Here is a 72089-nt window from a genome sequence, read left to right as displayed (position 1 = left end):
GTGTTATATAATTATCTGTAATTACAGCTTGAAAATACCAGGCAAAAGAGTTGCCATAACTTCAAAATTTCTAGAACCTACATGCAGGATTGAGGATGATTATAAACATCTAAACCTTTTCTGTGTCTGCTGAAAAGAATATGAAATTGTAGATTTTGTTTATTTTCCTGTCAAGCACATTTTGAACGTTTTTACTATGTTTGATTAATTTCCAGACTTAAATTGACTCCCCCAGAGGGAAAACCTACAAAACATCTGAAGAACCAAAATTCAAAAGCAAAAGCTCAAGAAAGCTATCCCATCAAAATGGTACTCTATTCCCCAACACAGTAGAGCCTGGAGCATCAAATTATAAGGTCGGGCAGTAGTGATGTCACTTGGCAGAATAAACTAACTTCTATCTTGAAATCTGTGCCACCAGCATTGTTCCTTAGAGTGGTAATAGGAGAATAATGCCTCATCAGGTGAACTCTGTAGGAAAGACTTTGGCATTATTCCTAGAAATTTAGCCTGAAGGATACTTCTCTCATGCCATTTTTTTTTGCTTTCCTTTTATTGAGAGTAGATTGTTTTATCACATAGTATATCCTGATTATGATTTCCCCTCACTTCACTCTTCCAAGTTCCTCCCCACATCCCTTCCCATGTGGATCCACCCTCATTCTGTCTTTCATTAGAAAACAGACTTCTAAGAAATAAAATTAAATTAATATAATAAGATAAAACAAAACCTCACACATTGGAATAGGAATAAACAAACAGAAGGAAGAGAGTCAAAGAAAAGTCACAAGAAACAGATATGCATGAAGAGACCCACTCATTCACACACTCAGGAATCCCATAAAAACACTAAATCGGAAACCGTAATATAAAAGCAAAGAAGCTGTAGGTTAAAAAGCAAAGAAAAATAACATATGCATATAATATACATAAACATATATAATAAAATAAAGATATAAAAGATAAGATTTTTTTAAAAAAGCTCAAGCACAACATATGAGAAAAGAAACCTTCAAAGATGCTGATGAGTTTGTTTTCTGTTGGCTGCACTGGGCATGCAGCCTACCCTTAAGAATACATTATTTCCCAAGTGAGATACTCTTGGAGAAAGTTAAGTTTTCATTTGCAGGTGGCTATCAATTGGAGACAGTTTCTGGAAAGAATGGGGGCATGTATCTGCTTCTCTTTTCAGCTCTAGGAACCTACCTGGTACAGACCGCTGTGCATGCTGCTTCAGTCTGTGAATTCCTATGTGTGCTAATTCTGTTAATTTAGAAGGCCTTGTTTCCTTGGTGTGCCCCATCCCCTCTGGCTCTTACTTTTATTTCCTCCTCCTCTCTTGCAGGATTCCCAAGCCCCGAAGGGAGGGATTCAATGGAAAGATGGAGATCTTCCATTTAGGTCTGAATGTTCCAAGGTCTCTCACAGTCTGTATAGTGTCTCACTGTGGGTGTTACCATCTGCTAAAGGAAGAAGCATCTCAGATGATGGCTGAGCAAGGAACTTATCTATGAGTATAACAGAATGTCATTATATGCTACTTGTTCTTTTTGCCTACAGCTTTTAATATTCTTCTATTGTTCTGTACTTTTGATTATTTTGTGGGAGGGGAATTTCTTTTCTGCTCCAGTCTCTATGGTATCTTATACGCTCCTTGTGCCTTGATAAGCAATGCCTTCTGTAGATTAGGGAAGTTTTCTTCTATGATTTTGTTGAAAATATTTTCTGTGTCTTTGACTTCGTTTTCTTCTCTTTCTTCCTTTTATTTTTCTCCTCTATTTTTTCCCTATAGTCCTATTATCTTTGATTTAATCTTTTCATCATGTCCCAGATTTCCTGGATGTTTTGTGTTTTGTGCCATGTGTGCCTGTGTGTGTGTGTGTGTGTGTGTGTGTGTGTGTGTGTGTGTGTGTGTGTTTAACATTTTCTTTGACTGACCTATCCATTTCTTCTATTGTGATTTCAATGCCTGAGATTCTCTCTTCCATCTCTTGTATTCTATTGGTGAGGCTTGCCTCTAAGGTTCCTGTTTGAATTCCTAAATTTTTATTTCCAGATTTTCCTCTGCTTAGATTTTGTTTATTGATTTTATTTCTACTTTCAGGTCTTGAACTGTTTTATCTATTTCTTTTCACTATTTGTATTTTCCTAGATTTCTATAAGGGATTCATTCTATTACTCTTTAAGAACCTCTATCATATTCATAAAGGCTATTTTAAGGTTTTTATCTTGTGCTTCAGCTATGATATAATTCTCAGGGCCTACTCTTCTAGCATTGTTGGGCTCCAACTAATTATATTTAATTTTTTTAATGTGTTTTTATCCGGCATCTAGGCATCTGTGTTGGAGGTGATTGTAATTCTAGGTGCTGATATCTGGTTTTGCCTTGGTTGGGTAGGTATTTTGTTTCTTGGTTTCTGTTGCCCCTTCTGGTTCTTAGGAAAGCCTGTAAGGAAATCTTCTGGGATCCTGATAGATTTGGCCACTGGGTTTTCCAGGTAAAATATGTTTCTAAGTATTTGAAGCTGACACTGAGAATTTGGGATGGGCTAGGAAGGGGAGGCCTGAGGGGGTTTCCAAGACGGAGGAAAGCTGGGCGTTCCACCAGAATCTTCCTAGTCACCTAGTCACTACATGAGGTGGTCTGCTCGATAGCTGGGGATGAGACTAGGAGATTTCATTTAGAAGAGTGAGGCAGAGGTGAATATCTGCAGGTATCCCATCTGCTTCTGTGGCAGTCTTGACTTGTTCCCAAGGAATGCCGGCTGGAGTTAGGGGATGGGAAAAAATTGTGAGGAGGAGGAAAGAAGGTTGGAAATCTGCCTGATCTGCTGGAATTGGGGGCAGAAGGTAAGGAAGAGGAAGTTGAGCACAGGAGGTGGCCTGCTATAGAGTTGAGGGTGAGACTAGGTGATTGGATTTGGAGGAGAGGATAGAGAGGTAAATATTTGCAATTAGTATTCCTGTCCCCTGGCTGGAGTCAGCCAAAAACTTTGTGAGCTACCCAGTATTATTTTAATAGACACCATTTCTGCTTAATCAGTCAGATTTAGTTTCTGTTTCTAGCAGTGAAGAACCTTGACTAATATGTCCATTCATTACCAGTCTGCAGCAATTAAAATAGTATTTTGGGTAGGTGCACATGTGAAAAGAATGAGTTAATAAAAAGAACTGTAGAAAAGGTGAAACCAAGCAAGAAGCATGTAGTTACTCATTTCAACTGGAAAAGGTGACTAAAGGAAATTCCCCCTTTACTCCCTTCCTCTCTCTTATAAACAGAAGTTGGAGAATAATGATGGCAAGAAAGGGGTAAATCAGGACACATTTGTGACTTATGTATAAGATGAATCCATAAATGTACTAAAAGATATCAGCTCAACAAACTAACTTAATTCTGAGTGTTTTACTTTTGAAACTGCCATATTCCAACACTGAAATAGAGTATTTGAAATATAAAATAACTACCAGGCAGTTGACAGCTGGGAAGAGAACTGCAACAGCTGTCCATCCCGCACAAAAGGACACATTCTTCAATTTCAGATGTACCCAATCCAAATGACAGAAAGAATAGAGGCTTAGAAAGCCCACTGGGAATGCTCATGGAAGAAAGTAGTCCAGGCTTCATCTGAGAACACTCAAAAACCAATGTGCCTGCTCAGTGAGAATCCACATAGCTCTGGGCTAGTGGCTACCTTCTGCCATCTTTACTGTGGTGACCTGAAGCATGATCCTAATGAGTTTTAACATTAAAAACCTAGAGTCAGACATCTGGGTGAAAGCTGAAAGATCAGAGAAGCAGAGCAGCAGCCACTAGAGACTTCTTACCTCTACGAAATCTCAGACCAAATGGGGGGGACCTGTCTCCAAGATGAAATGTGATCCTAATTAGTCTTAACAATAAAAACCCAGAGTCAGATTTCTGGGTGAAAGCTGAAAGATCAGAGAAGCAGAGTAGCTGTACCACCAGAGACTTCTTATCACTACAAAATCTCAGACCAATTGGGTGTGTGTGGGGGGGTCCTGTATCCACCCCCACCTTATAGTCCTGTCTCCACCTCCTTAGTGCTGGGATTGAAGGTGTGAGCTTCCCATGTGCTGGGATCAAAGGCAGGATCCTCCCAAGTGCTGGGATCAAAGGCATGAGCCTCCAATGCCTGGCCTCTGTGGTTAATTAGTGGCTAGCTCCACCCTCTGATCTCCAGGCAAGCTTTATTTGTCAGAACACAAGCAAAATATCACATGACAGTGTCCCTTTGCCTGCTCCACCATTATAGCTTTTACTTATAAAGGATAGGTAAGGACAACAGATTTCTTTCATTTTCAGTATTCAAATCTTGAGCTTGAGGGTATGCCCCATGAATTGGGCATATTCCAAAGCTTTTATTTTAAGCAAGACTTGTGATATGATAAGACTCTCCACTCCTTAAAACTCAGTTATTATTACCTTAATATAGGAAGGAGAGTGAACTTAGTATTTCAAAGCATGTAAGGTGAATAGTAATATTTCTGAATTTCTAAGAAGGTCGTGATGTGCTTGTACCCTGTGTTCAATTATTGGGCCAGTATAATGTAAAAAAATGCCAGTGTCACTCTTGCTATAAAAGATAAAGAGTCAGGGCTGAAGATGGGGCTCAGAGTTAAGAACACTTGCTGCTATTTCACAGTTTCGAGTTTGGTTCCTAGCTCTCCCATGTCTGGCAGCTCACAACCATGTGAAACTCCAGCTCCAAGGGACCCAGGCACCTTTTCTGGTCTCTACAGGCGCCACCACATAGACACACACACACACAATAAAATAATCTACTTTTTTTCTTTATAAGTTAAAGAGCCAGTATGAGTCATTGTTTTTGAATCCTGACAGAGACTACACTCCAGGTGGAGCTGCTCTACCAGCACAGAAACTTGTGGGAATCAAGAGAGAGCTCCTACTGCACCTTAACACACTGCAAGAGCAAGGAGGAAATTGCCATGGTGTTAGACTACTGAAACCAGGCTTCTGTTGCCTTGGTTTCACTAGCATAACCTAGACTACAGCTTCTTAAGCAGGATCTACTTAGCACATCTTCCCTCTCAAGAAAATTTCACAGTATCTCAGGTGTAAAATATGTATGCAAATACAACATTTACTGAAAATAAATCATAAAGAAACTATTTTAAAACATTTAAGCATACATATGTTTTTAGCATTTATTAAATATAACAAATTTGCATTCTAATGAGATAGAGTTGCTTATTTATTTTCACATAAAGAATTAAAACTTAAGTGAATGTTTGATAACTTTGGGGTAGAGAGTATCTTCAACATTTTGGGGCATAATCAATATTTTGATTTTATAATCATCAGTGCTGAGAATGAGGCTTCTCATAAACACATTCAAATTCATTGTACAATATTTTAAGATTCTCAAGTTAGCAATTAAGATAGTAATTTTAAAATCAAACATTCTAACAAAATTTAATCCAAAGATACAATAATTTGACACATACTGAGGAATGACAATAGGAAAATATTATCTTTGTTTTTCATAATTAATTTAATCATTGTGTTTCTATAACACCATAAGTGACTCACTGTATTTGATAATTAACAATAGTCTGTCATCTGAGCTTGAGTATTTGAGGCAATGTTCATTGAAATTGGCTGATGACAGCATGTACCGTGCAAAGTGGGCATGTTCAGAACCAAAGCTGTAGAGAAGTCAAGAATTGATAGGGACACTAGAGCCAGAAACACCTCAAAGTCACATGTTTGATTCTAAATTCATTTTGTTGTCATTCAGCATTGAAAAACTTTTTGCTACAGTCAAATGTTTTCTAATGTCCCTTATTCATTTATGATCTCAATGTGAGGTTCAAAAAGCTGGAACCGGGACTACTTTGATAGCACTACTACTAACCTCCATTTCCTGTCATGTTGTAGCAAGGCACAGATGCATTGAAAAGTGACGTGCAGGCTAAGTCTTAATCCTTGGCTCCCCAACTGAGGATATTCCCTTGAGAATTTACAAGGAACCTTTTGGACCTAGTTCCCACTTGGCACACGTAGATGACTAAGGGTGAGCCTTGAAGGACAAAGCACAGCTATACTATATATTTATATGTTTTCTGGGTCACATCCTTAGGAACTTAGAGGCGACTGTGACAGTGGGGGAGAAAATATAGGATATTTATGGGCAAATATAAAGAAAAGCAGACTGATATCTCACAAAACATGAGGTATACATTCTCAAAACAAGGTTTCGGATCAAATATCAGTACTACACGACAATAGGCTGTTAACTCAGTAAAATGCTTAAACACATTTGGAAGTGAAATAATGAATTGGTTAAAATTTAGACTTTGATGACAATTACCATACATGAATAATAAACTGCCCAGCCAATGGCTGACTCAATTTACTACTCCCTATGTTCTCATATATAAAACCTATATTCATGTAAGGAAACATTGTACAGATTAAAAGGAGATTAGCTCTATGGATCAGGATTATGTTATAAACTGTATTGAAATTTCATAAAATTATAACTTGAATCATAAAAGCAATTTATCATCCTATTAATACAGAGTTGGTAATCTGGAACCCATTTAGATTTCCTTCATACTGGAATGGCAGATGATACCAAGACTTGGTGCTTTATGTACACCCCCAACAGGGTTTTTGTTATTAGTATAATCACATTCCTTCCATTGTTTTATTTCTAAAGAAAGTTAACATTCACAACTATCTTGATTATTATTTTCTTAAGAGCTTGCCATGGTTTTATTGTGCAATGTTATACACAGTGTTCTGATGCTTGATTACTTATCCACGTTGGTATCACTCTTTGGGAAAATTCTTGAACCTTTTGTCTCTAGAACCTAGCTGTCACATGTAGGCTACGAGGGGCCACTCTTGAGGAATATGTTGACCCTGTATCCTTACAGCTTCCAAGCCCTCACCTTCTAAGGTACTAGGAGCCTTAGATGAAGGCTCAATCATTACAGATGAATTTGCCCCAGCTTTCAGGCTATCCCTGCTGTAATGGTATTTGTCCTGGAAGACTGTGAGCCTTCCATTAAGTTGTTTTGTTATTTATTTTGTAACAGAGATAAGAGAAGTAAGGAATGCACAGTTATTATCTTCCCAGTGAAGATAAAATGGGGAGTTTATATCTAGTCTTTTCTGAATTAATATTGATTTATTTATATTTCTTCAAGAAGCTTAATGAGGTTAAGAAAGCATTAGATTTTTTATTACAAGATAGCTTGGTTAATGAATAGGCATGACAAAAAAAAACGTTAAATATACATCTATTTTTAAAAAAGAAAATTGAAAAAACAAAGGTGACCATAGAATTACAAAACAAAGCAGTTACTTTATTTGGGTAGAGGAAACATTCTGAAAAGCAATCAAAGACTGGAAATCAATGCTCATCCCTTGGAAAAAAAAAAGAGAATCCCCATGCAGGCTCTCACCACATCCCGAGTTTTTAGAAAAGAGACTCCAGGGAAAGTTCAGTGTCTTTAAATGCTCCCTGGGTCTGATGTTTTCCATTAATCTTTTATTTAAACTTGATTTGAAACACCTAAGCTACAGAAAGTCATTTATTTGCAATGGATTTTTTATATATTTTATTTTATTAATTTTAATTACTTTCTTGCAATGAACATCACATAGTTAGATTAAAGCACCCACTCAAACAAACACTTGCCTGACCCTGAAACCTATGTATTGCAGTAAATTTCTATACAGTTGGAATGGCTATGCTGTAGCCATGGAGCTTCTCTTGGTAAATAACACAAGTATTATTGTTTACTTTCTTATGGACTTATCTACCATATGCACACAAATTATATGATGGAATTCAAACTAGAAAGAACAATTAGCTTTATATCTTCTTTCATGATTTGTTTCCTTTGCCTTTTCATTACTTTCTCATCACATAACATTGTCCTTAATTACTCTTCTTTATAAATGTTATGCTTTGTTCACACTTGCAGCTGTTTACATATACACACAGATACATTATAAGTTATGGCACACAAGTGAGAGAGAACACGGTGCTTTTTACCTTCTGAGTTTGAATGACTTTGCATAATATTATACATCCTAATTCTATACATTTTCCTAAAAATTCATGATTTTTCTGTTTTACAGATAATATTTATACTTTGTGTACACACCATATTTTCTTTATTCATTAATCTCTTGATAGAATTATTTTCTAAATAACAATAATATAAAATTATTAATGTCTAAGAAAATGAGGAAGACAACTACTTGTGTACTTATTTGTAGGGAGATCAACTCTTTCATTTTAGTCATATTAATCAGAATATTACTTCTAGTGGTCATATAAAAATCAGACTAAAAGCTTTGACCTTACACAGTTACCCTCTCAGATCTCAAGGTCACTAGACGTTTAAAACAAAAATTTGAGTTACTGACAAATAAAGCATGTTATTTCACTAAAAGGCAAGTTACCTTAAGTAATGAAACTAATTAACGTACTAAAAAGGTGTCAATGAAAAGAAAATGGTAGAGCCCTTTCCTGTCACACTTATAGAAATATAATCTTTAAGGACTTTCAAATGAAGAGAGGATAAAGCTAATCAGTTTTAGGTACTAGAACACACAGTAAACCCATGGGTGCCACCCCAAGTGGTTCTGTAAATGTTCCTGTTCTTCAAGATATTTACTAATTTCAGGAAATAGTTTTGGTTTTCACAACTGGCAGAAATCAATGATGGAGTTCACCACCTTCCAGTACCCAGAATCTACCTCACCCTGTGACAAATCATTATCAAGCATAGATCATTAACAGTGAAGTTAGAACAACTCTCTTATAAAAGGTTCCAGAATGACACATTGTAACTAATGCTCCAAACTCTACCTGCACACACAGAAAAACATTTTCCTAATGCTAATAAAAGTTTCTTTAAATTGTAACCTAATTTTCTAATAGGGACATTTATATATCAAATCAAAACACCTATAATGAGTATAAGAGCAAGTAAAATCATCCAGATTTTACTTAAAATGCATTTTTCTCATTAGTAGCTTTTACTTCAGGCAAATGAATCACATTATGCTCTTATTTTCTCATTTCATGGTGGGGACAGGGGCATGCTTCCATTTCCCTAGTGCTATAAAAAAAATCCACGGTGTTATTCAGAAGGACGATGCAGAGCAAACAACACTGAAGGCATAGGTGTTGTCATTACTGTCACTGCTTAGAAGAGCACTCGCTGTGCTACTAAAATTGGAAAAGGCTAAGGAATGCTGATAATGGCCTACAGAATTGCCATTGTGAAAGAATGCACAAATAATGTATTATTTTTTCTAATGTTTTTTCTGCTAATTTGGTTAATTTAACAAAGGTTTGTGTTACATCTGTGTGGAACATTGAACAAAGGCCACCTTCCTTGGGGAAGACACAGAAAAATGCTGATAAAATAGCAATTTGGTGTGCTTTACACCAGCTATATTCTTTGATGCAGTTGGAGAAGTTGTCCTGTAGATGCCCTTCAGTGAGTCACAATGACTCACATCATCTCCTCAGGTGCAGGTGAGAACAATGACCTTAAAACAAACAAAAGTTGGCTAAGCTGCTATGTAATGCTGGCAATTTTATCATATTATATAGAACTGCATTTTATCCTGGACAAAGACACCTATGGAAGCAACCACAAGGCAAAGAACTGCAGTTCCTAAGGCCTGTTGTAACCATAGACATGGTTTGGACATTCTTGCAATAACTGAAGGACTTTGGAAAATGAACACTTCCTTGAACCTCAAGTTAGAGCCACCCCATGTAATAACCTAGGTTTTCATTAAGATGCTTTGAGCAGGAAACTCAGTTAAACCTTTTATGACCAAGGAGACTATAAAATACTAAGTATATTATGAAAAAGCCACTGTGGGTGTGACAATTTGGTATGCAACAAGAGAAAACAAAGTTAATCCAATGACATCACTAGTGACACTAGAATAAAAGTAAAGTCTTGGGTATCTGAAAATTTTCAAGGGAATGCAGAACACAAGCAATTTCCAGGATTCAAACATTCATTATTTTTGTGTGATATAATTACCTTATAATATGATTTCACAGAAATATGAACACCCACACATTGTTTCATAGGAGTACAAAACTAATCACAGCAACAAAAACACAGGTATGTTATTATGCTGAAAATTCACAACTGGACTTACAATAGCCCTGTGTTCATATAAGAATTGTGTACATGGTGCTGGGCGGTGGTGGCGCACACCTTTAATCCCAGCACTCGGGAGGCAGAGTCAGGTGGATCTCTGCGAGTTCCAGAACAGCCTGATCCACAGAGCGAGATCCAGGAAAGGCCCAAAGCTACACAGAGAAACCCTGTCTCAAAAAACCAAAAAAAAAAAAAAAAAAAAAAAAAAAGAATTGTGTACATGGTCTGGGGATAAATGGAAAAATAGCCAGCTCACTAAACAGGAACTGTGTAATAACATCATTGTACTAGTAATCATTACATGACATGCAAACATTGTAAAGTTTTTAAATTTATATTAAATATCACAGGAATGTGAAAAATGAAGATGTGACTACTCATTGACCAAGTATAACATCAAATTTAACAGATTCAGAGAAATCCTGATACAGTTGAATCATTTAAAGCCACAGTAAAATTTAAAAGATATGTACGCCTCAGTTACCCTTTTCTTTCTTTTTTAAATCTCCAGCATGGAAGGCCATTTCAGTTGATTGAAAAAATATATATCTCTATGGAATTGTATTTAATTATGAAAAAATAGCATGATAATCATCAAAGAAGAAATATCAAGAAGTACTACATTTCTACACAGTAGATATGTGAAAAACATTAGCAGCAACATGAAAAAAGCAATTGCCTGATGAAGGAAGCATCTTTCACAGAGGCCACACTTTCCCTTTGAACCTAATCAAGTCCAAATGGAATGAAAATTTTCAAAAGAGATCTGGTGCTTGTATTATTACAAAACATAGAAGGCTTTAAGAGTGATTTCAGTGATATGAATAAAGTATTAGGTAAGAAAACTTTCCTGATAACTATTGACAATGTGGAGTAATAGCAATAATAAACTTACTTCAAAAAAGGCAGAAAAGACAAAATGAGGAATAGGTTAGTCAGATCATTTTTACTTTATCTACAGTAAATAAAAATAATATACATACCTATTGTCAGAATAAAAGTAAATTATAGTTACTAAAAAGAATTTCTTCCAAAGAATGAAGAATTGCACATCTTTAGATCTTGGTTTCAAGTGATCCAAACTCTAAAAGAAAACAAAGCCATCATTTCCTTTGATTCAAATAATATTTCCTGAAGAATTTTCACTGTGGATTCTATCTTGAAAGGTTCTCAATAAAAGGCCTTTAAAGAATATCTTCCTTTAATATAAGATTCCAAGACCATAGAGGAGCTCAGGAGGTTATGTCTCTTCTTCCAACTCAGTACTATCAGTGACATGAAAACCCTCAGGCAACAAATCACTGCAGCATGGTATCAAAAAAGAAAAAAAAGGAAGAAAGAAAACACAAGGTTACACTACTTTGAAGGTCTCTTTGGACAAGAAGATTCATGATGAATAAAAAAACTGAAAACAAACCAGAGTAAAAATGACAACACAAGTCACCAAGTCATTTCTAGGGAATTGTAATTGAACTTTTCCAGGCAATGATCCACGAAAAGAAAGAGACATTCTCATCCTTAATAACAAGCATAACATGAAAAAAAAAAGTATTGATTATGGTGACAGAAGTTACTGTTTTACATCATTGCTCCACAGTTGCCAAATAAACAAAGCATGATGATAACCCATTTTAGGGACAGGTGTTTTTCTTAGAAGCAAACCAAATAGAGGCGGTATTGGTAGTATTGTTAATTCTGTCAACATACGGCTTTGACAAAGCTTAAATGAAGTAGATAAACAAATTCAGATAATCCTACAAAGCAAGTGCCTCCTGCAGCTCTCCGAGCTTTCTGAAGTAGTGGTGGTGACAGAGCATAATTCACTGACTCTCTGGAGTGTCATAGTTTAATGGCATTTCACAGCCATGGTGCATCACATTACATTATGCTCACAGTGTCACCACATAAGCCACAGTACCATAGAGTGATAACATCGTATAATGAGACATACAAACTCAATGTAATGTGACGTACAAGAAAATCAATGCAGCATATCACCAAAAATACCCCCTCTTTGGAAAGGGGGTACCTATGGGCATTTCAAATGAATTTACAGATCATTCATTTCCTACATAATTCTACTGTATTTAATTTCTGTGCATCTGCATGCTTCCACAGAGAAATCTCATGTTGAATTTGCAAGCTGTGCAACTGCACAACCATACTTCTTCTCCAGAGGAAGCCATGTAGTAAAATGCAAATATGTAGCATAAAATACTTGAAGGAATTTAAAGCAGGGTAAGTATTTCTTTTTTAGAAGGAATATCCTTTTTGCAAACATTGTACAAAGGGCCACAGATTCCTTAAATTAACTGGCAATATCATGGCTTCTCTCCATTGAAAATGAAAGCAACTTGAAAATAAAGAAATGGCAAGTGTAAAAGGACTAAAAGGCAGAATTCATCAAAAAAGGCTATATAGTATATGGAGTGTCAGGTGAATTAAACACTAAAGCAAGATATCCCTCAGGAGTAAAGTTTATTACAGGAGGAAAGACAATTCCAACTAAGAAAGCCAGGCACCAAGTTTCTATAAGAACTTTGACACTAGTACCAAGCCACTGACATTTCTGCCTTTGCACTTTGTGCAAGAAGCATAATAATACCCTCTAAAACCTGTTGGTGAGCCCAGCAACACATCAGTTGAACCAAGAACAAGGATATATGGAGTGTCTATGAATAAGAAATACTGAAGGCATCTGATAGTCTGACTAAGCAGGGTGATTGGTAAACAGGAGCCTGAAGTTCAAGGTATGATATAAAACATACCTACTCTTATATTTTTGGTTGTGAGCCTAGCCTTTAACGGCTGAGCCATCTCTCCAGCCTTTAATCCCAGCACTCGGGAGGCAGAGCCAGGCGGATCTCTGTGAGTTCGAGGCCAGCCTGGTCTCCAAAGCGAGTTCCAGGAAAGGCGCAAAGCTACACAGAGAAACCCTGTCTCGAAAAACCAAAAAAAAAAAAACAAAAAAAACAAAAACAAAAAACATACCTACTATCATTGAGTTCCTTGAAGACATTATTAAGGTCATTTTAGACTATCAATAATAAGATTTTTTTTATCTTTGTGGTATTGTTCTTAAGACACAGTCAAAGGTAGATGCAAAATGGTATTAAAGTATAATGGGAAGAAACTTCAAAAGCCACTAATTTACAGTTTTGCAAACCAGAACTCCCCCTTGTTTGCTGTTGGTGGGAATGTATCTTAGGATGCAACACCTTTGACTCTGTCTGACTTGAGTTTCAGTGAGGCCCTTTCCTGAGCAATGCTTAGAGTTTGCAAATGTGTGGGGAATCACACCAAGAAGTTCTAGTTATGTTTTCTCTAGTTCAAAAAATGTCTCCTTGATTGTTATGGCTCTCTGGACATGAAATTTGGAAGATAAAATAGGAAAAATTTCAGAGTTTGCTTAGAAGCTATTTTAGACAGGAAAAGGTGGAAATTACGTATTGTTTCAACTGTTTTGTTACTCTCTTTCATCACTGTATTCTTAACTGTTATTATTGTAGAAAAAAACATATAAAATGAAAGCTATTATGTGAATAAGTTTTCAGTTACCAGTGAACCTTTCTTAATTGTAAGCACAATGTTACATAACAACTCTGTGAATTTCTTCATTTTGTATGATTAAACTTTTCATTAAGTATTTACTTACTTTTGAATTTTTGAGACAGGTTCTTTTGTATGCCACAAGTTTTGTTCCAGCTCACAGAAATCATCCTGCATCAGTCTCCAAGTGCTGAAAGTATAGAAGTGTACCGATACAACTGGTTTACTTTTTGCCCATGGAATGGCATCTTCCCATTTCTCCCTTTCCACAGCTGCTGACAACCAATTCTATTTTCTGCTTAAATAATTTTGACTATGTTGGAAACCTCATAGAACCAAACATGCAATATTTATCTTTCCATGACAGCCTTGTTTTTCATCGCATAATGCAAGGTTCATTCATGCTGTCATATCTGACAGGATCCCCTTCTTTTAATGACTGAAAAATATTATATTTTATGTATTTAAGCAAAATTTTAAATGTTATGGAAAGAAGTCACTATTATGCAAATTTTAGTAATGCTTTCCAATTATTTTGTGTGTCCTTGTCTATTTCTTTCTAATGAAAAATATATATTAAAGATAATATAAGTATCATTAATGTTTTAAGTTTTAACTAATATTTAACATGCTTATCACATCCTTCAATTTTCAACCTCAGTTATGCATGTATTCAGTTTTTACCTGCTGACCAAATCCTATTAGTCTGTGTAGGAGTATATTGTTTGAACATTTTAACCCATCCCCAGTTAGTCTATTAAAATTAAATTATACTTGTTTCAAACATAAAATTCAAATAATATATAATTTGTAGAATTTAATAGATTTTGGCAATTATTAATATATATCTTTTTTTGCTCTGTAACACTTATATTAGAAGACTAAAATTGAGGAAATTGATCACCAGAAATGGTATTTTAAAACTAATCTGTTTTGTGCTCAAACCCCAGGAAAACAACATCGTAAATCTCCAGTTTTTCCCAAGATCTATAACATACGACAGTTCCAGATGTTCACATGACATGTCAATGTTAATAAATAGTCACTCCTCTATGGGAAAGATACACTCAGAGTTCTACTTTAATCAATGTTACATTCAGGGTAAAATTATTGAAGTCATTCCTCCCCAACTCCCTTCTGTCCTGTTGTCTCTACCTCAAGAGCAGGAACACTGCCTTGCTTACACCTCCCAGTGAACATCCAACACCATCTGTAAGGAGACATATTTAGGAAAGAGACAGTCACTAGTGGAGTTAAGGCATCTGATTCTGTAAAACTGACAGTCATTTCATTGGATTTCCTTTCTCTATCACCAAAACATTACACATCTCCAGCCAAAGAAATTCTAAAGCGTATCTTTCCTCATTAACATGTACTTTCGTCCTTCTACCCCCCTCAGAGCTTAATGGAGTTAGATAATAATTATTCTGCTCTCATTTCTTTCTTGAGTCAGGACTAGACTCTCTTCCCTAAATTGTGTGGGGATTTTCTTGGGTGTGCATCTAAGTCCTTTTGATCTAAGATTATCGGCATTAATCTTGGCCAAGCCTTTATTTTCCATGACATTATCAGCACTTCATTACCTTTTAGTTGAAAAAAATAGGAATTATTTGACAAGTTCTTTTGTTATTTATACATACATATTTCAACCCACTCACTAGATTTGTGTTTTAGAGATCATGATAAATTCAGAAAAAAATCTGATTACTAAAATTAACATTATTTCATACTATATTTGCTTTCTTTCTTAATTGGTTTTTTTTTGAGACAAAGTATCACTCTATAGCCCACACTAGTCTGGAATACCCTATGAAGTGCAGGCTGCCCTCAAACTCCCAGCATCCCCCAGCCTAAAACTCCTAATATGTTAAGTCAAGTGTGGGCCATCACACTTTTCTCACTGGATTCTTAAAATCAATACTTCTAATAGTAGATTTATTCTTTTACTTTACTTGGTCTTTATAAAAGCAAATATTTCTCACAAATTGTGCCTCCAAAGGAAGGTAATTTGAAAGTCAGCACCAGTTGTTGCCATGTAAAAACTGCAAAGTTTGAGACAAGCCAAAGACTGTTCCTCACATGCTTGAAAATACCATGCCAGAGTACAACCAATCCTTTAACCATGTAAACTGCACAAATGAAAATTTAACTTGTCTAAATATTTCAGACATGATGGGTTAAAGATTTTGTATGTAATGGTCAATCAGAACAAGAAAACCATTTTTTTTTACCAAATTGTTTTAATGACCTCATTTTTGTCCTTATAAATAGACAAAGCTACTTCATGAGAACAAAACTCCACTTAAAAGTATTTTTAATGAAAAATGAAGTTATCTGCTTTACACAAGGTTCTCAATCCTCATTACCCATCATAAGTAACATTTTAACAAGCTCTCTGTGGACACAACCACTCATTCATCACTCCATTCAATGTACTTGACCTCATTCTGCTGAAAAGAAAATCATTCTACACATTTAGGTGACTTCTATTTTCATTTTAAATTGTAGACCAAGAGGTTAAAAAAAATACAAAGTTACACCATGTTCTGGTATGAATGTGTAGATGGGTGACTTTCAGGAGACAAATGGATGCCATATGCATTTAATTGTCAGAAGTTTGCATTTAACTTTCAATCACCCAGTGTTAAAACTAATGAATGTAACCTTCAGCATCCCCATGGATTGTGCAGCATAAGAGGAGAGAAACACTATCAAAAGTGTCTCTGCCTTGCTTGCAAAAAGGATGAAGCTTCCTTATATACATCCTAAATGAAACTGTAAAGGAAAGAGAAGACCAGATTGGGGCACAGAAAGATATTCTGAACACACATCTTTGAAGCAGATGTCAAGGATCTTTATTGTTAAAAAGAAAACATTTTGATAGACATTGAACTCAAATACAAAATCAAATGCTATGTTATTTTTAACCATACTGAACTATGTAATAAGCTTTCCCCTCTTATGTTTGAAACTTTGTTTTTATATGATGACAGTGACATTTTATATATTTAGCCCACAGTTGTAACAGCTCCTAAATATTCATAATGCTAATTTCAAGTCACAGCATGATTTGTTAATTCTTATAACTCTGCCAAACCTTGATAAATTGGGCTAAATTTGAACCAGATTTCCTAAGCTTTGCAGAGACATATTAATTCAATATTATTACTGTCAAGCATAAAATATGTTTCAAGGCTCTACATCACATCGCACCACTTCACAGCTGAGCTGGCACCCCATTCCCTTAAACTGACTGACTTATCTGCCATTGAAATAACCAATAATGTTGTCTATTGTTCTTGTATTTAATGTGGTTCATTCTTTTGGCCAATGTTGTAGAACAGGGAAAGAGAATAAGGGAAATTAACAATGTTAAATAGCTTTGGCAGCTAATGAATCTGAATGAAAGTGAACAATCATGTTTCACAGAATTTGGACCTGTCAAGAATGAAGAAGCTAATTGTTGTTGGTCAGCTGAGTGCGAAAAACTGGCAAATCACTATAAATGAGAGTACTATAAAAATGTCTATGATTTTCATAGAAAATTTTTATAGAAATATTTCAAAGGAAATAAATGTATTTCATAAGTTTCTGTCATTTTTGTGCATTAAAATATGTCAGTATCTTACTGAGAAAAATCTTACTTTCTGGATCTGGAAATTCTCTTGTGTCATCATTGTATGTTTGTAGCAAATCCAAAGTTGGTTTTGATCTTTGACCTTGTAAAAGGAGCTTCTCATTGTTTATTATCTGACTAAGCAACTTCACAGAATGCAAGGGCTGAAATCCTAACACAAAGATGGTTTTGAGTGCCAATTACTCAAAAGGCAAATGTAATGGGTGATTTTGCAGGAAAATATTCCTCGTGTATTTTTACTCTTTGTTGACCCAACATAAATGACTGACTCTGTATGAAGTTTTTTTTTCTCCACCTGTAGACTTAGCTTACTCAGCTGGACCTAAACTTAGTCAAATAATTTTGATTGGAAATTCTGTGATTACTTATGTAATCCCTATTTCCTCCTTTCTGTCTCCTTGCATATTGCATGAACAGATTCCATCTTGAAATAAAAGACAAACAAGTTCCATTAACCACACTTCTCCTCCTGGCTGCCATTCAATTTCTCTTCTTCTTTAGAACAAAACTTTCTTTGAAATTTATGTTGGTATTTTTTTCTCAAATTCATTTGCAATATGTGCATTTTCTACATAGTGAATGTTTTTAAAATGTGTTTGCTTCTTCAGGAAAAGATGCTTTATTTTTAGACCAGCCACATCTAAAGACAAAAGCTAAGCAGAACATTCAGAGTGCTCCTCTATTCCCCAAATAACTTTCAGCGCCCTCTAGATGCCCTGCTCTAAAATTGTACACTGGATTTTACAATTCATGAACCAATATTTACATGCCATTATTGATGAGGGTCTGTAGAAGGTCTATAGTTAACATTAGAGTTCATTCTTGAAGCTTTACAATCTGTAGGTTTTGATTTTATTTATGAAGAGAAATATCTATCATTATATCATCAGATGAAATGTTTCAGTCTAATAAAACTCCTTTGTGGTTTGTCATACCAACTTATCTTGTTAATGTTTCCATACTTTCATCTTCAACACATAGATTTTGAACAATTTAAAATATTCTAGGTCATTTACTGTACATTATTCTTGTTAGATGACTATAAAGTTTGCTCAGCAATTTTCAATGGGCAGCCAGTTTTCAGTGTGACCTTTGTTCAATGTTTCACTTACTTAACAGTTAATTGAAAAGCTAACTTATTTGGTTTTTTTTAGATACTATATTGGGATAGTTAATCTTTTATAATTTATTCTTTGTTATTACATGTATACAATGAAATATGGTCATAATCTCCTTTATGTCCCACCTCCAAATTCACTAGATTCACTTTGTGTCTCCTTGCAAATTGCATGTCCATTTTATTTTTATTTAAAATAATTCAATATGTTTTTCTAATGCTATTCAAATGAGTATAGGTATGGGGCCATATACTAGAGCATGGGCTACTTATCAGTGGTCAAACCTCCATGGAGGAATGATTATCCATCCTTCAACAGCTATCAACTGTCAATAGCTCCGCAGTTAGGAATGGGTACTTGTGAACTCCTCCCCAATCCTTGAAGGTTAATTCTGGTTGTTATCTTGATTGGGTTTCTAATAGTCACAGGCATATCAATGAAGGATTCTCTAGATTTGGTTAATTGAACTAGGAAAAACCACTCTAAATGGTAATGGTGGCATCTAAGGACTTGTATAGATCAATGTATTTGCTAGGAATCAAACTTAGGTCCTCTACAATATCAGTACACATTTTAAACTAATGACCCATCATTATAGCTTTCTGGATATTTATATTTAGTCTCACTTATTCTCTTCTGATAAGCTTTTCTTAAATGAGAGGCTAACCCTGGGCTTTGATATGTTTTTCTATTGAATGATAATTACATGTACTCTAATTTGTTGTTTAGGTGGAAGATTCTAAATAACATCTGTTTGTTAATATCACATTTAATTTTATGGGAATTCTATTCTCAGCAAAAAAAAGTAGACTAAATATATATGCCTGTCGAAAAGTGCAGGAGACTATATGTAAATGAAATGAGAAGATTATAACAGATGAAGAGAAAAAATTGCAAACATTTTAAGACTTCAAAGATCCAAGTAGTTACTCTGCTGTGACTCATGTGGGTTTGTTTTGCTCTTAATACAGTGTGGGTCCTGAGATAGACAGTAACATGGAATCATCAAGGATAAAAATAAAAAACTGGGAAAAAATAAAGACATGCCACTGTTTTAGAAAGGACATAATAAGACATAAAACCTATGCACAGTAAGCAAACAAAACAAACAAAGCTGTGGCTTAATATTACTACCACTGGCTACATTGGTCTCATTAAATGCCTAGATATTGGACTTTCCTCATCTGCTATAACATGTCTAATTTCTTCACCATGGTGATTTTCATCCATACCTGATAGTAGGGACTGTTAACACTCCACCATAGAACCAATGGATATTATGTCAGGAGCAGAATGAGAATACTTCCATACCTGCCTAAGGCAGTCTCAACAGAGGCATGCTAGAAAATGTTGCTACCCTACAGTCAACATCACAGAGGTAACATTTTAGTACATACATGGTATAAGAGGATGACTACTGAAAAAACAGGCAATATCAGCAAACTCATGAGATATCAAAATATTCAAGACATTTATAAAATTATTTACAGTGCAAAAAACAATAAATACTTGAAGATAAATTAAAAAATCAATCATCAGTTGTGATCACTGTGATAATATAACTATTAGAATTCCAACACAGATTTTAAAGCAGCCGCAATAAAAAAATTAACAAAATGAGAAGTTCCAAACCTGCTCTAAGAGAATAAATATGTGCACAGTGTCAGCAATGTAAAACACAAACAAACACACATTCACTTTAGAGCAGAAAGCTGAGTAACTGAAGGTAAAAGTGATATGGCTGCTATGAACCAGGAGAAGATAGCTTAGGCAGAAATGCAGTATATGAAAGCAGACAACAGGTATCACCTGTCCTAAATGTCAGTCAGAGATTCACCTGGGGGAAGTGAACATTTATAGGATCCACAAAGTCTTCCATATTTTGTGTAATTTCTGCATCTGTTTAAAAGGAGAAGGAAAGCAGGACTGAAAATACATTTTAAATATATCTGGAAATTCCATGATTTATTTTAATAAATGTGTACTTAGAGAACCTCTTTCTCAAATGGAGTAAAATATAATAATTACATCTCAAGGCATGTTATAAATATGTCTGAGAAAAGTGAAGGCAAAGGAGAGGTGTTGAAAACAGATATAATTATCATCTAACCTCAGAGAAAAGCAGACCCAAAGATGGATGACTTCCCTTTAAAAACCATTGAAGCCAAGTGAAAGCAGAAGCTATTTCTCAAGCATTGAATCAAAGGAGCTAGCTCCCTACCAATAGAAAGTGATTTGTGCTCTATGAATTTATTTAATCTTCAAGGTCCTTGATTGGGTTAGTATTTGAGGGATAGGCCCCATGTATAAAGCATCACCATTCCATAATTATGGTTTCAAACATCTTTTGGGGATCTGAAATATTGATTGTAATATTTTCTCATTTACAATGTGTATTAAAAAGTACTGCACTAAAAGAAAGCTACAGTTAGATACCAAAACCAAACACTAGGAAAATTTTTTTTTTTTTTTTTTTTTTTTTTTTTTTTTTTTTTTTTGGTTTTTCGAGACAGGGTTTCTCTGTGTAGCTTTGCGCCTGTCCTGGAACTCACTTGGTAGCCCAGACTGGCCTCGAACTCACAGAGATCCGCCTGGCTCTGCCTCCCGAGTGCTGGGATTAAAGGCGTGCGCCACCACCGCCTGGCGGAAAAATATTTTTATCCAAATCCTTATTTAGCTTCTTAACAGTTCTAAACCTGACTAGGCCTTTTAATCTATAACACATATGTGGTTCATTATTTACACTTAAAATAATATCTTTTGCGTATTTCTCAATGAAGATAAAAAGCTAGCATAAGATTTATACTGTATCTTCATGAAATAGTAGGCTTTTATAGAGATGTGGATTATTTAATTTATGAAATACATTGTGCACAATTTTTAAGTATGTAAGGAACAAAGAAAACAATTTTATCTTTGGAGTAGGTCATTACTTTGACAGAAACACACACATATGTACATATATATATATATATGTACATATATATGTACATATGTGGGTGTGTAAAGTTTAAGGAAACAACTCTACATCTATAGATGCATGTGTAGACTTCTATGGTATCAGTAAGGGTTTTAGTATTAAACACATGGATGTAAGTAATGCTTCTGCCACATTTTAGTCACTTATTGGATAAATTGTAAATAAATCCAAAATTAGTTTAATTACTGGTTAAATATGTCTTCAATGGAAGGTTATATATCTCAAATTATTATAATTTATTCAAATCATCTGTCCAATGTATGATACATAACATAGTATTCTTCAAAGTACCAGAAGTTATTATTATTATCAATCTTAAGAATAACTATGATTATTGATATGTTAGCTATCTTTTTTATCACTATGACACTGGGCCCAACAAATAAATGCTACTTGATGGACCAAAGATGTATTTGTGCTGGTGGATTCTAGGGTTTCAGTATGTCATGGCCACAGTGCATGGCACATAGCACCTGGTGGTAGAACTGTGGTAGAGTTATTTATGTCACTACTCATGCTATGAAGCAGGGAGCTCTAGACTGTTATGAGAGAAGCCTGCAAAAGCATGCCCTTAGTGGCTTATAGCTGACATCTAGGCATTCTATTCCTTAGTTTGTGCAACATTTCAAAACAATACCAGCATCTGTGGGGCAAGTAAGTGTTCAACACATGTGCCTATGGGAGACAGTACACAAACAAGGGTTACCCTTGAGGACATTAAATTTCCTAGAGGCACATGCATCATGGATCACAGTGGTTCTTAATCTGCTGAGGCATGATACCCAAAAAGTTTGCAAAGCTCCAGGATACATTCTAAATCCTGGCAAAGTTTGAACTCACCTATGCTTGTCAAGAGGAAACATGCAATTTCAGTGTTGACCATATTATTGTCAGTAATGAGCTACTCAGGATGCTAGAGAGCAAACAGCATAGTGACCACTGTATTCCAAAGGGTGCTTCTGATAGCAAAAAGAAGGAATGTGGAGAGAGGTGAGTCAAAAAAAACCAATTGCAAGGCTGTAAAGTAATACAAAGTAGAGGATGGTAAAAGCCTGACCTACAGAGAGAAAATGAGGAAAAATAATGACCCATACGAGAATCAGGAATACATCTTTTAATACAAGTGAACTGATTCACCAAAAGGAATCTCACAGAACAGTAATAGAAAACACAATTGGAAAACATCTTCTGAAATTGACATTTTATCATTATAGAACTTTGACCTTGAGGCACTCCAGAATTGTGCCTAGCACCCTGATCATCTGTCTTAGATTTTCTCTTATTTCACCTTTGTGCAAAACAAGCTGCTTCCTGTCAAGGACAAAGGCAGTGCCTTACTGAGTAGCTAGTAAACAATAACTTAATTGCCTTGCTACACAATATGTAAGACTTACGTCTTTCCCTGTGACTCAGTTAGTGTGATGGTCACTAATAGAAACCCTTAATTTGTGACTGTGTTAAAGGGAGATTTCTCTGAAGCTGAAAGTCTGTGTGTTGATGCCATGTTCTTCAGGGATGCCACCCACACATGCTGCCTGCAATTTCTTATTATGTGCTCCACATAATGGAATGGGGCACTGATTCTTTTTTTTCCCAATATCACTCAGAATGACCTTGAAAATACCCTTTCTCCTTCAGATGTTCTTTTTTCTAGCTCTAGTCATTTGTCAAAAGAGTCAACATAACAAAGTTAGTGTTGATCTGAAAAGTAGCAAGCACTGAATAAATTAAATAAGATGTTCAGATAAATTCATTATTTGGTATGGCTAATTATTAAATGATACATTACTGGGATAAACATAACTATATATTAATGTATATGTCTGTAAATGAATATCCATGTACATACTCAATTATACTATCTAATATTCATTTAGTGTTACCCTGGCTAAACATTATTTTAAGTGCTTTGCACATGTGACATTTTTTCAAGATTAAAGAGGATAGTGCTATTACTCCCATTAGACATTGAATAAGATGAACTATATAGAATAAAATGACACTATTTAAAATGAGAATGAGAAAAGCAGTTGCTATGATTAAACGCTCCCCTTCAAAATTCATTTTGAAATTTAATTGCCATTGTAACTGTGCTGCCAAATGTGATCTTTCAAGGGAGATTAGGTCATCAGGCCACTGTCTTTATATCAGTGTGGATACTTTAAAAATGGGTTAGTTACTCTGAAAATGGCATCCTGATGAAAGGAATGATATAGTGGTTTGAATAAGAGTGACCCCATAGGCTCACATGTTTGAATGTATGGTCCCCAGTTGGTTGAACTATTTGAAAAGGATTAGGAAGTGTGGCCTTCCTTGTTGGAAGAAGTGTATCACTGGAGGTAGACTGAAGTTTCAAAAATCCATACCTTTCCCAGTCCTGCCCCTCTGCCTCTGGACTGTTGTCTCAGTACGACTCTCAGCGACTGCTCCAGAACCATATTTGCCTGCTTGCTGCCATGCTCCCCACTGTGATGGTCATGGGCTCTACCACCCTCTAGAACCATGTACCCCAGTCAAATTATTGCTTTTATAAGTTATCTTGTCACGCTGCCTCTTCAGAGCAATAGAAAACTAAGACAATTGATTAATTGCTTTCTTCTCCTTGTGTCTCTCTGTTTCACCTGTTGATGTTTGTTCCACCTTTTACAGGGGCATGGTGCAATATAACCATCTTTATCATGCACCAGTGCCATGCCTGTGGCTTCTGAACCTGATGAATCAGGATTTAAACAAATTCTGTTATTTAGAAATAATTACCCATCCTCAGGTAGTCAGTTAGATCAGCACAGATGACACCAGGACAATTCTGAATACCCTGAATTTGTCATGAGATCCTTATTCACAATCATGATGTCAGGTGATGTGTACTTTCATATGTCTGTTTGAAAATGCATATGCATGCAAAGGGAGATAAACATACATGTGCCCTTAATTAAATGTACTGATACACACACACACACATACACACACTCACACACACACACATACACACACAAAAACACTCACACAGATATATTATATATCTTAATGCAGATGTTCTTTAAAGCTCTTTCATTAATAATTGTTTAAAACAAAGCAAATGTACACCTATGGGTTTAGTTTGTTTTTTTTTCTTCTTTCTTTAATTTATTCATAATTCTCAAACTGCATGAAAAGTACTACAATTCTACTTCCATCAACAACAATTCACTAATATTAACAATTAAATTAAATTTCCAGAAATCTCCTGGTAATTTTTTTTCAAACAGGACTTAAAAATTTAGAGCTCTATAGAAATAACCTTAGAAATATAATTATAAAGCTAAATTAACTTAGGGAAGTCTGAAAATATAATTTTTGGATCATTGAAAATAGGAGTAATAAGCTCTACCTTACTCTCAACACCACCCTGAGGTATGACCATACATTAATGAGAGTGATTTAATAAGCAATTTAAAAAATCAATCTTATATCATGTAGCAGAGGTCAAAATTTGGCATGCAGCAGGCAAGATTTTGCCCTGAGATATATTTGGTTTGGCCCACATATTGTTTGCTTGTTTGAGTTATAAGTCTTTTAGAATAATTACCAAAATTTTAAAAATCAAAAGGTGCATTAAATTTGGATTCTCCAGTTCTCCATAGATAGAAGATTTTGCATGTTGGAAAATTTTTCTTTTTTGACAGTTCTGATTGATAGCTGGTTAATCTCAAGGCATTCAGCTCCCCATGTTTCTGCTGTCTTTCTCTCCATTGCTCTTTTTGTAGTTGTTCTAAATACATAGTTGACTTTACTTGTTCATGATATCATTGTAATATCTCTTATGGTTCGAGATTTGGTATGTTCTTTGAAGTATGACTGCTTGGGAATGTCAGCTTGTGCAGTTTTCAGCATATTTCTTTGTTCTATATATAATAGGTTGAATGGTAACTCAACATATACAACCACGGAGAAACACACTCTTTCTCCTATTGACTCAATTGGAGCAGGAATCTGAGCATCGCCATGAAAAGAGAGATTTATAAAACATAAGTAAAGCCCCAAAGTAGTTGACTTCAAAAATAGCAAGATCATCACAGCTGTTGTGAGTTCATCAGTGTGTCTGTCTTGTCATACCCAGAAGACAGTGGCTTGCCCCAGCAACACCTGACCGATCTCTGAAGTGGAAAGGAAATCATGAGATCACACTCTCAACCGAGGAGTTATGGGCAAATGATATATTCTAGGGGATTAGCTAGAAGCTTTCTTTAACAGAGGACCTCCTACTAGGTCTCATGCTCCAGTGGGTAGCCCGGACCTAGAAACATAACAACAGCACAAACTGGACTAGATGGGCTATTAACTTAATGAAAAAGAAGACTTACCTTAGGGTGTGGAAAATTGGAGCAGGATCTGCTGAATGAACAGGAGGATCTGGTTGTGATTACTATCAAAATATACTGTATGAATTTCCCAAAGAAATAGTAGAATATTGACTAAAACACAGTGAGACAATCTAGGTATATCTAATACAATCTAGTGAGTTCTTCATAATAGGTAAGCTATTTATCCAGCAGGTAAGAAAGGAGAATATTGGCAATTGCTCTGTAGCTGATACAGGATACAGCAAAGTAGCCATTGGGAACAGCCCCCACCCCAAGTGCCACCCATTCAAGAACTGTGAAAATACATAGAAAATGATCCCCAGGAAAAAAAGGTAGAAAGAAAATATCACTACACCTACATGCTACGACTACTAGAAAAAGTGCTCAGTTCAAAAACAAGCTAGGTAGAAAAGAACCTTGGCCCAGATGATAATAGCAGTATTCTTCTAATTGGGTCCTTGAGCATAGATCTGAGTCAAGCAGTCCAATTTATATGCAGAAATGCTGAGATGATGTCTTTTGTTGTTTTAAACCTTTAGTTTCCTAATTTTAATGTAGTCATAGAAATATAATACATTATTATAGTATTGTAATATAGTATAGCCAATAATCCTTTCAGTAATCCTGGGGTTAAACCTTAATATCAACATTAACACCTCAATTTCCAACTAGTTGCCAAGGAATGTTAGTTCTACCCACCTTGATACTGCACTGAACTATTTTAAGTTTTACTCACCAATCTCTGACATTAGGTTGGCCTGGCTTCCATATCTCTAGTCTTTTGTCTTTTTCCCCCTGATATAAATGTATGACTGCAACATTTTCCTTTTTAAGCTTTGGGAAGCACTTTTCAAACTCTTTACTAATCCCTATTGATTCATTAAAACAGTGAGATGTATTCCCAGCCCTTCAGCACCTACCTGAGTTCTGCTTATCTGCAGGTTCAGCGTTCCCCATCCTTTCAAAACTTCCAAAGCCAAATCTAATTAAAGGTAAACAGCTAACACTTTTAATGGATGGTTTTATTAGCTAATAAAGTAATTGGAGTAACAATGCCTATTGGAAAATAATCATTCAATTCCCTTGATTTTGGGTTTCCTCGAGAATACTCAAATTTTATTTATATTTTCACAGTTCACCATTATCTTACATCAAGTGTATGAATAGTAAACCAATCAAAACACAAGATAATGACCCAGTAGAGTCATCCAATGTGAGACATGTTTACTTATATCTGTATTTATAATCCCAAGGTAAAGTCATGCTACATGCATTCATATATATTCTGAGTTCAGTCTCAATGGAGATCTAACAAAAGATATCATGCTTCATGTCAAAAGTTGGGGCCAAATGGTATCATAGTAAATGTGAATGAAAACTTCAGTGTTGTTTAAATGGAAAAAACCTGAAAACAGAACTATGAAAGAGCTGGATGACAAGTGGCCCATTATTATAAATTCAGTATATTTATTTTGTGCTTAAAAATTTAGTTTGATAAAACAAAATTAACACTCATATAATTAGATTAATTTTGTTATTTGAATTTTATTGATTTTGTCATTGAGTTTATATCTAATTTATAAACTGCCTTTGGATTTATAGTAGTGATTTGTTTACTCGGAGAGTATATACAATTTTTTGTTTATATATTGTGATAAAAGGACATAAATAATTTAAGCTAATATAGACATAGTGATGTATTTATATTCATTTTTTTTTCATGAGGAATTTATGTTTTAATCTAAAGTCTGAAAAAGACAATCTAGGATTAGGAACAAGAGTTGTGGTTGGCTTTTGTTTTTTAACACAATGTCACATGTAGTATAGACTACTCTTGATGTAATTCCTGATCCTCCTACATCCACCTCTAGAGTGCTAGAGTTACAGACAAGCAGCATCACCCAGCAGCAAGGACATGAGACTTAAAAAACATCAAAACTTTGTTTCAAGTATCATTTTTTCTACTTGTAATCTGTAGACGAAATTCTAAACAGTTTTATTAAATAAGAAACACAGAATCAAACACACACAGGGGTGAAAGCAATAGAGATCAGGGAAATAGCGATAGCCACCAACTAACCTTTGCTCACCACGCCGCTGTAGTTTCCCAAGAGAACCAGCTTCTTCCTGTCTAACCTGCACCTTTATTGCCTTGCTGTTCTGCCTTCTCATTGGCTCTTAACCCAGCCACCTCACTTCTTCATCACTGCCTGTCTATACAGACCTCCAGGTCTCTATGGTTGGTACTGAGATTAAAGGCATGTGTTACCACAGTTGGCTGTGTCCTTGAACACAAAGAGACTCTGCCTGCCATGTGATCAGATTAAGGGCGTGTGCTACCACTGCCTGACTTCTGTTTATGGCTGGCTATGACCTCTGATCTCCAGCAAACTTTATTTATTAACATTCAAATAAAATATCACCACAGTAATCTTCAAGTGACTAAATTTATAACACAATCCCTTAATTTTTCTCATCAGAATAAGGACAGAATGAGCCATTCTGTAGCATAATTACTCAGTTTTTAGTTCATATTCAGTTTATATTCTCAGATCCCATCCAGGACACCATATTTCATTTACTCATGGTATTAGTTGACTGAATTAATAGTGTATTTATCTATTACTTATATGTGTACAGTTAAGTCACAACCATTTTTCTAGTCAAATGGAATGGTATGATGTCAGTTGTGGTTTCCTGAGAAACAGTCTTGCTGTGCAGCCAAGGTTGGCTTTGGACTTATGATCCTCCTGCTTCAGCCTCTTGAGTGGTAACTTTGCAGGACTATATTACCATTTCAGCCTAAAATGGGACATTATCACTCCATGCACCAGTGACATATATACTAGGAGAAACAAGTGTTTCAATAATGACTGGCTGAAATGTTAGGTAGGAATATGTGTGTCACATAAATGTTACAATTTGATTGTAGCAGGAATTTTGTAGATAATCATGTTTCTCAAAATTAATTGAAGTGCACCATAAATGTATTCATTCACTGTGCTAATTATACATGAAAACATTCATTTTTAAAAAAATAAAAAGTATAGTCTCAGAGGACATGGATCAGTAAGGAGCTTCTTGTGAACAAGGGCCTGAGTTCAACACCTAGGGAAAAAACTGGGAATGGTGGCTACCCTGTCTAGCCAAATCAGTGAGGTCTAGAATCAGGGAATGTGGTGAGGAAATTCTATTTCAAAAAATATATAGGATGGAAAATGACTGAGAAAGACAACTCTATCAATCTCTAGCCTCTACAGGCATGTGCACACATATGCAAATACCCCTGCATATATACACATGCATATATGTACACAAAGTTCAATATAAGCCTATTTTCTAATATCTTATGAGACACATTAAAATACACAAATCTATAAGCAGAAATAAATAAAGGTTAATCAAAATTTAACTAAAATTGTTAGTTGATAATCAAATCTATCGTCATATTTCTGTCATAATAGAGATGTAGCACGTAGAATTTATGATGGGCACTTCTCTAGAGCAAAAGTCCATTTCTCCCAATGAATACTCACAGAGGCAGCAATCAAGTCCTCAACAGAGGATTGTGCACAGAAATGGTAAGTATAGCTTCTAAGGCATTGCTTTAAAGAAAATTTGTGTATGTTTTCCTTGATAATCCCCTTCACAATAGGTATACTGGAACATGCCTGCACCCTACACATTATGTATCTGTGGTGCATTAAGATGAAGTCACAGATATTGGTGACCTGTATGGGAGACTAAAGACGTCTGGATCAATGAGTGCGCCTATGTAGAACCCATTCGTCACCCAGGGAGATGCATGTAATTGAAAGAACTTCCTTCCTCACATATTTGCACTTCTAGTATCTTAGGAAAGTTAGTGTTTGCCCAAGCAAAGACAGAAGGACCCAGGCTTTTCATGTTGATATAATAGAAAGAGTAAGGGCACATGCATGTCTAGCATTGAGTACACATGGCTACCATTTTACACTAAATAATTGAGATAAATGGCTGAAAATCCAGATTAATGAGGCAAACAGATGTTTGGTAAACTTTCATGGCTTAATTGTATTTAGCAGTGTTATAGGAGAAATAAATAATCATGAATTCAGAGGGATGTTCTGAGAACTCTTTTTTTTTTTTTTTACCAGATCCATTGGGCTTATGAATTTTCAGAAAAAAAAATGTTTTAGGGGAATAAAACTCTGACAGTCATGTAGAAATAAATTGATGCTTACCAAGACGAAGGACAATGCTAGAAGACATGAATAAATACAAGTATGTCTTGAAGAACTGACAGAGCGGGTGCTAGATTCCACACAGAGGCACAATTCTGATGCTGAAGGTGCAAACCCTCAGGCAATATTGGTAACTGTCTAGAGACATGAAAAGACCATCTTTTGTGTGATCAAACACTTGATGCTGTTTTACTATGGGATAGAGTTCTTGAACTTTTTGATTAATTTCAGCAGTACAGTCTTTTTCAGTGTACTGACTGTGCAGATTACCATGTGATTTTTGTCTATCATTTACTTAAAAATTCAATCCAGGTTGCATTTGTTTGCTCTTAGCACTCTGTGTCTAAGAGGCACACATGTTTATCTAACAGCACAGAGGAAGGACGAGGTTGGCTTCCCACAGACCACAACTCGGCCATCTTAACTAATAAATCCAGTTCATAAGAAGGGGAAGGTGCTTCATAAAACAAGCAAACCACCAACAAAACCCAAGACAAACTGGGGGACTGCAAATGTTTGGGACTATGAGTGCCTGAAGTGAGTGCTTCAGAGAAATGAACTTAGCAAGCATCTGTTTTTTCCACTGTGTGTGCTACAGTCTAGAGGGTAGCATCTGCAGAATAGAAGCCCCTGAAGTCTCTGTGTCCAGTATACCTGTACCTTTCAAGTCATGGATGCTCTGCAATCCACTGTAGTGAAGAACCTTCTCTTGTCACACTTCTGAGAGGCCCTTTGTCTAAAAACCAAGCCTCAATATTCTGGGAATGGCACCAAGATTCTGAAAGTCACACCTCCAGATGATTTTTGTTACCTGCTAAATCACATCAAATGGTATTCTCCAACTCTCAAATACATCCTATTTCCTTTACTTACTTTTTCATGGTGAGCTCATCCTTTGTCTTTTGAAAAACTTACTTTGCCTCTAACTGCTCAGATTAAGTAGAACTTCTGCCGATATCTCCCCAGAACATCTAATTTTGTTATATGCCTTTTCACTTTCTTCAGCTCTTTTATTTAGTTGTGCGTGACATTTTCTGTGAGGGCCTAAGTTACTGTGCTCAAACCTGAAACTGTTTAACAGGTTTCTTATCATTCCATATGCTTCCTTCCACCCTCTCAAATGAAGCACACAGGCCTTTGTACTGAGAGAACAAAATTCCACAGGCTCACACACAGAGAATTTTATGTTTGTTTCATTTCTTTAAGTGGTAAACTAGAGATAAAACAAAAAACTAATTTATATGGATTGACCAAATGACATTTTCATTTTACTTTATGAAATAGTACAATAGATATGACAATGTTCTGACAAATTCAAGTGAGTGGCAATATTTTAAAAAAAAATCTTAGCATTTGTCTTGCAAGCTCATAACATGGAGAATAAAAATTTCATTCCATAAGTGGAATATAATTTAAAATAATATTATAAAAATTACATAAAGGATGTAGTTTAGTTCTTTTCTGGGTAAAAATGAATCCTCATTTGACCTTACTTATGCATAAATCTAAACATAAAAATTATAACTGAGGAGGGGCTCAGGAATTGAAAAATGAAAAAAAACTATTCTCATTTTAAACTTGGTTTAAGCCTTAAATTACACCACCAATTGTCATATCTTTGTATATGTCCTTCAGTTGACTTTAATCTCAGACTTCATCTGGAATCTGTTTACTTACTGGAGCAGATCTCTCTTTTGTGCCTGTGTCTGCTGTTCAAGGTACTTGCCAGAACTGAGAAGTGAGTGACATGAAGCTTAGGAGCTGCCATCTAATCTGGGGACTGAAGAGAGAGAAAGGTGGAGGGGGGAGGTGAAGGAACACAGTAAAGGGAGAAAACTATCAAGGATAAGGGGTTGCTGGCAGCGAATGTGGAGAAAGTCATTCTTAATAGATTTAGTTCCAGGGAATGTCCTCTTCCAGATCCCATGGGAACTCAACATGTGGGTATACATGTATTCAGACATACATATAAGCCAAATAACAAAATGAATCATGTTTTTAAAAGGATAACTAAAGTTACAAAGACAGTTGGTTCGAAATTACAAAAGGATCAATTCATCTGGAATACAAAATGATAATAAACGGACATTTCCTTAAGGAAAAACCCTTGTAGTATAGGAAACAACATGCAAAATTAGAAAGAGCCTGTAGTAACAAAAGAAAAGAAATAATAAACCATTTTGCTCAGTAGTTGATAAATACCTAAAAAGGGATGAGTATAAATACTGACATTTATAGAGCTTTTACTTTACACATTTAGAAAGTGTTTCCAGTAACAATTTCAGTAATATATTCAGAAATAATTATTTTCAAATGCACACTGCTACAGGTGCCAGTGCTTATATAGGGTCACTGTGGACCAGATGTGCTTTAAGAGATTTAAATGTGTAATTGTGCATAGAATGTGTTCAGTGATGGATAATGAACAGAGCGCATCATCTCTCATTTTAAAATCTCCCAGTGAATGAACAAAATCTCTCATTTTAAAGAGCCAAATATATCACAGAGGATAGTTATGAAATTTGCATCAGGTATTGATCTCGGCATGAAAAGTGATGCTTAATGCATTACATCACTAATATATAATGCCTGGAACAATATAGCACTCTTTCATTTATCTGAAACTGGAGTATCAGCGCATATACAAGAAAGTTAACATTAAAGGGTTAACAATGATCATTTCTTTAGTCCTTAACCTGCACACTGATTCTTGTTTATAACCAAAGCTCCTAGGAAACCAATCTCTAAGGTTCTATAATATAATACAGCTTGAATTTTCCTGTCAAAGTGCTCCAGCTATATGAAAAATTTCCGGCTTATTCTTACACTGGACTTGCCTTCTACTGGAGGTTGGAATAAGTGCTGCTATGGTAGATTGGAAATAGTGAAATTATTAATATATTTTTTTCTGTTTTTTAATTATGAAATTATCAGAAAGTATGTATGAGAGTGTATAGCAAGTCTGGAACTCTGCACATTTTTCAGAGGACTAAATGAATATATGAATGAATTTGTTTCAGTACATTGTGAAGGAATGAAATCTCAAACATTTGGCTGCTGTTTTAACCACTATGTGGACTATTCTCTCTGCTTTCAGTGTTTAAACAATCATACCTTCAATATGCATAGATTTATCTTAATTATTTTCACAATGAATTTTTTATGAGTACATATTGACTTCAAGTTTTTAACATCTATTTCACATGTGAAATGTTTTACAAAATCTTCATAAATTTGAAACCTAAAACAATAGGAAGGATTGTATTTAAGATGTAGCTCATCTTGTGGTCCTGGTTGAAAGAAAAAGTCAAACAATAACACCATGTGTCTTACAGAAAGAAAGGAATTGTCTACAACCAGCCTGAGGAGGTTAGAATAGAACATTAAGAAGAAAGAGTGGTTCTGAGGAGATTTTACCCCCTCAATCTGCAATGCCATTGACAAACACAGTAAAAAAAAAAAAAGTCAAACCCTTGAGTAAACAGTTAAACTTGAAATTACTGACTGGTATCAGAGTCTGTGGTCAAATACACCTGCCACCAAGCTCCCAGCGAGGGAATAACTTAGCACAACCTACAAATCAATGGCAGTCTACGTGTGGGGCTCACACAGGCTAGCAGGAAGGAGAATGCCAATCACTAAGTGCTACTTCTCCATTTATATCACATTGGAATTCAGAAGGTGTCTGAGACCTAAAAAGTGAATTTATTGTTGGAAGAAAGTCAGTATTTTACAACTCTGGGCAGTGATTTAAAAGGCCATTTTGTGCACACTATTTACTGCTTCATACACAAACACACACACATTATATATATATATATATATATATATATATATATATATATATATGCATATATAAATACATATATATATATATATATATTGCTATTCATCACCCCAGAAATCTAGAAGCAGTGAGATTCTGTAAGACTACTACATTTGAAACAGAGATTCTATCTTTACAAAGGAAAGGCCATGAGTCCTCATGAAAGCTGAGTTATTAGAAAGAAAATTCTCTGAATTTTCAAGAAACCACAGTTTCTTTACCTCACTTTTCTTCTTTTATTAACTAGACTTCATCTTTAATGAAATCTGTCTCAAAGTCACTATGGAATTTAACCTGTCTTCCCATTATATGCCCACATGATGTTATGAGAACAAGCCCATAACTAAGCAAATTTCACTTTTAGAGGTGAAGTAGCTGGGTTGAAAGCAAAACACATGTATACTTTTCCAAGAGAGATAGTATTTCTTCACTTTGATTTTGTCTTTTAATTATATATAGCCTTGTAATTGACATCAACATGATTTTATTGAAGTTATTTAAACAAGAGACTATAATTTGTACATATATGAGATGATGTGTGTGTTTGTGTGTATGTATCACTCCTGGAATGCACACAAAACTAAGTAATTAAAAAGATAGACTCTTTATTTCTCAAGATAGGTTTTCAGTTATTATGGTCATGAAGAGAAAAATGAATTTTCTAAATGTAGTTATTGACACTGTAAAATCACTCCCTTTAGGCTTATGCTTGTGGAAGAGGAGGCAAATGAGAATCTCAGATCACTGACCATGCTGGCTAGTTGATTGTTAACTTTACAGAATCTAGACTAGCCTGGGAAAGGAGTATCAATGAAGGGTTGTGTAGAACATGTTAACTCATAGTGTGTCTTTGAGAGTTGTCTTGGTTAAGTGGGTGCCACCACTCCTTGTGTGTGTGTCCTAGACTGAATATTAAAAGGGAAGGTTAACCTAAATACCAAGAATGCATATATCTGGCCTCTATGTTCTTGACTGAGGATGTGACTAGTTCTTAGTTTCTGTCACTTTAACTTCCCTGGAATGAGGGACTGAACCTGGTGTTCTGAGCTGAAACCACTTTCTGTCTTAAAATTGATTCTATCAGGGTATTTTTATCACAGCAACTAGAAAGGACAGCAGGATGGAATTGGGGTTTCTGGTGTGATAAAACTGATTGTGTAGCATTTTAGCCTTAGTAGATATTTTGGAGGGAAATGTGAAACAATTTTGAACTTTGGGTTAGAGAAAAGCCAGGGGATGCTATGGGAAGACCTTATTGAGTCTTTATCATTAAAGTTAGGAAATTAAGAATGTAGATATAACCAACCATCTTATTAAATAAGAAACACAGAACCAATGCAAAGAAGAAAGCCAAGAGATCAGAGCTAAGAGCCTTACCCGCCTGCTGCAGCTAGCCTCTTCAGCCAAGAGACCTCTCTGAAAGAGACCTACTTTCTGTCTGTTTATCTTTATATAGACTTTCTGTTATGCCTTCTCATTGGTTGTGAAACCAACCACATGACTGCCTTGTCACTGTCTGTTGGCTGTATCCTTGAACACACAGAGATCTACCTAGCTCTGCCTACCAAGTGCTGGGATTAAAGGCGTGCGCCACCACCACCCAGCTTTTGCTATGGCTCTGATAGCTTTGACCCCCAGGCAACTTTATTTATTAACATACAATTAAAATCACGTTTCAGTACAAATAAAATACCACCATATAAGAAGGCTAAGAGAAATCCAGTCTAAGGGGTTTCAGTGAAGAGCAAGGATTACATTAGGAAATGGAGAGGATCCATTCACATGATATTTTTGTCCAAGAATCTGGCTGTATTCTCCTATGTTCTGAAAGAGAATTGAAGTTGAATTTAAACATAATGCATGGGTTTGTTTTGAAAAGGAAATTCAAGGAAGGCTGGTATTCATGCTGGTGCTAAAGAAGCAGTAGAAATTTATAGAGCGATAAAATGATTCAGGGAGAAGCCTCTTGTGCTACACTGGGACAATAGAAATATGTTTTCTCAGGGTCAGCACACAGAAGCTGATATAAATAGTTCCAAGGAGTTCAGGCTAAATCTCCAGTTGAAGGCAGAACTTGATAATATCATCAATATTACCCAGGTGGAACTAGTCATAAAATCAAAGATATATGACTGAAGGAGTCATAGCAATCCAACTGAAGTTAGGTACTGTGTAGCATGGTATAATTTCCTGAAGAGATACCCCAAGATATCATTTATGAAGGTAGGAAAGTGAACATTTAGTTTTAAGGCAGACCATAAGATATTAGAGGCACTAGGACCATGGGATATCTGCCAAAGTGAGCTAAAAATGTGGAGTAGTGCAATCCTATTCCTAAGAGAGAAGATGTGGATGGTGCAGGTAGCACAGCTGGAGGGATCCTGTTTCCTTTGGAATCTAGAAGATTACGTTATACATCCTAGGTGATTGACATGGAGCTAAAGAACTTGGTGTTTCTTATCCGGCTACATTTTTTATGTGTGACTGTTTTTTATTGTAGTGGTTTGGATGAGTATGGCTCCCATAGGTTCATATGTTTAAATACTTAGTCCACAGTTAGCATATTGTTTAAGAAGGATTGGAGGTGTAGCCTTGTTAGAAGAGCTGTGGAGGAGATGTATAACTGAGATTGGGCTTTGAGATTTCAAAAGCCCACATTAGTCCCAGTTATGTTGCATGTTTCTGCTGATGCCAATGTACCAGGATATAAGGTAAAATTTATTCCTCCATCACCATGCCTGTCTGCATGCCACCATGCTCCATCCAGACAGTGATGGACACAGACTAACCTGTTGTAGAATATTATTTTAAGGTGTGTTTCTTTGTTTACATTGCATTTATTTAATTCTGTGAAGCTGTGTTTCTGTGCCTGTCTAAAACACCTGATGGGCTAATAAAGAACTGGACGGCCAATAGCAAGTCAGGAGAAAAGACAGGTAGGGCTGGCAGACAGAGAGGATAAATAGAAAGAGAAATCCGGGAAAGAAAAAAGCAGCAGCCAGAGAAGGAGGAGGACTCTAGGGACCAGCTACCCAGCAATACAGCAAGCCAGGGAGTAAGAATAAGATTTACTTTACCAAAGTAAGAAAAGAGAAAAGCCCAGAGGCAAAAGGTAGATGAGACTGAATTAAGGAAAACTAGCAAGAAATGTTTAAAGCTAAGGTTGGACATTTATAATTAAGAATAAGCCTCCATGTGTGATTTACTTGGGAGCTGGGTGGCGTCCACCCAAAAAGAAAAAAACAAACAAACAACACCATTTTGGTGTACCAACCTGGGCCCCAGATATCCCATCCCTCAGGCCCGAGAGAGCTGAAAGGGAAAAGAAAAAAAGGATGTGACTCCTTTAAGTGTTTCTGCCTGCTGGTGAGCCCTTGAGCAGCTCCTATGTTAAGTAGGAACAAAAAACTAAGTAAAAACATCTGCCACAGTACAAGGATCAGCATTCTAGAGCTCTAGGAAAGGTTTAATACAGTTCTTGGTCACGAACCTCTGACTGGGCTGTGAGCATTAAGCCTGGCTTTCACGATAGGAGAAGCAGGTGGGGCCAGCCGCCAAAGCTGCAGCTGGAGGCCCTAGCCTGTGCCACATGGCAGTTTAAAGTTTGCTTACAAGGTTTCAGTGTGTTTGACAGCGGACATGGGCTTAAGAAAGAAAAAATATCGATTATAGACAGTCCTAGAAATAAATAAATAGTTTAAAAATAAAACCTTTAAAGAGACAGTAAAAGTAATATAAAAAGAAAAAAGCCATGTAAGATAGGAAATACACAAGGAGTCTAGATCCTGTATAGTATTGTGTTGATTTTGAATTTCTTTTATTGTTAATAAGCAAACTACAACTGCTGAGAGACATAGGATTGAAAGAGGGACTGATGAAATAAACCAGTTTATATACTTTAGGAATGCCTTAACTTTAAAAAAAGTCAAAAATATATTTGTCAAATGGAAGTCAAAAATGCTTTGGAGTTTTGTCCCCATAGGAGATGAGAGGTTGTGGATTCCTTCAGGAATAATATGGATCAGGTTTGATCAGGGGAGACCTCCTGAATCTTGACAGAAGATATCTATCAACAAAGGTTACTACTGGTCTTCCCATGACTTGGTCATTATCTCAAAATTTTCTCTCTGGGACCCTAAAGATGCCTTTGCCCACAGCCAGCAGGAAGCAGTTTAGAGAAAACTATACCCACATTCCCAAGAGTTGGGGCGTATGAGTGTGCTTTGTTTATTTGGTGGGTTATGGATGTTTGCTATCATTTAGGGAAATGTAGCATATTGATAAAAATTTAGTTATTTTTTGTTATACTGTATGTTTGTACTCTAAAGGACTTCTGTATATTGATAAAAATTTATGGTTATTTTTGTTATAACATATTGTATGCATGTTTCTATTTTTGTTTGAAGTATTGTGCTTATGTAGTTCATTTGAAAATGTAGAGTGAAATTCTAGTTTTTGAAAGCTATTATTGTAAATTATATAGGAAACTCAGGAAGCATAGGTTAGAGGATAGTCATTTATAACAATCAAATTTGGTTTTTAGGTATGCCTTCCAGATCATATAGAGTTATATTTTAGACAGAGAGCTGGTCTTCAACCCTTTCAAAGATCTATAGAATATGGCATTTAAAATGTATTGTTAACTTAGGAATTTTCATGACAATGAGATACATCTGCTCCTGGCAGCACCAATTTACTTCAGAGATGATGAGCATCAAAGAAACTTCTTTTGGAGTTTGCTTTCATTGTGGCAAGGTTAGCCACTGGGCAAGGTAACTGTTCTTGCCTTTGCTGACAATGTGCTGTGTAGACTGGATATGCAGGACAATCAGGATAAGGACTGCCAAACTTTGCCAAAACAGGTGGGATGGTCCTTTAAGGCTCCTGCTTCATGGAAGAGTCTGCCAAATATTCTGCAGGACACAGAAGAAAATGACTGATGAATTTTGCCAATACAAGGCAGAAAAGTCCTTCAAATTTCCTGCTTCACTGAAAAGGCCGCCAGATACTCTGGGTCTGTAGGCTGAATATGGATGCCCCAACATTGCAGAGGAATTTTGGGTGACAGTCCAGGTAGCCAAATGTCTCTGTTGTTAGATAATATTACATTCTTCTGGATCTTTGATGGAGTTGAAGACTAGATAATTATAGTTGCAGTTTTCCTTAGTTATGATAGAAAATAATTTAAGTGTAAAACTTTGGCTTCACTAAGGTAGGATAGGTAATGTGTTATTTTCTTTAGATATGCTAACTACAATTGGGTAGAATATTGTAAATGTAATTCCTAGTTGATAATCATTTTTATTGTATGTAGTTTTACTATGTTAAAGTTACACCTTTTATTTTTAATTAGACAAAAAGGGGCAAATGTTGTGGATTATTATTTTAAGGTGTGTTACTTTTGTTTATGTTGCATTTGTTTAACTCTGTGAAGGTGTATTACTTTGCCTGTCTAAAACACCTGACAGTCTACTAAAGAACTGAGTGGTCAATAGCAAGGCAGGAAAAAAAATAGGTGGGGCTGGAAGGCAGAGAGTATAAATAGGAGAAATCTGGGAGGAAGGAGCAAGAGGAGGAGGACATCTGGGGCCAGCCACCCAGCTACCCAACCAGCAATGAAGTAAGAAAGGTATACAAAAACGGTGAAAGGTAAAAGCCCAGAGGCAAAAGACAGGTTAATTTAAGTTAAGAAAAGCTGGCTAACAACAAGCCAAGCTAAAGCTCGGCATTTATAATTAAGAATAAGCCTCAGTGTGTGATTTATTTGGGAGCTAGTTGGTGAGTCCCAAAAAAGGGAAAGAAACAATCAACAACACTAACCCTCTGAAATTGTAAGCAAGACTCCAATTAAATGCATTCTAACAGTTGCCTTGGTCATGTTGTCTCTTCACAGCAATAGAACAGTAACTAAGACACTTGTCATGCTTTACCCTGATTCCTCTTTCTTAGAAGAATGTTGACTCAGCACCACTATAAATAGGCATATGTAACCTCCGGTTTTTTTTTTTTCCTTTTAGCGTATAAAAACTCAAAGAACATTTTTGACTTCTGAAAAAGTAAAATTTTTAAAGACTATGAGGACTTTTAAAGTTGAACTGTTTTACATTAAGAAAAAACAAACATGAGACTTTAGAGACAGTTAGAAGGTTTGAAAGTGATGTGTTTGTGTGTCAAGTTGACAAAAGTTGGAATTGTGTTGGTAACTTTTAAGTTTCAATTTGACACAATCTTAGATCATCTGGGAAGAGTGTCTCAGTGGTGATTTTGTAGATCAGGTTGGCTTGTGAGCATATAGTTTGGACTTTTTAATTGACAAATACAGGAAGATCCGTTCAAAATTGGGCATCACTATTTCCTAGGTTTGAGTACAAATTTCCTAAATGGTACAAATGAGGACAAAGAAAGCTAAACATAAGCATGCAAACATCCATTCTCTCTGTGGATTTGACAAGCTGTCTCAAGCTCTTGTTGACTGGATTTCACTACAATGATAGACTTTAAACTCGATTTAATAAGGGTATTTTATCACAGAAACTGGAAAGGAAATGAGGACACTAAAATCTGGGATATTTTAATTTTTCTGTGGATGATTGTCCTTTCTCTCCAATTTATTTCATTGTTAGTAAAAATTGCTTGGCTGAAACATAATGTCAACAGCAGAATAGTCTAAAAAAAATGCTAACATGTAAGACGGGTCTTTAAAGACTACCTTCCATTTTTTTTTTAGTCACTAAAATTACAGAAAATAAGCACATGGCTTTGTTGCATATGTTCAGGATATCCTCCTTAGTACTGGAGTCTTCAAAAGACTCTCTGGCTAAAGAAATTCTTCCCAAGTTCACTAAGCAATGAGCATTGTCACAAAGTTAATTGTCACAAATTAATGTCCCAATAAAGGACAGCCATAGCCAAAACAAATAAAACAAATGCATCTCCAAATAGATTGAAAGACAGAAATGTGTCAACTTTTAACCTTCCAAATAAATATTCCATTTGCTGTATTTATGCACAAAAGTCTAGTGTTGTATACATATTTTTTCTTAATCCATTCTTCTGTTGATTGACATGTAGGCTGCATCTACAACATTTCTGTTGCAGCTTCTTCTCTTCCTTCCAGACCTTGTCTGCAAAGGCTACTTCTAGAAGACTTTGCAGACTTGTATGACTTGGTTTCCAGCTGCTTTTCTGGAAGCATTCAGGTCTGTAGGAAGCAATGAAGCAGTATCTACTCCAACTTTCTCTCTGTTCAAATCACAGCTGAAATGAGAGTTGTTTACTCTCTTCTTTTTCAGTTTTGTCTAGTTGAAAATAGAAATGCTTCATATGATGAAATTCTTTTCTAGTCACTTGTGAAGTTTTAAAATTTGCTGCTTAAAAATTATCCCAATGAGTGTTTTATGCTTATGTAATTAACTTTTAAGGAGAAATGCTAACACATATGAGCTATTATTTGAAAGATAACTTGTACAAAACAGACTATTTTACAATGTTTTATCTCTATGTATCATTTGTTCTCATTTGAAGAGAAATTATTTCATGCTATTGAAGTACCAGGAACCACTTCCCATAATTATGTTTCATTTAAAACTGATGACAGCTTATTTTATTTAAACACTGTGGTTGTTTACAGCATTGAATTTGCCACTCGTGACAGAATAGTTTAGTTTAGTTGTTAATCCAGATTTGTTGGGCTGTTGAAGTACCTCAGCAGGTAAAGGCATCTGTTGACTAGCTTTATGACCTGAGTTCTGTCCTCAGAACCCATGTGATAGAAAGAATCAATTGACTTCTGAATGATGTCCTCTGTTTCTACATGTGTGTTGTGGGAACTTGCACCAAAAGACATAAACACACACAACCACATACAGTAAGTAAATAAATATGTAACAAAAATCAAGGTCAGCTTAAATTGGTTAAATATAAGAAAGTTTAGTGAAATAAATAAATATTATAATAAAACTCTATAAATTGACATTATCAAATAATTCACCACTTAAAAGCCTTACCCTTGATACCATGCCATTGATGTCCAGTGGGAATTCAGAGATTTGGGTACAGTCATTCAATGGGTTCAGATATCTGACAAAAATAATTTCTGCATGAAATCAGCTTTCACAAATTACCAAAGTCATATGGAAAATCAATCTTCATGATGACTTTAAATCAGATTGTTAAAACTATGTAGTTCCTTAAGTAAAATTTCAAGAGCTCCTGAAAAATATTAGTGTCATTAATAACATTTTTAAGCAAAATGGATAATACCAGGAAGCATATGAAATGGAGAAAGTGGGTGGTGTTCCAAGAGCCAACCTCACTGGAGCTTTTAAGACCATCAAAGGCTCTAAAGTGTTAGGGCAGATTAGATGAATCCATACACATTTTCATCCATCATCTTTGAGAGATGGAGCACAAGTAAACAAGAGGCAAAATTAATAATCACAGAAACAGCTTCTCTGAGCTTGCTGGTATACTCACCTCAAACACTATGATCATAGTCAATCAGCATATATCTTGTATCAAAAATGCTAAATGGAACACATCTACAGAGGCAGGACTAGAAGGATAAATGAAAGCCTTTGAAAAATCAAAAAGCAGTGATTCTGATTTCAAGCTGTAGTGTGTGTATAAAAAATGAAAATTAGGAACAGAATAAATTATAAAACAGAATGTACCACTGATGCATTCAACAACATGAATGAGAGTCAAAGACATGAGGCCAAAAAATAGATAAAAACTATATCCTGTATGATACTAACATGAAATTATATACAATTTTAGAGTGTTTTTAGCTAGTCATATTGGTAGAAAAGAAATCAATATTTTTACTGTTTTATGAGTTTAAAATCCAATGGATAAAATGGACATATTCACTGAAAGTTTTGAAATGTCTTTAAAATTTAAGATCTATCATGTATTCTATATAAAATAACTAAAAGGTTCTTAAAGTTCAAATAAGAACACACCCTCTGTACCTTTTGAGAAAATATTAAACTTAAAGGACAAACTTATTTTCATAAAATATGAAAAAAATCATTTGACATATTTTCTGGACATTTTGTAGATGATGAAAACCATTTGAGTACTGATAACAATTCAGTGAACCAATTGTAAAAATGACTTCTGTTTACATGTCAGCCAAGAGAGATAAGGACAGAAAAATAACTGTTCAAATGGAATATGTTAAATGATGTACACATGTAAAAATACGTAGTTAAGTTATGTGAGTTGGGGGTGCTAAGGGAACAGAATGCTGGGGTGAATTTTGAAGAAAATGGTCAGCCCAGTAAGCCTAGGTTTTACTGAGAAAAGAATACAAAAGTAAAGGAACAGTGGGGACAAGTGAAATGCAAGCAAGAGGCCAAACTTGCTTCATGTTTTCTGGCCTATTAAACGCTAATGGTATAATACATTGAAAAGAAACAGAATAATAAAGGGAAGGCAATGATATACCAGAGGTACTCAGAAGTCAAGTTATATTAGAAGTCATTCTAGATTCTCTTCTCATTAACATAAGTAAAACAAACACTGCAGTATAATATCAGGAGTGTCCTCTAATCATCCACCCAAGAGAAGGGAGATGAACAATCTCAAGAGAGGCTAAGCAGTGTTCACATGACTTCTACTTCTGGATTCAGCTTGTTTTTATAAGCTAAACCGAGTAAGTGCAACTTTCTTTGTCAGATAAGCCCACAAATATTTCAGAACCATCATCTTGTGTGTGATTCCCTTCTTGAGATTTCATTTTCTACTTTCCTCAAATGTTCCTCATTTGTCACTCTTTTTAAATGCATTCTCTACTTATAGAGTATATAGTGAACTCTCATTCAAGCCACTAAAGTTGCAACCTGGTCTTGGTCCTGGAGAACATATGTTGAATCTTCTTTGTTTGTTTGTGGAGTTTGAATTTTCCTGGGAAGAGGTAAGCTGACTTCTCCTCACCCCAGATTCCCAAATTGGTCACCAAGGGCAAATCAAAGTAAAGCATGGGTAGTGATGACTCACAAAACTGCATCCATGGAGCTCCCTGCACAACCTACAGGCAGCTCTACTCACACAGCCTCTTTTATAATCTATGGAGGAGTCTCCTGAGCCTTTAAGGCTGATGAGCTTTCTGAGCTCTGGAGTTTCATTAGCGTTTAAGTGTTATGAACCCCTCTCTTCTCCAAATTAGAAGTAGCTACACAACCATTTGGTTCATGGTTTTGTTTTTGTTGGTAGCTGTGCTGCATAGGCTCTCATTTGTAACCTAGACTAGCACTGAACTTGCAATCCTCTTGCCTCTTCCCCCAAAGTGCTGGAATAACAAACAGGAATCACCAGGCCTGGCTTCTGGATCTACACCCTACATCCCTATGTGTACAGAAGAAAATGCTGTATTTTTTTTTTCTGGATGTTTACATACAGTTGGTATTTAACATAACTGAGCTAAAATTAGTACTTTAAGCTTTTATTTAAACTTAAAATGTGCACTGCCATTAATCAGTTCACATATGTTCACATTGCATCTTTTATTACTTAGATTGCATATTTTCACCTCTCCCATTATTCCATCAGTAATGTCTGCTTTACTCTTCGGTTCCATTTGCAAGTCTGTTTTTCTTTTTGCTGAATCAAAGGGTTAGCTATTGGTTTAGAGATATAGCTCAGTGGCAGTGCACTTTTCTATCATACTGTTCTTAGCAGCATTCCCAGTAGCCCCTGTGAAAAAGATTATCTTTCATTCTCATGTGTCCTGATACAGTACTGAGATGACAACTCTTTTAAAGTGAAAAACAGATAGTCTGCAAATGTATATAATGCTTACAATTCAGCACAGAATTGAAAGAAACATGTAAATACAATTATAAATGTTGGTGTTAACAAGTTTATGATATATAGATATACTCCATGTTATTGCTAACCTACTCTATCCCTTCATTCTTAACAGAATAATTCCCCAATAGGTGAAATTACAGAATATGTTAACAATGTTGATATAAAGAATAATTTTATTTTAATAAATAATGTTTAAAATTGATAAATGGTATGGATTTGTACTAGGTTACAATAATAGAAATGCCCTTTACTCAAGAAGGCACTAGGGGTCATTCATGCTACTTTTTAATCATTGCTGATGGCTAATATTTATATAAGAAATCACAGTGTGATGAAAGTCTAGTTAATGAATGATATTTCAATTAAAAAAATAAGTAGTTGAGCTGCATAAAGTTAAAATTACGACCTTAAGCAGAGAAAATTTACTTCAAAGAAACACATTATACTTTCTCCATAGCAGATATAAGTAAGCTAAGAAATGTACACAAAAAAGATATCTGCAAGAAAGGAGACTAATTTAGTATTTATCACCCTGGCCAGTGATGATACTTACTGGAAACACTATTCTTCACTTCTCAATTACACAAGAACACACAAAATTGCAAGCACATTATACAATTTAATCCTGGCTTAGAAATAACACATAAATAAACATAACTAATGAATATGATATTGGAAATAACAAGAAACATGATATATGTATTCACTTTTAAGAAGTGAATAAAATTAACTAAGGTGTCAGTAACTCCAGCTCTGTTTCCTGATAAAATTTCAGCAGAGAAGCTTAAAAATAATTACACGTTACCAGGTGGTGGTGGCACAATTACTTTAGACCCAAGTCTCATGAAGCAGAGGCAGGCAGACCTCTGTGAGTTTGAGCCCGGCCTGGTCTACAGAACAGGTTCCAGCACAGCCATGCAGAAACATTGTCTGGAGAAACTACACACACACACACACACACACACACACACACACACACACACACACACACACTTATAGGGTATATAGTGAACTCTCATTCAAGCCACTAAAGTTGCAACCTGGTCTTGGTCCTGGAAAACATATGTTGATTCTTTGTTTGTTTGTGGAGTTTGAATTTTCCTGGGAAGAGGTAAGCTGACTTCTACTCATCCCAGATTCCCAAATTGGTCACCAAGGGCAAATCAAAGTAAAGCATGGGTGATGATGACTCACAAAACTGCATCCATGGATATACATGGATAAATACACACACACACACACACACACACACACACACACACACACACACACACACGTATATTACTATATATAGTATTCAAAAATTACATGCAATGGACTGAATGGCGAGAAAAACCAAATCCTGTTGAAGATCATTCAGAAGCAATGACTAAGGAAGCAGTACAAGGACCAATGTTCTTCTCTTGCATCCGTGCTGCTCTGAATGTGCCAACTAGACTTCAGGTCTTTTTGGAATGGCTGACAGTCTCTTCACATGTCCCCTCTACCCATTTCAACCTTTTTTCTCAGAAAGAGGGAGCAATGGGGTATGATGGGTTGAAAAAAAGGAGTTTCATATCCCATCTCAAGTGAAGAAAAGCGGGAAGTGTGCGTTTTTTCAGAAGCTATGGTCTGTTAACCATTCACTACCATGTCAGGAGACCCAGGGAAATACTCAGTAAAACATAAGGCATTTCTATGTAAAAATACACAAACATTTTTGTTCTATTTTTCAAGGTAGGACCCATCCTGTTTAACATACCCAAAATTAAGAACCTAGTCCACAAATCCGTAAGAAACACCATAACTTTGAGTTCTGTGAATGACTTGCTATGATGAATAAGGCACTCAGCCTACCCTTGGTTCAAAAGAGGATGTGGTTTGGGGACCCACTTGACTTTTTTTTTTACTTTGAGTGTGGTTTTACTAATAAAGACACAGATTGAAGGGAATAGAAAAATAAAATGTGACCCATTAACTGCTCTTGAAGTAAGAACCCCATTAGGTGACCTGTGATACACCATGCAGTAAATTAGACACTGTAGTGGAAACATGGACCATCTGTTTTTACTGTCCATCCTGTCATAAGCCACAATTAAATCAGTGAACCATATTTAGACTCAAAGGTATGAAGGAACACTGAACAAAAGCTAGATAAAATGCTGTCATCTGTGAGTTTGTTACTATCACTGTGTGAATTAAGAACAGACCTTGTAATCTATACAAACTGATAGAGTATGTGACTTGAAGAGCCCATAAATTCTCATTCTCTAGATGCTGGGTAGGGCTCAAAAATGCAAACTTTTAGCTAAAAGGCACAGATTATTCCATACAATTATTTAGTAATCAACATATCTTCATCTAGCATTTATAATCCCATTCAGACACCAAAGAGCAGCAGCACAGGTATGTAACTGCACAAGAAGACTGTCCACTTTTGTCATTCAGAGTCTAGAGAAGGTCACTGATGTTAGATTGGAAGCCAGTGAAGAGCATGGGGCATGGCAAGCATTTGGCAAGTAGAACAGAGGTCCATAGCATTCCATTAATGTGTAAATAAACACATTCCTTGACTTAGGAAAGTGTACCCCTATAATGCCATCATTACTTAACAATGCCCTGAGGTGAAAAGGCATTACCTCATGTAACCTATCAGACCATAGCTTCACATAGCCTGCGTTAGACCTACTTAGAATACAAGTTAGCTGGTAGCAGGTCAAAATCATTAAATCCAAGGTCTATTTTACAATAAAGGATTGAATTTCTTACCTGTAAACTGTGGAGACACAGTACACTATATGGGCTCAGCTGTCTTCTCAACAAAACTTGTGACCTTGTAGCTAACTGGCAGTTGCAACTCCATACTGTACTGCTGTCCAATACTAAGGGAGTAGTGATTGCATATTGCTAGCCTAAGGAAAGATAAAAATTCAAACTCTGAATTGTAATTTCTGCAGCATACATACTGCTTTCACATCAGTAACCAGCACAATTGAACAATGCATCTCAGTATGTATGGAAGACAGTGGGAGACATCCCCAGGTCAAAGGAACACAGAACTTCAATTTCAAATCATAGTTTAGTTCTTACAATGAATGTTTCATAGATGATATAGATGGAGAACTTAGAAACAATTCCACTTGAATCCTTGAATCAGGAGAATTAATCCAAGAATATTTTCAGTCTTCCAGAGGAAATGTGATGAGGTCAAATTAGAGGAGTAACAGGAGGGCAGTGGAGAAAATCAGTCACATACATCAGCCACAGCACTTTTCAGGTGGGTAAAAACAGGGCATAGCAGTTAAGAACTGAAGAGGTTTGCGAATGGAAATTTATGAGAGGTATTATGCTACCATCTAGGTATAGAACCTGGGATGTGAGTATTTGGATGGCTATCTGGGGGAATTGATGAGACACCATAAGGTAACTCTGTTGTGATGTAAAGGGCACAAGCCATTAGCAGAGTAGCACTAGCAAAGTGCCTCAATAGCAGAGTATAAGTGGAACAGAGCTGGTGTAGGCTCTCAACCAGCAATGGATTTTAAATAGAGAGTGATTCATGACCTAACAGCACTGTAACTCTCCAAATACTGCATCACTGCTTAGAGTCTCTACTGTCTATTCTTCACACTGACGAAAGTAGTAACAACTGCCTCCATGGCTGTTTTGATTTTTTTTTAATCTTAAGTAACTTAATGTATGTTAAGCAGATACACCACACGAATTGATGCATTCACAACACAACTCCTGCAATGTGGAACAGCTTAGGAAAGGGCACCAGAAAGACTGTAAGAGCCAGAAGAAAATCTAATGTGAAATTGTGTTTCCTAGAAATGACAGGAAAGCTTCATCAATGGTCCCTCAGTAACATGGCTGCCAAAACAAGACCTGAATAAGTACAATAACAAGAGACATGCTATAGTGGAAGGGTGAAATCTCATGGTACTCCGACCTTAGAGAAAGACCTACGGACAACCAAGGAATGCTGGAACCATGAGAAAAAAATCTTCCCCAGAGATGAGCTACCTAATTTGTTTTCCAATACCAAATGATCAGTTATAAAATCATACATATATAGGTAGCACTAAACAAATTGAATATACTGTATTTACATAATATTGTTATATAACAATTCCACTTGAATCAGGAGAACTAGATACATGGGCTCAGCTACCTTCTCTCATGACTTGTGACCTTGTGGCTAGCTGGGAGTTGTCACTCCATACTGCCATTCACACACACACACACACACACACACACACACACACACACACACACACACGTGTGTGTGCGTATGTGATCATTTTAAAATATCAGAGTAAGGCCGGGCGGTGGTGGCGCACGCCTTTAATCCCAGCACTCGGGAGGCAGAGCCAGGCGGATCTCTGTGAGTTCGAGGTCAGCCTGGTCTCCAAAGCGAGTTCCAGGAAAGGCACAAAGCTACACAGAGAAACCCTGTCTCGAAAAACCAAAAAAAAAAAAAAAAAAAAAAATCAGAGTAAAAATAGAGGCTATGGGTATACAAATTTTAAGTGTCTTTAATGGCCAATGTTTTATTAACTGGTATACTAGTGCCTTTTACCTTAACATATTCTATTTTATATGAAGCTTCCTTCTATCTTAAACCCACACCAGTCATCTTTGTGAAAATAAAAAGCAAACTCTCATATTGCTCTCTGATGTGATCTTGAATATAAATATGCTCTGTCTCTTTCTCTCCTAACAATAATTTCCACTTTTACTGACTATCACTCTCCCACTCTTACATCAAACCAATCTAGTAGCACACATATTTTTCACACTAGTCACACAACTATTAAATTATTATTATTTAAAAAATACTATGATGCACAGTCTCAGGGAAGTTAGATAAAGAGGAGAAGTCTAGAGGATAATGCATTGATCTCCCTGGGAAGGAGACATAAATAGATTTTATGATTGGGGGCAGGAACAGGAGGAATCAGGTGGTGGGGGGAGTGATGGAGGAAGAGAGTATGGGGAGAGATCACTGGAATAGGTGGGCATTTAGGAATCAATGTGGAAACCTGTTGCAGTGGAAACTTCACAGAAACTGTGAGGGTGACTGTAGAGAGGACTCCTAGTAATAGAAGATATGGAGCCTGCACTGGCCAGCTCCTGTAACCAGGCTAGGCTCTCAGTGACGGAACTGGGATACTAATCTAGCCACAAAATTTTCAACTGACAACCTGTCCCGCCTGCAAGATGCACTGGGGCAATGGTGGATCGAAGCTTGTGGCAGCAGACAACCAATGACTGGTCAATCTTGAGGCTCAAAGCTATGAGAGGGAGCCCATGCCAAACACTGCTTGGATGGCCAGGATCTGGAATCTGGATGAAAGAACTTAATGTCTGACAAAATAAAAAATCGATGGGAGCAGATACAGAGACCCACAGCCAAGCACTAGGCAGAGCTCGCTGCAACCCCGCATAAGAGAGGGAGGAAGTATTGGAGGAGACAGAGGGGTGGAGAACACCAAGAGAACATGGCCCATAGAATCAACTAAGCAGGGTTCATAGGGGCTCATGGAGACCAAAGCACGGAGCCTGCATATGTCTGTGCTAGGCCCTCTGCATACATGTTGTGGTTGTTCAGCTTGTTGTTTTTGTTGGACTCCTAACGTTGGTAGTGGGATGTTTTTAACTCTTTTGCCTACTTGTGGGATCCTTTTCCTCCTACTGGGCTGTCTCATCTAGCCCTGATAGGACGGTTTATGCCTAGTCTTATTGCATCTTTGTTTTGCTGTGTTCTGTTGATATCACTGGGAGGTCTGTCCTTTTCTGAAGATTAACAGAGGAACAGTGGATCTGGAGGAGAGGGGGTGAGGCTGGTAGGAGGTGAGGGAGAGAAGGTGTAATTGAGGTGTGTTGTATGAGAGAAGAATAAAAAAAAATAGTGTCCTCAAAGTTAATACAATGTACCTCATTATTTATCTTTAATAAACAAGGTCTTATTTTTCAAAAGCAATCCTAAAAACTCATGTTCAGGAAAAGAAATTAATCAGAAAGACTTTTATGGAAAACAGAATTCAAATAGGACATCTGACTTGCACACATCATATTAAAGAACAATCACATTAAAGGACAAGAAAAGTGAAATCATGTCCTTTATACATCTATAATTGTGTGGCTTCATGTGAGATTTGTGCTTTGGTCAAATTGGTAGTTGGTAATACAAGATCCCTCTTCATAAGCAATGAAATGTCATGTCTCAAAATCCTGAAATTAATCCAGCTTCTCTGTTATGTTTTTCCTTTCCAATAAAGTCTGGGCCCTTCATCACTCTTGATCCCCACACAGAAGTTCTATTGATGTTTCTTGGAGATGTGCACACGAATTAAGCCTACTAAATGACACATAATAAGTCAGTGACTGAAGTGCTCTAGGATTAGTAATAGGCCTCTCACCTGCAGGTCAGCCACTAGAATCTAGACGTGGTTAATAGTAGCTAAAAATTACTACAGTGTGATGTGAAGTTGAAGGCCGATGAAGAGGCCTAAGGTCTCTGTGGAATCCTGAGTGAAGAGATGCCTATCATACAGAATCACAGAGACAACACTGACTTAAAAGCAGGATATTAAATTGCTGTGAACATCCAGCTACCTTCTGCTCAGTGTTGGTACACTGTGCAGTGCTTGCCTGTATGTGTAGAGTGGAAAACAGTAATTGTTTCAGACACAGAGACCACCTGCTCTTCCACTCCAGTATCAGCAGAGCAGCACAACTTAGAAAATAAAACTGTATACACGTTGAAAGAATCTTGTCTGTATAGGTTTCATGTTAAATACAAATTCTGTAACAGCAATATAGTATTTAATAAATTTGTATTTACGTGTAAAAATAAAAGTCATTCCTTGTCACATACAAACAGACATACAACATAGAATAATGTAATGTCTAAGAGATGGGAGGCCTGTCCCTTTCTGAACAAAAATAGAGGAGGAGTGGATTGGTGGGGGGCAGAGGGGAGGAGGGAGGGAAATAGGAGGAGAGGAGGGGGGAAACTGTGGTCGGGTTGTAAAATAAATTAATTAATTAACTTTTTAAAAGTGGAGTGATAATTCTGTAATTTAATGCATTGCTTCTGTATGTTCTACTGATGTTGTCGTCAAGGTTGTGTTCCTTGGTGTGCCTTACCTTTACTGTTATTTTTGTTTTTATTGTTTTTGAGAAATGTGAGTGGAGCTATTTTACAGAGTTGGAATTGTAAGAGATAGCAATTATGGAATATTTGCTATATCATACATAAATGCATAATCCTTAGCATGTCTAGAAGATTTGCATACCCAAGTATTCATAGGTAGCCACCAAATCCAATTTCCAAAAATACCAAAGTTAAGTTTGTATCCTTTGTTTCTGAAAATAAGGATATTTGAAGGGGGTTTTAAAATTCCTGAGCAACATTAACGTTTAGTACATATGGAGATGATCTCTGTAGAAGAAAACTATAAAATGTCATTTTTCTTCCATTTGACATGATTTGTAGGAAATTCATGTCTGTAACATATGTGTCAAGACATTTTTCTGGTAAAATTGCCCAGTATTCTTGACTGCTAGGATATAAAATGAAAATATGAGTCACAAGAAACATGGACATTTTTATCTTTTAACTTTTTCATGTGAAAACTGAAAATTGTTTACAACAAAGATGTTGAACAACTACATTATTATCTAATTATGCTTGATTCCATTTAATTTATAAGCATGCAATTTATATAACTACCTCTGCCTTTTCAGCTATAATCACACCAGAAATCCATCATCTATGTGAAACCATTCAAGTAATCCTAAGTGAATTCTGGTACCCTGAGCATGTGTGATCTGATGGAAACTTTTCTGTGTCATAGTGACAAAAAAAGAAAGAAAAATGAAAGATATTTTTAAAATATGGTGCTTGAAAATTTAAAGACAGCCTAGCCCCGTGTATTTCCCATAGCACATTAGAAATGACTCAGAAAGTTCTAATCATCTTTACTTCACTGACATCAAAACTCCTTACTTGCTTGCTTGGCTTCTTAATAAGATGATTTATTTAGAGGCAGAGCAGGAAGGCCAGCCTTGAGACATGATGGCCTCCCAGGGTCTTTAAGTGGTTTTCAAAAGGGCAGATAGTGTTGACCTTTATATAACAAGAGAAGCTGATCTTACAAAGAGGTCACTTTTCCATTCTTGATTGAACTTGAGATTGCCTTTCTCAGTTAAAGCAATACAAATGGGTGGTGGTTAATGTGTTCATTAACACGACTCTTTAACAGCTAGAAAATTTAATCTCCCTTTAATAGCAAGATTTCTTCTCCTGCCATAGTAGGTATACTGTACATGAGACACTTCCAAATGCAACTGAAGTCTTGATTTCTATTTTAAAACATTCAATTTCAACAACTGCCTCTAATTCTTAGTCATATTGTGTTGTTATTAATTCTCATTACCCTGTACCATTCCTCATTTCAAAGGGCTTTGGGGTAAATCATACCATCACCAACAATAAAAGGCAAAAATTCAAATGAAAGACAAAAATAAAAACAGATTACAATCAAATATAGAAATGAAGCAGAATTGGAAACAAATACACACAACAAAATTATAAGTTTAAAGTTTAAATTATGTGTATGTATGCAGGTTTGTGGGTATATATATACACATGAGTGTAGGTGTCCTCAAAATCCAGAAGCATGCATCCGATTCTCTTGAGCTACATTTTATGTTATCATAAAAGAGTTAGAAATCTAACAAAATACGTTTGATGTAAATAATGAGAAACTGTAAATCTTACTCCAATCTGATGGGGTTTACTTTTTCCCCAATGTTTGTTGCTGTTGTTTTTTTTTTTCCAAGATATTCAAGAGATCATGTGCCTTTCCTTCTTATCTCCTCAGTCCCCCCAAATTGTGCAAATGCTTCCAGGTGCCCCTGTCTTTCCTGGACCAGTTTACCAAGTGTCTCTCTATTTGGTCTTCTTTGATATGTCCTGATGAATAGAAGAAAGGTACTCATTTCTTTCTACCACAATGTACTCAACAGGCTAAGAGACTCTGCTAACCTTGAACACCTGTTTAAGATAGTGTCAGCTAGAATTGTTCCTTACATGCCTCCTGCTTTTTCTTTGGTAATACCTAAATATATAGCACATACTACTCTAAATCTACACAAATATACTGCTTTTAAAAATTCTGTGCAATGATTCAGTTCCTTTTTATTAATCTTGTCTGGGGAAATTATTATTGTAGTGTCTTAATGGTGATTTTCTACTTTTATCTTTCTTTCAACACTTATATTAATTGAATTTTTTTCTGTATGGAAAAGCTACATTTTTTCTTTAGTTATTTAGTTGTTTCCATAAGCTTGTGGTACAAGCTTAAGGACTTTGATTTTTATATGTTAATAATCTGTTTTCCCATTCACATTGTTCTCCATTTTGTCACCAGGAGCACCTAAAGTTGGTTCTCATGGCCATTTAGTATATTGTACATTTATATTTTTAAATGGCTTAGTTGCTTCTTTATTTATGTTATGTTGTCAGAATAATGCTGTTCTTTCACTCCTAGCTTGTTGAAGTAATGTTCTCTTTAAATCATGAAAAAATGTTGCATGGTGCTAAACACTTTACACAATCTATTGATATGACTGTGTTTTTCTTGATGAGTTATACTGATTTCTTTTCATAGGCTGAAAGATTCACTGTTCTTATCATGAATTATTCTTTTTATGTATTGCTGGGCTATATTTGTTAATGTTCTTTTAGCTGTGTTTTTAGATATATGTTCAGAAGTGTTGAAATTTTTTGTATTTGCAATGCCATTGTTAAGATTTAAAAAATATAGTTATCATTAATATAAACTGAGTTGAAAAAAATCTTTAGTTTCTTTCTGATTCATGAAGAAAATTGTATAACAGGTTGGCAGCTCTTCTAGTAAAGTGCTTTGAGTTGCAAACACAAAGACTAGCGTTTGATTCTTAGAATCCACGTACAAAAGCCAAACAGGACATTGCATGTTTTTAACTCCAGAACTGGGGAGGTAGAGTATGGAGGACCAGCCCCCGCCTTTTAAAGGGTTCCTATGAGGAGGAGAGAGGAATAAGGAATAATAGATACAATGATAGGCCTAGCCGATGAGAGGAAAGAACGAAACACAGGAGAGCTTTGGGAGGATTTGGGTCAGTACCCAACAGCCCAGAACTTTATTCAAAAGACCTTTTTATAACAATGCCAAGGGGCAAGGCAAAAGACCTCCCCCTTGCTAGATACACTAAATGTAGACCCTTTCAAACACCTGGTAATCAGGCCTGTGGTTCAATGATCCTCTTATGCAGTTCTGTTGTGTAAAGCAAGCTCAGATTTCACTAGGAAACCTCTGGGGGTTCCCACAGTAGAGTCAGGCAAGACTTCTGACCTTGCTAGCCAGCCAGTCTTGCCTCATGAGTTGATCTATAGGACAAAAGAGATCAGTTTCAAAATCAAAGTGGATGATGTCTGAGAAATGACACCCGAGTTTGTCCTTAGACCTCCATCAGCATTTTCACACACACACACACACACACACACACACACACACACACACACACACACACACACCCTATAGAACTGAATGCTGAAATGCCTTCTTTTCATATTTCACAGAATTCACTTCTCAAATCTTTTGGGACCAGAATTTGCATTGTGGTTTTAAACACAAAAGTACTTGCTTCAAGTCTGGTCATCTGTTGTTCCTGAAAAGAATTTTGTAATCCATTTTCTCCCAAGGAATGGCTCCAATTTCAGGAAACCAGCTTTTGGGTTTTAGGATTTCTGTCACTTTAACTATTTCTCTTCCATTAGCTTCTGCTCACATTATTTTCCTTTTCCTGTCTTTTTTGACTACAATTGTTTCTTTTTTTGCCATTTTCTTATGACTCACTCTGCAGTCATTGCTTTGGTAATTTCCAATTTTCTAAAAGGTTATCAGTATTACAATTTCCCATTTTTGAGCATCTTCTACATGTTTTGATTCAATTTTTTTTCATTTAGTTTAAATATTCTTGAATTTCATCTGAGATTTGCTTTTACCCAAGATAATTTATAATGTGTTGCTTAGCAATTTTAAATTGTTATATTTTCACTTAGCTTCCTTGTGGCTGATTTCTAATTTAGTTCATTTGTTATCTGAGAACAGATTTGTATGATATACTTTCCAGTAAATTTGCTGAGATGTTTTATGACAGAATATGACTAACCTATGTGTCTTAGTTAGGTTTTCAGTTGCTGTGAAGAGTCACCTTGACCACAGCAACTGTTATAAAGGAAAACATTTAATTTGTGACTTCCTGTTCAGAAATTCAGCTCATTATCATCATGGTGGGACACGGTGGCATACAGGCAGACATGGTGCTGGAGAGGGAACTAAGATTCCTACATCTTGACCCATAGGCAACAGTAAGTGGTCTGAGACACTGGGCATGGCTTGAGTATATATGAGACCTCAAAGCCTGTCTCCACAGTGAAACCCTTCCTCCAATAAGGCCATACTTACTCCAACAAAGCCACACTTCCTGATTGTGCCACTCCCTATGAGTTTATGAGGGCCAATTACATTAAAACTACAATATTACATTCCCTGGCCCACATATGTTTGTTACAATATCATAATGCAAAATACATTTAGTCTAACTTCAAAAGTCCCCATAGTCTATCACAGTCTCACAATGTTTTAAAGTCCAAATTTTAAAGTCTCTTCTGAGATTCATGTAATTTCTTAAGTATAATCAATCCCCTATAAAATAAAAATAAAAATAAACCAGACCACATACTTCCAACATATAATGGCACAGGATATACATTTCCATTCCAAAATGCAGGTAAGGGAGCATGTTATGATATATTACGTGAGGAGCGGGGGACCCTGAGGGTATCCCATGAATGCAGGGAAACATGATGACACGCTGAACAGATGAAGTGGTGGGCTGGCGGGCAACCCACTCCATGCAGGCATGGTGGCAGGGTGGTGGGTGGACAGTAATACACAACCCAGACGCTGCATCCATGTGGAGAGTTTATTATAATAGAGAGATAAAAAGGCAGAGAGACAGAAAGAGGGGGACAGAGAGAGACAGAGACAGAGACAGAGAGAGGAAGGGAGAGAAGGGGTACACACCTTGTGGGAGGAAAAGCAGAAGGAGAGGAGTTTTTCCTTAAAAAGAGACTTTATGTCAGGACACAGGGCTGTGCCAAGGGGTGGGATCAGAATATTAACAGAACATACTGAGGAAATTACTGGACCAAAGTGAGACTGAAAACCAACTGGGTAAACTACAAACTGCATCTCCATGTCTGATGTCAAAATGCTCTTCAGAACTCCAACTCTTTTCAGCTTTGATGACTGCAACTTACTTCTCTCTCCTGGGCTTTTTGCACTCCCTGTTTGCAGCTTTCCTTGGCAGGTGTCTCACAGTCCTGAAATCTCCAACATCTTGGGGTCTCCAAAGTATTAAAAGCTTCACTAGCCCTCCATTCAGGGACACCTCTGACACATGTCTGTCCTCAATGACTTTCCTTAGTCACAGGGGGAGAGACCATAACTCCTTTCTTCTATATTTGCCTCTAAAGCCAAAACCATGCTTCTGAAGCTGCCAACTTCTACTGCTTGCTGAGACTGGAGCATGCTCCCCTCATTCAGTCACACCTTTACCAGCTTTCTTTTTTCCATGTTTTCCCTTACTGCCTAAGCTTAGCTATTCTGGAACTTGCTCTGTAGGCCAGGCTGGCCTCAAACTCAGAGACCCACTAACCTCTATCTTCTAAGTGGTAGGATTAAAGGTGTGCTCCATCACATGCAGCTCTAAGCTTTTCTTTAATTCCTTTTCACAAATTGGAAATTTAGTTTGCCCTGAGATCACCACACCTTTTTTTCCACTTTTTAATTTGTTTAATCTCCTTGAACACAGGACTTAGCTCCATTGTGCTTCCTGGAATGCTCCTCTACTCCTCAAATTGTTCGACATTTTGTATTTTTCCTTGCTCTGCTTACACCTTTTCATTATAACTCTTCATTAGGGTTAACACCAATAACCAGATGACAAAATCTACACTAGGTTATTTTGAGATTTCTTCTGCCAACAGAATTAATCCAAAACTCTTCAATTTGGGCTTGGGCAGACTCTTTGGACAAAGTAAAAAAGCAGCTACATTCTTCATCAACATATTACAAGAATGATTTCTAGGCAACATATTAGTATTCTTCTCCTGTGAAGGCTCTTGAACCGTGTTTCACAGTTCAAAACATACTCAATACCACTGTCTTCCATGCTTCTGCTAGTATGGCCCTTCAAGCATCACTTAAAGTATTCCACTGCTTTCTTAACCCAAATTGCCAAAGTCTAAATTCTTCCAAACAAAAGCATGGTCAGGCTTAATACAACAATACCCCACTCCCAGTACCAGCTCCTGTCTTAGTTAGGAATTCAGTTGTTGTGAAGAGACAGCATTACCTCAGCAACTCTTATAAAGAAAAGAAAATTAATTGGTGGCTTACAGTTCAGAGGTTCAGCCCATTATCCTCCTGGTGGGACATGGTGGCATGCAGGGAGACATGGTGTTGGAGAAGGAGCTGAGATTCCTACATCTGTCCCATAGGCAAGAAGTGGTCTGAGACACTGGGCATGGCTTGAGAATACATGAGAACTCAAAGCCTACCTTCGCAGTGACACATTTCCTCCAACAAGGCCATGTCTACTCTAACAAAGCCACCCTCCTAATGGTGCCACTCCCTATGAGTTTATGTGGGCCAATGACATTCAAACTACCACGGTAGGCAAATGCTTAGTTAATATGTGAAAAAAACCTTAAGAATTCGATAAATGTCAAATTGGTGCAATTGCTTGAAGATTTCCAGTCCTCTCATAGGACAACAAACATTGGTTCTCATTGAAAAAAAATGGCTGTCCTTCTACCTTTTAATTTCCCAGATCAGGAACCAGAAATTATAGATGTCTATTATTCTCTCTCTCTCTCTCTTTTAATTTCATAGAGGTCATTCACTACAATTCTCTCCACATCTCTCTCCCTCCTCCCCATTTACAAACACACGTTTTAAATGTGACTTCATGTACAAGAAATATGTAACATATGGTCTGCATTAATTAATAACAGTTGCTTTGCTTTGGTTGCTAGTTATTTTTTCAAGACCATGTTGGAAATCATATCTTAAATATAGTTGGTTATAAAAAATTTGGGTTTCAAAATTTCAGTTTTTATAAATGATTACTAATGTATTTTTGAAGTAATTCTTTTGTATTCATATATCTTTTCCTATAAGCTAAGATGAAATTAATCATCTGTCTAGAGATGTATATATTCTAATTTGCCATCTAATAGTTTTCCAAGAGTTATTGTGATTTGTATAACAAACCACAAACTTAATGACTTAAAACCACATAGATTCATTACCATGTGTTTCTGGGGAGCAGGTACCCCCCAGTCACTGTCAGTGGCAGGTGATGGCAAGAGAGCCAAGGAGGCAGGTGACATACTTTATTCTCCTGAAGGCCAAGCCATTCATCTCTCTCAGTTCTGGATGCTCGTGTACATTCATGACCAACTTTCTGCTTCTGTTATCTCATATTTTACTAACTGCTGTCACCCTGTTCAGTTCTTACAAAAACTATCATAATTACATAAGAGTAATCTGCATTAATTTGGATAACCCTTCATTTGAAGACCCCAAATTTCCAGATCCTCATTTATGCAGTGCTTTTAACCACATAGGTAGAATATAGGCAAGTTCCAGATACTAGCACCTGGATACTATTGGGTTGCAACTCAGAATATCTAGTGAATTGCCATGTTTCATGCTAGGTACTAGTTGACTTACATTTAGTATCTAGTAGGCTTTCCTTGGCCAGGCTAAAATTTCCTCAAGTTAATTATTTAAAAGTATTTTTTTAATTCATAAAAATGACATATAAAATGTTAACATAAATATAGATGCTCAATATTCCATTCCTAAGTAAAGAAGTGTTCTGTGTGCAAATTTTATTTACCTACCCAGACTTAGACACTGAGATATGGGACAAAGCTTTCTTTTATTTTTATATAGCTATTCAGTTATCTAGAAATAAATCCTTTGGAGTAGTAGAATACAGAATAACTGTCCTGTTATTCCCTTAGAAATACAGTCATCTTCTGAAATAACCACAGCTGGAACAGCATATTTGAAAAATCAGTGAAGAATAAATTTCATTGTTTCTTTCTAAATCAAATGCAGGAAATCAAGCATATGAAAATTATATTCCTCTCTCATCTTCTGAATATAAATTAAGAAATGTTGATGGAAATAATTATGTAGAGAATGAACAAAGAGTTTTAAATTAATTAAATACAATCAGACAGATACTCCACTATTCTCAGTAGACAGGAAAAGGACAATTTGAAGAAATTAGTGCATAGTATCTGGAAGAGACAAAAGATAGATTTGAGGGCATTGATTATCAATTACCAAGAAAATAGAGAAAGTATTCATATTCAAATAGTCATTTTCATCCACATTTTATGTAGTCACACAGGAAAAGTATTTATTCTACAGAATAGTACTCATTAAGTATCTATTCAACAAAAATAGGTATTTAAAAATTATATACCTAACATTCTGGCTTATTATACAGTTTGATTCTTTCATTTGTGTGGAATCTCATCAGAACCAAATGTGTTAACCTTTAGAAAGTGAACTTCTTCAGAAGCGTAGTGTGATGTAAAACAGTAGATGCTTTTCAAAAACATAGAGATGAGAAGCTGTGCTTCAGTACACAATCAGTGGCTTAATGCTTGATAACCACAGACGACATATGAGAAAAAAAATGGCTTTCATCAGCACCTGAAAGTCCTGATGAATTATTTAATTAAGAAAATCCATCTTACATGTTACAAATTAATCCAATGCATATATATATATTGGACAGAAATATACTTTTATTCCAGAATGAACAAATATTTGAAATATTTAATTTTAGAATAAGCATGTAATATTTTCTCAGAGTAATGAAAATATCACCTTTGCTGAAATATATAGCAGCTATGTTTCCTTTGTCTTTACCATTTTGCCCTAAAAAGGGAAAATGAGACCCTCAAGACATTTCCAAACACATCCAATAACTCCTTTCCCCCATCCATTCCTCTGCCTACACACATGCTTAGTCCTTTAACCCTCAGTATTCCCAGATCACTTTCTACTTTAAATGTGTTGTGCTGTCCTTCCATCTGCCTTTGCAAAGCTGGGCAGTAAAATAGGAGGCTTCTGTACTGATTTTCATACCCATTTCATTGGAATGGTCCTCCCCTTCAGCTCAGATCCCCTTACACTCCCATGCCCCTCCCTGCTTATGCCTTTCTGTCCTCAGCTGTCACTTCACTAATTTTATTTTACCTATTATCTACTCTACCTACTCCCTAACATGTCTCCACCCCAAAGGTCCTTTATCTGTTTCCTGGCTTCAAGAAGGTTTCCCACACTACAGTGGATGGCTCCTACACTCGAGCACACATAGGCATAACTAACTATACTTAGTGGGTTGCCAAAAAGTAAAGACATGGATTTGGGATAGGGACTTGTTAGGAAGGAGAAGGGAGGGTGTGGAGGGGGAGAATGATGGGTAGATAGGATCACATTTTATTGTATGCATGTATGAAAATTTCATAAATAAGGAAAAAATAATCTTGAAATTTCTCAAAGACTTTATTTTACACAAGAATCATGAAAATGATTATAAAACAGAACTCAGAAAACAAACCAGTGTCAAGGCTAAGTGAATTCAAAAAAAAAAGATTGTATAAGAAAATATTTAAATAACTGTAAAAATATATTAATACAACTCAATTGATACAAAAAGCATTGCATTAATGCACTACAAAGAAAAGCTATAAAATATTCATAACATTTCTCTCAGTCAGTGGCCTTAAGGAAAAACAGTCTATATTGCAAAAAGTCAGAGCAGTTTCTTCAATAAAACTGAAGAAATATTTGTATGCATTACAGGAAGAGATGAAAGAAATCATATATTTTAAAATACTGTTTATATTCTAAAATGCACTTACATTTCAAGCTGTTCCCTGGGGTCCAGGCTTTCAGAACAGAAGGAATGCTGCATTTTGAATAATGGGCATTAGTTAATCAAGGAATAGTAAACAAATGTGTCCATCATAGATAGGATGAAGTCACATGGCTATGTAGTTCACCAAAGATACTTTTATACAAAGTGTTTTATTATCATATGCGTTTGAGTGCCAGTGGGTTTATTTGCCCTTATTCCTCAACCTGTTTAATATCAGGCATTCTTTAACTAAATTGATTTTATTGTGTTCCCCATCCATACACTATTATGGTAAACAAAGAATAGGATATGGTTACTAAACCTCTACAATCTGTATGGTTTTCTATTAAGCAATATTGGCAACAAAACATGCACTGAGCACTAACTTTGTCTAAAGAGCTTAAGACTTCCAATGGGGAAATTAACATTTAAATAAATTATATACACATGTACTTGTGTTTTGTTTAAATTAAAACACATCAATACCATACAGAATCATATTTAAATGGTTTCTTCTAGCAATATGACTAGCATGGACTCCCTGGAATTGAAGAGATCTTCTTATATGTTAATGTTTACTTCCAAAAATATGTCTCCAAAAAGAAACCAGAAATGAGTCAATGAGTCATAGACAAGTATATGTGTGTGTGTGTGTGTGTGTGTGTGTGTGTGTGTGTGTGTGTGTGTGTGTGTGTGTATGTATATATATGTATGTATATATATATGTCTGCTGTGGGATGTTCTGTATGGCAAATGTGCTGCTGATTGGTCAATAAATAAAACACTGATTGGCCATTGGCTAGGCAGGAAGTATAGGTGGGACAAGGAGGAGAATAAAGCTGGGAAGTGGAAGGCTGAGTCGGAGAGACACTGCCAGGCGCCACGATGACAAAGAGCATGTGAAGATGCCAGTAAGCCACGAGCCACGTGGCAAGGTATAGATTAATAGAAATGGATTAATTTAAGCTGTAAGAACAGTTAGCAAGAAGCCTGCCATGGCCATACAGTTTGTAACCAATATAAGTCTCTGTGTTTACTTGGTCGGGTCTGAGCGGCTGTGGGACTGGCAGGTGAGAGAGATTTGTCCTGACTGTAGGCCAGGTAGGAAAACTTTAGCTACATATGTCTTTGTGGCTTTGAACTCACAGAGATTCAGTCGGATCTCTGCCTCTGGAATGCTAGGATTAAAGGCATGTGCTACCACTGCCTAAACTCATGTTTAATGTGTGGCTTCTTCTGTTCTCTGACCCCCAGAGAAGTTTATTGTGGTGCACAATATATCAACCACAGAGAATAGATTCTTCTGTCATAAAATACATCCCAACCACAGTTTCCCCTCCCTCCACTCCTCCTAAACCCCTGCCACTCCCCTCTCCCCTCTCCCCTAGATTCATTCCTCTTTCTTCAGAGAAGAGCAAGTCTCTAAGACACAATGGCCAAACAGGACAAAACAAGATACAATAAGACAAGGCAAAAGCCCTCATGTTGAGGCTGGAAAAGGCAACCCAATAGGAAGAAAACAATCTCAAGAGCAGTCAAAAGAGTCAGAGATACACTCTCTCCCACTGTTAGGAGTCCCACAAAAACACCAAGCTAACAGCCATAACATATAAGCTGAGGACCTGGTGCAGATTCATGCTTACTGTTTTAGTCTCTGAACTCTTTCGAGCCCTGCTTAGTTGATTCAGTGAGTGAGCCATGTTCTTCTGGTGTTCTCCATCCCATATGATTCCCACTGCCCATCCCCTGTTGTGAGGGGTGTCCCAATCTCTGAGGGGAGGAGCCCAATAGAGACATTTAATTTAGACTCTCTCTCTCTGCTTAATGTCTGGCTGTGTGTCTCTGCACCTGCTCCCAAAGGCAATTTCTAGCAAGTCCATAGTCAACATCACATTAAATGGCAAGAAACCCAAAGCAATGCCATTAAAATGAGGAATAAGACAAGGTTGTGCACTCCATGTCTATTCAATCTAGTACTTGAAGTTTTACCTGGAGCAATAAGACAACTGAAGGAGATCAAGAGGTATCAACATTTTAAAACCTCCATTCAATGTTTGTTAAATTAAAATCAGCACTAGAACTCATATTTTTGGTATTCTGCGAAGAAGGCTAAGTCAGCATGCTGGCAGAAACTTTCACATTCTTGTTTATTGTGCAACAATTCATAACAGTGAAGATATAGACCCATTGAAAGTGCCAATCAACATATGAATAAGTGAAAAAATGTGATAATGCACACAAAGGAATATTACTCAGCTCTAAAGAAGGAAATTGTGTCCTTTTCAGGAAAATGGATGAAATTGGGGACTTTCTTGAGGGACCTTTTTAGTAAGTAAAATAAGACAGATGCATAAAGATAAACATCACACTTTCTCTCATATGCAGAATATATGGTTTGTCTGTTGCCTGTCTGTATATCTATTAAAGTAAAAAGAAAACTGTGTGGGAAAGGAGAGTCAGAAAAGAATATAGCCAGAAAGAAAATTTTCTGAAAAATAAAGTGGTGAAAAATAGAGGAAAATATCAACAGTAAAGAAGATATCTCAGGCCTCCACACACATGAACAATCATAGGTGTGTGTACCCACACACACATGAGTACATGTATTTAGTCACTGTAGAAATGCACACACACACACACACTTTTAAAGGATTTCTAAGTCATTCCTATTCAATTCAGAATACAGTTTTGAAGAGAATGAGTAGTATAGTACTCACCAATATTCATCAGATTGCTTGAGATATTTAAGTTCAGATCTCATCAATGGACCCATTCGTATGGAAGCCATAATAATAGCTAATAGTAGATAGAATTTTTATCATCATGTTTAAACATGGATCAGTGTAATTCTGATCCCATGATTCTGAGTCTTCCCTTCTAAGCTATGGAAAATATATCTGATTAAGGCCATCTGTTGCCAGTTCAATATCTAAGAATACATAGGCTTCCTTTCCACTTTTACCCTCCTTATTTTCTACTAAAAATCTCAATCATTTTCTTTCAGACATTCTCGTCATTAAGACTATATTTATTTAGACATATCCTCATTATCTACAAGACATATCTGTTATGTCCAGAAACAAGCATGTGAAGATGACTTTGATGCATCCAGTAACCAGTTGCTCTGTTTGAATCTTTTGTCAATGCAATGATATAGATTATGCAGACCATGTAGATTATTGTTAATGGAGAATCAGTCACTCCAAAGGGCAGAGAGTTGAGTCTTTTGTGATTGTGTCAGCATTTAAATTCTATCCAGAAACTTCTAAACACCTTGTACTTTTGATCTGAGTAGTAGTAGTTTTGTCATGGTAGTGCAGGGTACACCTGTCATACAGTGAAATCTCATTCTGATTCTAGCAGTTCTACAGAACCTTGAACCAATCTTAGCAGCTGCCTCCTCTTTTACTTTAACAGCTAAATTATCAAATGTTTCCCACAACTCCATCCACCAACCACACTTTTCACTACAGCCACATAAGACACTATTGTCATTGGGTAATCCCTTTAAGTCTTCCTTTGTTCTCAGTGAGGCTTTTGTATTTTCTATAGCTATTAACTTAGATGAGTTTCTTCCACTTCAGAGAAAATTGACCAACTTTACTCCTGACTACCACCTATCAGAAGCAGCCATCCCTTCTGCTTGCCTACACTTTCAAATGGTGAAGTCTCTCTCACCCAGTTCCTTCTCCAGCACCATGTCTGCCTGCATGCTGCTGTGCTTCCCTCTATCGTGATAATGAACTAAACCTCTGAAACGGTAAGCTACCCACTATTAGATTCTTTCCTTCATAAGAGTTGCCATGGTCATGGTGTCTCCTCACAGCAATAGAAACCCTAACTAAGACACCATTCATGGTCTCAGAGCTTATGTATTCTTGTGTTACTGATACAATCTCACACCTTTCATTATTCTTTACATGATACAATTCTCCATATCTTTTATATTTCAGTGTTTTCCTCTTTCTGGAATTTTCTTCTCTGGTGCATTGTAATGCTTCTTTATGCAATGAATGTAGAGATGCCTACACTTTGTTTTCCTGGATCTTTTCACAATACTCCAGTTTAAAAATCATACAAAAAATTTATTTTTACAACCCATAACCTTCATGATATATTCATGAATGTTTGGATTCATACACATAACTGTTCATCAAGAATTTACATTTGGATATGCAATGAATGGTTCAAACATGGCACAACACAATAAATTCCTTAATTATAAAAATCCATTCTATGCCACGGTACTTATTAAAGTCAATGTTTCTAGTATGCAGTACCATACTATGAATTTAAAGTTTTATTAAGAAAGAAGATTTCATATTGAATGTTGTTATCACAGAAATAAACAAGCAAGCAAAAATAAAGCAAGATCGAACTATTGGAGATGTTGGAAGTATCACTATCCTGATTGTGGTGATGGTCTTAGAGTGTATGCCTTATTCAAGCCAACCAAGTAACATAAAATAAATATTTATACTTCATTGCATAATAATTATACCTCAGTTTAACTAAATAATACCAAGAATGTATTCATTACTTTTTGAGTTGACTTCCATACTGTGGTAAAACTCATTTGTGATGACTTTTGACATTATTTCCCCACCCTACAAACTGCATTATGTTCTATCATTCATCACTTCCAATTTATCACCACCATACAATCTTTCCTGTTCATTCACACAGCTGTCCCTTTTCTTAGTATTTATTGTCAATTCTGTAATGCATACCATTATCATTCCTGAGAAGCTCAACTACTGTAGTCTTGAACTTGGCTTTCCTGTCTCCAGGATGACTGACATTATCTTCTATCTGGTGTAAAAACCAAATTTTTGTCAACTAATTTCCTATCTCCTCTAACACAAAACATAGACAAAATACAAACACTGACATCACGTTCTTCAGTCTTACCTTAGGTTACTACCCACAAAGTAATTAATACTCAAGAAATGGTAATCTGCTTATTTGGTCTACCTTATTATGCTTTATTTATTCTTGGGTTCTGCACACTATTTCCTTACTCTGTAATACTCTTCCCTTACATCAGTAGTTATCAACCTGTGGGTCTCAACCCCTTTGGGGGTCATGTGACCCTTTTACAGAGGTCACCTAAGACCATTAGAATATATAGATATTTACACTACAATTTATAACAGTAGCAAAATTTCAGTTATGAAATAGCAATGAAAATAATTTTATGGTTGGGATTCACCATGATATGAGGAATTGTATTAAAGAGTCTCAGCATTAGAAAGGTTAAGAACCACTGCTTTACATGGTACTTGTACACATCTCAAGACTCAGTATCTCTACAGAGAAAATCACCTGTCTGCAGATCAATGACCTTTCCATAACCCTCTGGATCTACCATATATCTCACAATACATGGTGCCGATGCTTTGTTTGTTGTCAAATCCTTATAACCAGATGTTCATGATCTGTTTCACTAATGGCCAATAATTAGGATAATGTGCTCAACAAATACTTTCCTAATGAGTAACTGAATTATTGGCCCCATTTACTACTCAATCATTTGGCTTATAATTGTATTTTCTTCCTTTGCTGATGAAACATATAAAGAGAGCTTGATACCTTAAAGCAACACAAATGTGTTCTTTTTTTTTTTTTTTATTAATTTATTTTGCAATACAATTCAGTTCTACATATCAGCCACGGATTCCCTTGTTCTCCCCCCCTCCCGTCCCCCTCACCTTCCCCCCAACCCCCCCCCCCATTCCCATCTCCTCCAGGGCAAAGCCTTCCCCACAGACTGAGGTCAACCTGGTAGACTCAGTCCAGGTAGGTCTAGTCCCCTCCTCCCAGGCCGAGCCAAACAATCCTGCATAGGCCCCAGGTTTCAAACAGCCAACTCATGCAATGAGCACAAGATCTGGTCCCACTGCCTGGATGACAAATGTGTTCTTTTAGAGATATGATTGACACACCTAAAGTGAATCTAATTAGTTATATTCTTTTAGGAGGTTGTAAGATAAATTATCACTCATGGACACTTCACAATCTAAGGTCCTCTTACATTGTTATTTGACCCCTTTCTACATTTAAGGTCAGCAGAATTAAAATCTGCCCTCTGTAACGTCAATCAGGTAAGCTCACTAAAACTCTTGTCCTTCTATACTGTCTTTTAGGGACCCTATGACCATAATACAAGACCATAACCTCATTTTATAATTTTTAATTCACTATATCTGTGAGGTTTCATTTCCCATACAATATGTCATAGTTACAGCTTCCAGGAACTATGACTTGTATGTCTGCAGTATGAATTTCTGTATCCCCCAAAGCTCCTATGTTGAAGTTCAAAGCCCATAAGCTACAAATGTCTGAGTAGCTAGTTTGTTATTTGAGAGATTTAGGAGTGACTTCCTACATATGTTGCTCCCATTATATGAGATCAAAACATGAAGCATCCATCTGTGAGTTACCAAGCATCTCTCACAAAATACTACTATTACATCAGCAATTTGAAATTACATTGCCAGTCTCCAAATCTGTGAGAAGTGAATTTTTGTTTGTAAGCTTTACAGTTGACAGTGAAAATACCAGTCAAGATACCATCAATAGTGTAGCCCTGTTTTAATCTATCAAGGAAGCATGACTGCAAGCTTCCTATGACTATATAACATAATCTTAGTTCATTTCTTCAGAAAATATTAATTCCATAATTGCACATTTTTTTACTGAATGACATATTAAAAAAATATCACTCCAAAAGTTGTTAGATATTAGTCTTTTCTTCACTACATGTGTGCTTCCATATAGTTTATGACTTTATCTGACTCTACTACTACCAGATTCACAGTTTCCATCAAGAAATTATAAAATGTCTTAAAGTTTGCTTATCACAGATGCTATATAATCATTCCACTCTCAGACCTGGGTATGTAGATCTGGTTTATTATGATCCACTTCTAGTAGCTTCTGTTCCTCCTGTAAAACATTTAGTGAGTTCCAGCTTGTGAAGGAATTGTTTACTGGAAATATAACGGTGTAATGGGCACACTTCTCTTTATTTATGTAATTCATTTTTCCCTTTTTGAGATACTGGGACATTTTTCTGAATCTATACCTTTGTTTTATGCCGATTCCTCATTATTCTCAACAGACTTAAAGTAGCAATTATGTGAGCAAATAAAAAAAACATACTAAATAACTTAAAATAATGTAGGCATTGTAATGATCATTACAAGTTCAGAAACAGAAGTATTAAAATATAGACATGTACATTCAAATATAGTATATAAAATGTAGATTTGGTAATGTATGCATTAGAAATATATTACACATATCTACTAGTGAAAATATATTAATCACATTTCTGTGTACATTATGAATTTAATACCAAGTTTTTCTAATTCTATAAAATTACTTTCATAAATACATATTAGGAAAAAAATTGATTGCATAATTTAATGATACAATTTATGCCATATAATTATAAATTTAGTATAATCCATATTTTTTCTTTTGGGATCCTATAAATCAAATGTTTCCTAAAAATAGGTTGAACCAATAAATCATATTGTTTTCTTCATATACTATTTCTTTAATTACATAAAGATTAAGGTGAGGGGTAGGAGAGAAATAACTTTGATACATGTGTGTACTTGCCTATATAAAAAATAAGTTTTTATAGTCACTATAAAAGTAGTTATATAAAACAAAAAGTATAAAGACAGCATTGACACAGTAAAATCTGCATACAAGTTTAAAGATACTCTTCTCTTAAGAGAACAAGGTAAGAAATATTAACTATTTACCTGTACTCCTGAATTAGGACTTGAGAGAAATTTAAATTAATAGGAGCAAGCAAATACCTTTCTATATTGAACCTCAGATCATGTATCAAATACTAAGGATCTATCCCTGTTTCTTGAGATATAACTCTACAAAATAGACAGATAAAAAATCAATCAAATCTTATTCAATGTGGTCCAAAAGTTCTTACCACAAGACCAAAACTTGAATTCATGTTATTTCCCTGCTCCTCATGCAGTTTTACATTAACTTTATAACCAACAATTATTTAGCATCTTTATCTTTTGTCTTTGTTTGATTTTTATCACTTCACAAAGGCAACATGTGCATACTCAAATTTAAATTAAATCAATTTATCTGTTAATCTTAATTTAGTTAAAAATGTGATCTACAAGGTTTATTAAAGAAAAGCTCTCAGTGGCAAGCATGGGTTGTATCCCTCTAAGATATTTGCCAGAGAAGCCTAAAAAACACACAAAATAATACAAGCTCTATCTCTTAAAGATCACTAAACACAGACTTCCACAACCTAGACAGCATTCATAGTTTCTCTGATGTACCTATAATATTAAAAATATGACTTATGAGGTGCAAGGCATAAAACTAAATTTCTGAATTGTGAAAAATCGTATATTTGAATAAGTACTTGTTTACTATTGAACATACAAATCAGAAACTGTGCCTAAAGTCATTTAAAAATTGTGAGTAGACATGTAAATCAAAAAATGTCAACAATGGAAAGACTAAAATAATTATAGCACCACTATTAATGTAAAAAAATGAAAGTATAAAACAACGAAGAAACAATTTTTATTAGCAGACCAGGTCTGTATTATTACTATTATTTGAAAGCTAGATATAAACGAATACCATGATTTATACTATGACAATTTAGCATCTAGCAACTGAAGTGCTGGCAATGTCATATCCATCTCCTGTGTCCCAGGAAAATGTTCCTTCTAACAAGATGTGATGAGAGCAGGAAGTCTAAAAAAAACCAGGATTTAGTTTTGCAGATGTTTGCTTTTATATTTTATTCCTTGATAATCACAGCTCACAATAAAGAATCATGTTCCAAATTCAATTGTTAAGCTCAAAGTTGATTTAAGCAACCTACTTGCTTGCCTTTAAAAAAATGGGATAGCTGTGTGTTTAAGTTAGAGGAGCAAGGGGCTAGCTCAGATCCCAAATGAATGCCTGCATTCCAACTTGGTTTTAGAAACAAAAATATCATCTAAACAAAGAAATTAGGATTCATCAAAACTTGCCAGGCAACATGAAACCCTTAGGCATCTGTGTGTGTGTGTGTGTGTGTGTGTGTGTGTGTGTGTGTGTGTGTGTGTGTGTGTGTTTCTTCTTGATTGTGCCCTTGAGTTAAATCTCAGTTCATCAAGGACTGTATGGACCAGGAAAACAGGTTGGCAATCCCCTAGGTCTGATCGTATGCATGGAGCTACAAAAGAATTTTCTGCCCATTAAACTATTAAAACAAAAAAGCTATTTTTACTTAATTTAGAAAAATTGTTGCAATCAATTGGTGTAGAATGACTTTGAGATTCCATCTAACATCTGTCAGAATAGCTAAGATCAAAAACACAAGTGACAGCTCATGCTAGAGAGGATGTGGAGCAAGGGAACACTCCTCCATTGCTGGTGGAAATGCTTGTACAGCCACTTTGGAAGTCAGTGTGCTGGTTCTTTAGAAAACTTGGAATCAGCCTACCACAAGACCCAGCTATATGCTCCTGGGCATATAACCAAAGGACGCTCAATCATACCACAAGGACATTTGCTCAACTATGTTCATAGAAACCTTATCTGTAATAGCCAGAACCTGGAAACAACTTAGATGTCCTTAAAACACAGAATGAAAAAAAAAGTGTGGTACATTTACACAGTGGAGTGTTACTCAGCTGTTAAAACAAGGACATCAGGAAATTTGAAGGCAGATGGATGGAACTAGAAAGAAACCATCCTGAGTGAGGTAACCCAGACTGATAAAGACAAACATGGTATGTGCTCATTTGTAAGTAGATATTGACTGTAAAATAAAGGATAGCTATGCTACAATACACAGGTCCAGAAAGACTAGGTTAACAAGGACATTTCACTGGGGGACGCCCAAATCTCCCTGGGAAGGAGAAATAGACAAGATTTCATGAGTGGACTGAGAGCAAGTGGGGATGGGAACATGAGTGATCTGGTTGGGGGGAGGCAGAGAGAGGAGGACTGCCGGGGAAGGGCGGCATTTTGGGGTCAGGCAGAAGCCTGGTGCAGAGGATTCTCCCAGGAATCTACCGGGAGGACCCCAGCTTAGACTCTTAGCAATACTAAATAAGTAGCCTGAATTGGCTGTGACAGTTTGTGACAGAAGTGACCAGAATGGTGCCTGGCCTAATTGTCATCACAGAGGCATCATCCAGCAACTGATGAAGAAATCCACAGCCAGACATTAAGCAGAGTTCGGGAATCCTGCAGAAAAGGAGTAGAAAGGAGTGTAGTAGCCAGAAGCGTCGAGGACACACAGGAAGGCTCACACAATCAACTAACTGGGCTCATAGGAGACTGAACTGACA

Source organism: Peromyscus californicus, unplaced genomic scaffold, assembly GCF_007827085.1.
Source record: "Peromyscus californicus insignis strain IS unplaced genomic scaffold, ASM782708v3 Scaffold_23__1_contigs__length_62951481, whole genome shotgun sequence".
Classification (NCBI taxonomy): Eukaryota; Metazoa; Chordata; class Mammalia; order Rodentia; family Cricetidae; genus Peromyscus; species Peromyscus californicus.
The sequence above is the reverse complement of the archived record's forward strand: the minus strand, read 5'-3'. Positions refer to the sequence as shown.